Source organism: Cupressus sempervirens, chromosome 2 (assembly GCF_028749045.1).
Source record: "Cupressus sempervirens isolate cs-2001-9-10 chromosome 2, ASM2874904v1, whole genome shotgun sequence".
In the NCBI taxonomy this organism is placed as follows: domain Eukaryota; kingdom Viridiplantae; phylum Streptophyta; class Pinopsida; order Cupressales; family Cupressaceae; genus Cupressus; species Cupressus sempervirens.
In genome coordinates, this window is record NC_143119.1 from 704,202,388 (window position 1) to 704,274,476 (window position 72,089).

At 34.0% G+C, this 72,089-nt stretch overlaps 1 protein-coding gene across 1 annotated transcript; it reads left to right on the top strand.

Annotated features, from left to right (window-relative positions):
- Positions 1–29,288: 29,288 nt before the first annotated feature.
- On the top strand, positions 29,289–35,810 carry LOC149575323 (nitrate reductase [NADH] 2-like). Its single transcript, XM_089815095.1, has 4 exons — positions 29,289–31,215; positions 32,673–32,813; positions 33,156–33,388; positions 34,365–35,810. The coding sequence occupies exons 1-4, from the start codon at positions 30,216–30,218 to the stop codon at positions 35,781–35,783; spliced, it is 2,793 nt and encodes a 930-aa protein (XP_089671221.1). The 5' UTR covers positions 29,289–30,215; the 3' UTR covers positions 35,784–35,810.
- The last annotated feature ends 36,279 nt before the right edge of the window (positions 35,811–72,089 follow it).

The window sequence follows — 72,089 nt, forward strand, 5'->3', positions numbered from 1 at the left end:
TCGTGCGGTACTCATTTTTGTGAAGTTTATTCACTTCAATAGTTCCATTGTTGATAAAAAAATTTATAACCCCTTTAAGGGCGTAACATTTGATGGTTAAGTGCCCCATATTTTGGTGGTAGGCATACAAGTTCTTGTCACTCAACCATTTTGGTTTAACTTGTGGTTCATAGGGCTTGGCCTTAGTGAGTACAATGAGTTCATTGGCTAAGAGTGTTTGCAATGCACTCTTGTAAGACACCCCAATAGGTGTATATTCCTTAGGTATATCCAAAGATTGGTATCCTCTTAAGGGAGGAGCTTGATTATAGGCTACTTTTTGATTGGACATTGAAGGATTAGCCATGTTGCATCGGTAAAATGGATGAAAATCATCTTGTCTAGGTAGATTTTGTCTAGTATTCACATTGGTGTTATTGACAATAGGATACTACTAGTTTGGATGGGGTTGAGCTTGTGCTTTAACATGGTTAGCTTCAACCACCCCATCATTAAATATGTTTTTGTTGTTATTTTTCCACCATAAATTGTTCTTATCGGCTAATTAATTAGATGAATTGTGCATTTGGGTATAGTTGTTTGAGAACCCTTTTCCATCTTTGATAGCTTGATGATATTGTTGTTTATTAGGATCTCTTCTACTTTGGCTACATTTTCTAATGTAGTTTTAAAGTCCTTAGGACCTTGAAGTTGCAACCAATAATTCATTGGTTTTGAGAGACTATTGATGAAGATGTTTGTCTTCTCCTTGTCTAGGATGTCTCTATGGTAGTTCGCAAAAGTATGTCTCCACCTTTGCAAGAAGACTTTGAATGACTCTCTGGGGAGTTGTTTAGTATTGCACAAATCTATCATGGTAACTTCCCTTTTGATGTTATATAAATATTGTGCTATGAAGACTAATGCTAATTAGTCAAAGTACTTAATGTTTGAAGGTATCTTAGAGAACCACTCCATGGCTTTACCCCCTAGGTTCTAGAAAGTAGCCGCATTAGGTAAGTTGTGTCATGGACAAATTCCATACTTAGAGTATAGAATTATCTAATGTGATCTTGAGGATTACATGTACCAAAATACTTATTGTATCTTGTTAGTTGCACATTCTACGGAAAAGGAATAAAGGTGATGCTCTTGTCAAAGGGAAGGGGACACACCTTCTCAAGGTTGAATTCTACGAGCTGAATTTTCCCTCTTTTCATCCTTTCCATTTCTAGTTGTAAGTCTTGTAGTTTTTGTATAACAACATGTAATGGTGATTCTTCCTCATCTTGTTTAAGATTTGAAATGTCAAAATTGAGTGGTAGCTTGGCACCCTATTCTGCTAATGCTAACAAGTAGCATTCTTTGTGTTTTTCTAGTATCTTTTCCATGATATCAACCAACTCGAGATTTTGTTGAAAATCTTCAATTTTGGTTTCGATACTCTTCTCATCCCACATGTTGGATGAACCCATTTTGAAAGAGAGCTCAAAGTTATGGTTGAATAAGGGTGACTTGTGGGTAGTTGTATTTGGTGAACAATTGATAGGTGTAATAGGCTCATTGAGGTTTGGAGATCATGTGCATTTGATGGTTCTTTTAGCTATTCAGACACTCGCCCGTGCAGGTGATCATTTCTATTTTGTGGCTACACTAGTTTTTTGCAATGACATGAGATGTAGATAGGATTCCTTTAGTTCATTTTCATTTTGACAACATGAGAATTTCTTGTACGCCATAGTTCATTAAGAAAAAATCTATGTTCAGAAGGATGTTTAGCAATGCTGATAATGGTGAAATTCAAGCTCGTGAAGTCAAGTAGGGAATAGATGTGTGTTTCCATATGCTGGGCTGAAATAACAATAACTATTGGATAAGGATCTCTATTAGAGTTAGAACATTTCTTGTTTGAAAAAGGGTGATAGTTAATTTATGAATCTCTTAGTTTGGCAGAATGTCAACAAGGGAAAAGGGTATCCAAATCTATAGTTCATTTGTGAAAATTGCATGTGTAGATAGTCTCTATTTTAGGATTTTTCTTAAATACACTACAAAAAGCCTTGGATGCACTATTTAAATGATTATATGCATTGTTTTACAACTCACTCATCACTGTTCGGCTAGGCCTATGTGTTATTTATTTAGTCATATGTGTTATTTTAGGGTGCAAATGAATCATAGAAAAGGTCAAATGTATTATTTTATGGATTGGATGCACTTTTTCAGGCTATTAAGCAATTTTTGAGCTTTGTTTCATATTAGTTTTCCATTGCATCTTCAAGGGATTGTGGTCTAAAAATTTGAAAGTATTATGTATTACAACACACACATCCAACACAATCGTAGTAGAATCAATGAATTAAACTCGCACACACCTAGAAAATGAAAGAAATGGCTTCCTAACAAGATTGTCTATGGCACTATTCTGCTGGGCCTATGCATTATCTATTTAGTCATATGTGTTGTTTCAGGGTGCAAATGCATCATAGAAGAGGTTGAATGCATTGTTTTATGGATTGGATGCACTCTTTCAGGTTATTCAATAGTTTTTGAGCTTTGTTTCATAGTATTTTTCCATTGCATCATCTTGAAGGGATTGTGGTATGAAAAATTGAAATTATTATGTATTACAACACACACATCCAACACAATTGCACTAGAATTAATGAATTAAACCTGCACACCTAGAAAATGAAAGAAATGGCTTCCAAACAAGGTTGTCTATGGCTGGAGACTACTGGGTTTTAGTGTTTGACCAACAATGTTCAAATTTTTGTCTTTGTGATAGAGAGCTTCCCACCAATGCTAAGGAGATTCAGTGAAATCTCTAGCGAGACTACTAGAGGAAGGCTATATTTCAAACATGGTTGGCTTGCATTCAATTAAGATTGCAAGATTGGAAGGCATTCCATCTCACTGGCCTTGCTAAGGAAAATCTCAAGAGGTAGCCCTTCTAGGGCAGACTAACTTAGCTAGTAAAAAGCAAGAAAAGTACAAATCAAAAGCAAGTTTGGGAGTTTGATTACTTTAAGAGAGTGAGAGCATATCCCTACTACTTTTATCTCCTAAACATGATAGACAAGATTTGTTCAATTCTGAGCCCTTAACTACGAAAGACAAAGTAGCTCCTAATTAAGCTAGGTAATTGTTCATTCCCTATTTGGCTATTACTGACCCTCATAGAAGGTTTGGCATTCTAATAAATTCTTGTGAGTTGAAAGCATAGGTCTACTTCCAATTAGATCAACAGGATCAAACTTACTACTTAGACTAAGTTATAGATTTAGAAATGTAGCACTCCTAATTGACAAGGGTCTAGGTCTACTTACTTGGTTCGAAGCTAGCAAAAGCTAGGCACATATTTTAGGGTCTTCATTCTTGCTTTGTGATTTTAACAAGCTCAGAGTCTTTGTTAGCTTAGACTAGGTTTGCAATAACCAACAATCAAATCTGAATCTTAGATGTGATGATTAATAACCTAGATTAGATGTGCCATATACAGAAAACAACATATGCATCAGAAAAAAATGTAAATGCACTATAATAAGAATCAAATGCATTATTTAATAATGCAAAAGTGTTATAAGAAGAAGAAAATGTGTTGTAATACAAAGAAAATGCACTATAGAAAGCTTCATAAGTGTTACAAAATGCTTCAAATGCATTAAAAGACTAGTCGAAAGCATTGAAATAGTGTTTAAAAGTACTGCAGCATCAAGAAAATGGCAGATCTGATCTTTGTGAGCTTGGAAACATATTTGAAAGTATGTTGATGTTGTTATAAAGCTTCCCAAGCACTGCATAACTTGCAATGGGTCGGATTTGCACCAAAAACCATAGAAAAATACAAATCTAAAAGAAAAAGAAAAGATTAGCAAGAAAACTTAAAGAATGGAGAGGCTTTAAGACAAAGCCCCATGGTGGGTGCCATTTTGTACATGGAGGATTCACGTATTCATGAGACCTTAGAGCAGAGTGGAAATAGAATGACAATGAACTAATCTAGACCCAAGAAATCATTATCAAATAGAGACTCTATGAACATCCCATCTTTTCCTAACTATAATCACTAAGATTTCTCTTAGACTAGCATCTCAGTAACACTTCTAGAATGGGAGTATGCTATGAATGTAGATCTATAATGATGTATGCAAGATCTATGTGAGAATGTAGATTATGTGAATATAATAACCCTAGAATGCTATGACAATGCGTGCAATATGACTAAACAAGTGCTAAATGATATTAGATAAACAAAATAACAATACTAGAATGACTCTAGAATGAAATGAAATCACTATAATAACAATGCTAACATGCTGATATGATAACTCTAAATATGCCTATAGTGTAGATGCCTAAAACTTGGGTCCCTTTGCTCTTGAATTTCCCTCCTATTTATAGGATTTCGGAAGGGGTTGGGGTAAAGATTAGGATTTCACTTTTGACTGGAGGGTAATGGTGAAACTATAAATATCTCATAAGGCACCAAGAGGAAAAGTCCAACAAACTTAGTTTGTGAGGATAAAAGAGGATTTTCCAATTCTTTTAAATGTACAAAGGTGGATTTTCACTTTTGTGAGGATAAATGGCTTTATTGATTTATTAAATGTTCTATTTATTTTCAACTTTTGTCTTTTTCTTTTTCCCTTTTTTTTATTTTATGATTTTGTGAATTATTTTTCCTCTTTTTAAAGTTTATTTAGTTCCTTTTTTATTTGATAGATGATTTGATTGATTAATAACTTGATGTAATCCTTGATTTGAAAGTCTATGATTTTCCTCTAATTTTATCCTTAATTTTGCATCGTTTGATCAAAATTTGTGTTGCGTTAGGTCTTTGCCAATTTTTGGGTGTCTACAATAATAGTAGCCTATATATCAAAGAAAGACTAGACAAGAAGTTTGTGTTGGTAGAAATCTTTGTGGATGATACATTGCTTATTGAAAATGATGACTTGTGAAAATATTTTTCAAAGGAAATGAGTAAGGAATTTGAGATGTCCATCTTTGGAGAGATAAAAATCTTTGTTGGATTGTAGTTTCAACAGAAGAAAGATGGTATCTACATTACTCAATCCAAATATATCAAGGAGACACTAAAGAAATTTGTAATGAGGATTCAAGACCAGTTGGAACACCTATGTCTATTGGATAGAATCTTTCCAAGAATGATGATTCCAAGGAAGTAGATCAGACCGCATATAGATCAATGATTGAAAAACTACAATATGTAGTGCATACAAGGCCTAATATTTCATTAGCAATTGACATGGTGGCAAGATTATTAGCAAATCCTTAAAAAAATCATATGATGGCAATTAAGAGAATCAAGAGGTATCTGAAGGGTACTGAAGACTATGGATTATGGTACAAGAAAGGAGACACTTTAGATTTGAAAGCCTTTACTGATATTGATTGGCCAGGAAGTGTTGATGATAGGAAGAGCACCAATGATGGAGCATTCTCTCTTGGTAAAAGACTAGTGTCTTGGAAAAGTAAGAAGCAGAATTGCATTTCTCAATCTACACTAGAAGAAGAGCATGTTGTAGCAATAGTTAATATTGTTTGGTTTAAGAAACTATTGGTAGGTATGAAGGTAGAGATCAAGGATCTAGTAGTTATCTTTTGTGATAACACCAACACAATTAATATATCAAAGAATCTTGTGATGCATACCAAGACCAAGCACATTGCAATAAAATATCATTTTTTGAGAGAATTGGTGCAAGATAAAGAGGTAAGATTGTAATATGTGAATACTAAAGAAAAAATTGTAGACATATTCACTAAGCCATTACCCAAGGATGCATTTTTGTATCTTAGAGGTAAGTTAGGGGTTATTCCCCTATCTAAAGCTCACTAAATAAAGTTTAGTTATGCATCAACTAGTGCATCTTGAAGATCAATCAATTTGATGCAGTATTGAAAGGGTAGATTGCATATGAATTTGTACATGAGGTACATTGATATTCATTGATTATTGACTTTGGCATAATATGTCAAAGAGGTAGAGTTTGGTTGTCATATCAAAGAAATTTTCTAAAGACACAAAATTTGCATTTCACAAAAAAATTGTTTAAAGATGAAAAAGAGGAAGTACTTGGTATGATATCAAAGAGGGGGTTTTTTCTATTAGAAGGAGATGTTGAAGATAGAGTTTGTTGATAGAGGGAGAAATTGAAGGAAAAGGGAGTTCACACTAATAGAGGGAGTTCTCATGAATAAGAATTAGAATGAAACTAAGGATATTTTCCTACTATTATTTTTCTCTAAAACTTCATTGTATCATGACATGTGTTTCCATCAATACCAGAGAGGGAGATTGTTGAAAATAATTGATCAATTATATATTGTCTCTATTGTGATGTGGATGCTAATCAGACTTAGAGGTTTATTTGACATGTTTTTCCTCTAGATTATTTCTACAAGGGTTTGGGGGCAATGTCCCCAAGATGGGGTCAAGGGGCAGCACCCTTGTAGGGTCCTGGAGCAATGCCCCAAGTGTGCTCCCTATCATAGTACATGGTGAGGTTCAAGGGCAACATCATGCGGGGGTTATCAGGGGTAGTGCCCCCAAAGCCAAAAATGACCTTATATTGTAAAACGTGTCAGCTACTATTTTTATATTATTCTAGCCCTAATTTTGTAAGTGGAAAAAATTTTGTATAAAAAGGCTTAGGGTTAGGGATTTTCAATATGTGTGATGCAAAAAATGGTTCTTGCAGCAATATTGAGCTATAAGGGATTACGGATTGTAATCAGGTTGTAACCACTAGATCATAATAATATTGGACTTGCTATTGGTGGATGTAGCCTAGGGATTGAGTGAACCATGTTAAATCTTGGTGTCTTGTGTTCTCTTATGTATGATCTATTATTTTATGATATTGATTATATTTGCATGTAACTATAATTTCTATTTGAGGTTAATCCTAACAGTCTTTTATGTTACACAAGATATCATATCTTTACCAATTAGTGTATGCCAAGCTCACTTAGAGAATGAAGATAGATTCCCCTATCTACCAAGGATTCTAGTGTTTGCCAAGTTCATAAGACAGTGTCTACTAATTTCACTCAAGTGTCAAAGAGAAGTTAGCATAGGTTGAGTTTTAACCATGCTCACTCGATTAATGAAGGAAAGTTGGATGGAACTAGTGTTAACTAAGCTCACTTAGGTACCAAAGGAAGTTTTTGAAGATGCAATGTTAATTTTGAGTTCACTTGGTTAACATAGGAAAATCATTTTTGAGTTGGTGTCTACCGAACAAGGTCGGCTAACAACGGATTTTCTTGTTTTGGCATATTGAGTGTATTGGATTTGTCTGTTGGTTCTAGCCAACTAAAGAGATGAATATTAATTACTCTAGGATATATTGAAGCCAACTTGACAATGTTTATGATATAAGGTCAAGTTGAGGATTGAATTATTGTGAGTACATGGAAGAATAGGAGATGCTAAGAGGAAGCGAATTAGAAGGATAAGTAGAATATCCTTAAGGAGCTGCAAAGATACATTCGATTAGGAAGGATCAAGTATTCAAGATAGAATTGATATTTGAAATCAGAAATATAGTTGCATCAAAAATCAGGTCATCTCATTTTTACTCTATAACCATTGTTGCAATGATCTAAATCTCTTAACAGAGTTGGCTCAAAAGCTATTATAAATCCTCTAACAAGGTGGCATTTCTAGATTGAAGTGTTTAAAAACCTCTAACAAGGCCAATCCTAACAGGGTGATTATATCCTCTAATAGGGTCACATCTAATAGTATTTTTTGTAACCTTTAATAGGGTTAGCTCCTAACAGGGCTCACTTCAGAAAAGTGAAAATTAGTAACTAGTTGCAATTGGTGATTTTTCCCAAATTGGGTTTCCACATTAAATCTTGGTGTCACTTGTGTTCATGTTATTTCTTTCATGTGTATGCAACTAAATTAATATCTTAAGATTTTCATTTTAAGCGTTTACGAAGTTACAAATGTTATTTAAGTGGTTATCGAGTTACAACATATTATTAGTATTAACTAAGTGCCTATGTGTTTGTTGAGCTATAGTAATTTTAGTAGATTCTATGTTTTGTATTGACATATAAGGGATCTGGGATTTATTTTTGTGGTAACTGATTCACCCCTCCCCTCTCAATTACTCTCTTATATTTCCAACAAGTATACCTACAAAAGAGATCTGCTTATATTTCTTCATGTAGACAGGTCTTCTCTAGAAACCTACAATATTAGAAGTTCTCGATCCTGCCCCTTGAGTTTGTATAGGGATTTGGTCTTGTTGGGTGGCATGTATTTGGCCAATTATTGTGGAAGAAGAAACAAGTTCCAACTGAGACAAATTTTGGCTAGCTACTATAGGTTCACAAACTAGAACAAAAGACATGGCTACTGAAGGCTAATTTGGCTAGGATGCTAGTGTAGAGGTGGATATGATAAAGTGTATCTTCCTTCTTGTTTTTGTAGCCTAAGCATCATTTAAAAAGTTTTCAAGCCCTTTAGCTAGATCTTCCCTTTCCTTTACTTTTTCTAATTCTACATCAAGTTTTGACATGACCAGATTTTTAGAAGCAACTTGGGGATCATTGATTTGTATCCCTACAACCTTTTTTTTTTCCCTTTATTAGGGTTCTTAAAAGTTAAATCTATAAAGTTCTCCTCTACAGGTTTGTAGGGATGAACTTGTGAGATGACATGCCCTTTCTTCTCTCTTGGAAAACATTCTTGGTCTCTTGAATCTTTGATCTCATTTCACCAACATTCCAAAAAACATATATATGCAAAGTAGAAGTTCTCTCTTCTAATTTTTTGTTTTGATCTTTTAGAGGCTCCATTCTTCTAAGAAAATCTTCTCTTTCTATGAGAGCATTCATGGTGATAGATTCCTTCTCTTTTTCCAAATGAATGTTTTTGGCATCTTCTTTTGTAACCTTCTTCCTAAGATTCTCAGTTTCTGACAATGGTTCACCAGGATCTGTAGAAGTGGGCTTTGAATAACCTGGATCATCTAAATCTATGAGGTTTCTCTCAATATATGAAACTTGTCTAGTATTTGGTCTAATGTTTAGAGCATTATTATATCTCCAACTATGGTTTACTTATTTTTCCATATTAAGTCTAAAAGAGATGTCTCCTATAGATGAGACAGATTTATCTTGGTTTATCCTCTCTTCTGGTAGTGGGGTTGTGAATATTTCACCTAGAAATCTAGTGTTCTTAGATTTAGAATTTATAGAAGAGGATTATCTTTCTATCACTAGTTGGTACCATGAATGAATAGAGGCACTATCTCTAGGTTTCCATGTGTGGTTAGGATCTCCCTTTTTCTTTGCTTGATTCTTCCTACCCATATGAGGTAACTCTGTGTACATTGACACTTATGGGTTGGCTTTTGTGAATGCTCTTGTATTTTTACATTTGTTTTCCATTTTGAATTAATCACTTTAAAATATATAGCACTATCTACAAAACCTTTAACCGAGTTGCCACCCAATGAAGGGAAAATACCTTTTAAAATGGCTCAAAAACAAGAAAAATACCATGTAAAAAGCAACTCTTAGCAATAGATCTGACACAAGGGCCCAACATAAAAAATACTTTTATAATGAATACTTTGGGGAAGATCAACTCTATATTGCAGACAAGGATTTATTTAGACAAAACCCACGTCATGTTCCTCTTGCTGTACTGGAATTCTTTTTAGCTTCTCAATGTTTTTCACTAGAAAGAGACTAATACAAACATGGGTAAAACAATGATTGAAGAATGATTGAAGATATACAAATTATGCTAGAGATTGCAATAGTTTAAAAAATGGATTTCTTTACACAACTCCCTAGTAGACTCACCATTTTGTTGGCTTTTGATTTAAAAGTGATTTTAACTACCTTTTAGAATGTCAAAAAACCTAGGAATTAGCTAAAAACCATTTTGGGTATTCTAAAAAGAAAAATAAAAGGATTAGCTAACAAGACCTTGAAGTCTTCTCCACTTTGAATTCTACAATATTCAAGCAGGTTTACCATAGGAATTCATTCTTATTTACTCTAAAATCAATGTGAAAGATGACCCCCCACCCCCCCTAAAGACAAAAATGAGAAAGATGACCCCCCCTCCTCCTCCCCCTCCCCACCAATAGTCAAGAAGAAACTATGGAGGTCTTTGAGTATTTTGAAAAGGGCTCTTCCTCAGCTCTAGAGACTAAATGTAGCTCATATAATTCTGCTCAATTTTTCACTACCCTCTCCCCAAGCTCCACTATGTACTTTCTATCCTCGATGGTTGATTTGAGTTATCCTAGTGACCATCAAGTGTCTAGGTAAAACTCATAGGACCCTATTCCAAAAAATGAGGATGGTTTAGTAGATTTGGAAACCCTCACTCTCCACTTGACAAAGTTGGGTTTATGTTGCAATAGGTTAAAACCTTTGGCAAGATGGTTTCTTTTCTAGATGTACGTTGCTCATAGGAAAATTAATAGGCTAGAATTATTGTAGAGGGAGAGTAGAAATGAGTGGACTGGACTTTAGGTTGCAAGGATGAACTATGGTGGGAAGTGGGTCAGGATCTTAATGATAAGCTATACAATTAGGAGTTTCTTGAGGACCAAGTGGTGGATCTTCTGAATATGTTTCCCTTAGAGGGTAAAAGCACAAAGCTCTGTAACCGTTTATGATATCTTGTACCATTTCGGCTAGAACGCTTTTGGCTGTAATAGTTTCAGCCATAACAGCTCCGGCCATACACACATGGTAGCTTCGTACGCCTACGTGGCACGTACCGTTTCGATCAAAACTCGTTCGGCCGAAAGGGTTCTAGCCTAAACCCCGAGCCGGTATAAAAACTGTCGCAAACCTCTAGCGGCTATCATTGTTACTATTGCTATTCTTGGATGTTTGGAGAGTGGGTTAAGGGTTTCGGCCGTAATTGGTTAGTGGTTTTTTCCTCCCCATTTTTAAATAGTTTTTAAACGTATTTTTTGATTAATAGATGTTAATCGTACTTAAAATAGTTGTTTTTGACATATTTTGTGAGTGAAATGCTTAAAATTGTTTATTTTTAATATGTTTAAATTATTTTAATTATTTTAGATTATTTTAGAATGGTATTTAAATTAATTTGTTAGCAAAAATGTAGTTAAACATGAGATAAAAACGTAGAAAAACATTAATTAAAAGTGTAGAAAAATATTAAGTTAAAATATAGAAAAATATTAGGAAAAACATTAGGTTAAAATATAGAAAAACATTAGTTAAAAGTTTAGAAAAACATTAGGTTAAAATATAGAAAAACATTAGGAAAAACATTAGGTTAAAATATAGAAAAACATTAGGTCAAAATTTAGAAAAACATTAGGAAAAAAATTAGGTTAAAATATAGAAAAATATTAGGTTATGAGGTAAACGTGTAGAAAAATATTAGTAAAAAATGTAGCAAACCTTTAGGGGACATTATTCAGTTTCTAACATAACCTGATGGATCTAGAGGTGAAACAATAATATCTTATGGTGAAATTAATTTTGACATTAAATACACCTTCTAACATAACCCTATATTAACTACAATCATAACCCATACCACATTCTAACCATAACATAGGCCCTCTACTAACCGAATGAACCGCACTTAGATATTGATGATGTTCATTTTAACAACTAGTTATTGTTAGGTAATCATGAGTCTTGCATTACCAAACAACACATTAAGATCACTTATGTCAACTGCGTTTTTCAATATGTTATCCATACATGTGTGTCTTAAGGGCACATAGGAGTCGTAATAGGTCATACTATTTTTTATAGGTTCTAATAAGTCTTAATATGTATTATTAGGATATAATAGGTCTTATTAGGTAATGATGATTCTTACATTACCAAATGACACATAACAACCTCATGATACATTTCTAGGTATTTTTATCCATATATAGGTTAAGGGGACCTAGGGACTCCTACTAGGTCATTACATCTATTATAGGTTGTAATAGGCATTCATATGTTTACTAGCACATAATAGGTATTTTCAGGTAATAATGAGTCTTACATTACCAAACAACACATTAAGATCACTTATGTCAACTGCATTTTTCAATATGTTATCCATACATGTGTGTCTTAAGGGGACATAGGAGTCGTAATAGGTCATACTATTTTTAATAGGTTCTAATAAGTCTTAATATGTGTTATTAGGATATAATAGGTCTTATTAGGTAATGATGATTCTTACATTACCAAATGACACATAACGACCTCATGATACATTTCTAGGTATTTTTATCCATATCTATGTTAAGGGGACCTAGGGACTCCTACTAGGTCATTACGTCTGTTATAGGTTGTAATAGGTATTCATATGTTTACTAGCACATAATAGGTATTATCAGGTAATAATGAGTCTTACATTACCAAAAAACACATTAAGATCACTTATGTCAATTGTGTTTTTCAATACGTTATCCATACATGTGTGTCTTAAGGGGACATAGGAGTCGTAATAGGTCATACTATTTTTTATAGGTTCTAATAAGTCTTAATATGTATTATTAGGATATAATAGGTCTTATTAGGTAATGATGATTCTTACATTACCAAATGACACATAACGACCTCATGATACATTTCTAGGTATTTTTATCCACATATATGTTAAGGGGACCTAGGGACTCCTACTAGGTCATTACGTCTGTTATAGGTTTTAATAGGTATTCATATGTTTACTAGCACATAATAGACTGACCTTACTATCAACCTTAATAAAACTATATCCCATTTACTTTATTAACATTCTTAACTCTAATTCAAACTACTAAATTAAGTCATGAGTTCTAAATATTAAACTAACATTTGCTAACTAAACTCATTTACTTATCTAGTAACAAATTTTTCTATCCCTATGTCCTAACTCTCATCTACACTCCCCATAATCATCAAAGTATTTACATCAAAATTTAGATTTTAGTCAAGAATTATATTTTTTATTGCATGTATGTACATGTGTACACTTAGTTATCATTTAATCAAGAAATTTTATTTTATTTTTATTGCATATACATGTAAATGTACAAATATTTATTTTTCACATTTGCATGAGCACGTTACAATGTACATTAGATATGGTCTCTAAGATAATTTGTTTTAAAATACATATGTATGTTACATGATTGAATTTAGCACCATACATTTAATGTTGTGTATTTATATGTACATGTGTTTCAAATTAAATTTAACTTTTAATTATTTTAATTTAAATAGACTTGTATGTTTATATTTGTATATATATGCATGTGCAGATCTCTAGATATTTATCACTCAGATTGTAGCTTCACATTCATATCCTCATATTTATTTTCATATATACATTATGGCATCTAGTTTTGGGGATCGTGCTCCTGCATCCTCGGGGGATGCCAGTGTTCATGGTGGGGGTCAGAGTGCTGAGTCTGGTACAACACATAGATCGACCTCCTCCACCCATGATAGACAGCAGTTATTTAGAGATACAGTTGTGAAATTATCTCGTGCTATGCAAGTTTTGGATACCTCACTTTCCTCTTCTACCACCCTCCCTAATAGGGAGAAGGTCATAGCAATGCGAGAGGAGTTATTTCGTATGATTCAGATAGTTGAATCATACAATCCTTTTGATGATATGAGCATTGAGACATTTTATTCTTCTTTATCTCACAGTGTCACTGGCACTGTGAAGTACACACAGATTGACACTGAGGTTTCCACTAGCATGGTGAAAACCATGTTTCCATCTTATGCAGATCGTCACAGAGTCAGAGGCTACTCTGCGATGAAGTGTACTGATCCACTCGTCACACCATTGATATATCCTTGTTGGTTGGCTACTCATCATAGATGGCCACAGAAGGATGAGTTCCCCCTATATTTCTGCAAACAATTGTTTGCAAAATTTCATTTACACTATGATGTTGACTATACAGATTATCTAGGGCATGTTGGGCAGGGTCAGGGGAGACTTTCTAACAGATTTAGACCCGCGAACGCTCCTGCACCCATTAACAAACAGGAAATGGTGGGTCCAAACCTTTTGGTTATGCCGAGAGGTCCATAGATGGCTACTATAGGTGAGAGTGTTCCTGATGACACAATTAGGACACAAAATTTTTCGAGCATCACCAATGTCGCCACACAGTTACACGAGATTTATTCTGATCGATGTAGTTGATATATGCTACGATCTTGAGGTACCGCTCCCACAGCTACATCATCTAGCACACCTGTTGATGATGATTATGGAGTTGCAGACATACCTTCTCCTATAGACATTTTTGCAGTCTTAGAGGTGTATGCATTGCATCATTTGGCATCATATTTAGCATCTAAGCTTTTAGATGCATATCGAGCATTATCTACACTCTTAGGGATTCCACTTCATGACATGAGCTCTTAGATTAGACATATTTTGTCACGTACAACAGTCCCAGAGGAATTACAGAGGCAGGAGGACATTCCTGCACCTTCTACTACTCCTACTGCTACACAGGCCCAGGCTATAGCACCAACCCTAGCTACTCAGGACCCTACAACACCCCTCCCCTGCTCAGGATCTTAGTGGCACCATATAGCCTAGTCTATTTACTTCCATGCTTTCAGATCAGGGCCGCACTATTGACTTGGATGCTGATCGTATTTTTTCATTACATGATTCAGATATCAGTCAGATCGGTAGAGCATTACATAATGCTACGGTAAATATCTCTATATGTTTAGATTTATTTTTATTATAGTAAATAATATGTCTATATTTTTAAATTAATGTATATGTGTGTGTTTGTGTATGTGTTATAGGGTTTGAGTGATGGTATGTTACGTTTTGCTGATCTGCAGACACCGACAGATCCTACACGTCGTGAGTCCCAGGTATGTTACAATATATATATATTTGATTTATATACATGTAGATCTTGATATAATTTGTCTGTACACATAATTAAATGGTTCACTTGTTATCATTTGACACAGGGTTCAGATGCAGCTGATAGACCCTTTTGGGCACAAGGCCCAGGATCAGGAGGGGGGATGTAGCTGATTAGATCATATGTGGCCTTTTATTTTATTACACACATGTTATGTCTAGATACATATTTATATGGACAGTTTGATGTTTTATATGTTATTTCCATATGCATACATTTTATATCCAGACACTTTGATGTCTTATATGTTATTTTCAGATACATGGTTTATATGGACACTTTGATGTTTTATATGTTATTTCTAGATACATGTTTATATCATGGACACTAAATGATGTTTTATATGTTATTTCTAGATACATGTTTATATGGAGATTTTGATGTTTTATATATGTTATTTCTAGACATTTGATCTACATGATCTATTTTTATACATTTGATAGGGGTACATTATATTCTCCAAATATATGCACATGTATGTTATTGATCTTTTAATGTAGACGTCTATTTTATTGATCTTTTGATGTCTTCATCTTTTATGTAACTTATGTATGTGTTATGCACATGTTTCTATATGTTATTCATATTTTCAATATTCAATTTTACATGTATATGTATAGTTATTCATCTTAATGCCTTAATCTAAGTGTAATTAACTATATAATTTTAATGGTCGATGTACATAACAATATAACATATATTTAATGACATGTCTTAATTAACTATATAATTAACTATATTTAATGACATGCCTTAATTAACTATATTTAACCTAATTAACTATAACTAACTATATTTAATCCTATTAACTATATTTAATCTAATTATATTTAATGTCTTACTAATTAACTCTATTTAATGACATGCCTTAATTAACTATAATTAACTATATTTAACCTTTAAATTAACTATATTTAATCTAAGTATATTTAATGTCTTAATAATTAACTCTATTTAATGACTTAATTAACTGTATTTAATGACATACATTCTTAATTAACTATAATTAATAGCATTTAATTAATAAAATATAATGTACATGTAATATGTAACATAGTTCATATAACATATACATGTAAGAACATAATGATTATATGAAAACATAAAGAATGTATCATATAAGAACATATAAAGATTATATGTACATACAAATGTATACAAATACTAAAAGGGTTGTCTTAAGGGGAGGTCCTAAGAGACCTGGTCTTAAATGAGATATCCATGTCGAATTTAAATAAAAATAACAATACATGTCTAATTTTGCATATGCAAGATAAATGATCCAATGTACAAAAATTTATAAAACAAATATCCTATCAATATTAAATATGAAAGTATAAGAGCTATGTAGGCATAACTCAACTAGAGCTCCATAATAAGTACATAGGTAAACTAGAGCTCCACAAACAATGTATTGTTAGGATCCTCTCTACTTTTTATTATCTCTAGAAGTTTTTCATGTTCTTCAATAGGCAATTTCCACTTTTGATTTCCACGACGTCCTTTTCTTTGTACTGCTTCAAAATGTAATTTGGTTGCTATAACATGGTTACTGTAGTGTAAAACCTTTTCTCCAGGCTTGTATTCAATAAATTCAATTCCACTACCAATTACCCTTGTTTGTTGATAATATGTTCCTTCAATAACAACTTATCCAATTGGATATGACTATTCATCAGCATCTATAGTTCCTTCTAGAAACTTGTGTTTTGCTTTTGTGCATCTTAAAAGATAATAGTCCACATTTTTCGCATTATCTGGTAAGGCTTGAACTGCAAAAATATCTCCTGCATGTATATAAAAAGATAAATATAAATTAATTTTAAAACAAATATACATGTATATTAATATATATATATGTATATATACACACAAACCTGCCACAACTAAATCAGAAATGTGCTCATAATCAGCTGAATATATAGGATCATGAATGTCAATTTCAATGTCAACGTCTTCAAAAGGAGGCTTTCTAACTATCTCCTTCAAATCCCAATGTGAAACATATCCATTCCCGATATTTTCACATGCACTCACTACATTGTCCTTAATGCAGTCATCACAAAAACATGTTTTCTCTCTTACTTTAAGTACTGGAGGTTTATGGTTTCCTGTAGTCATCACTTGATGTAAACTTCTAATTTCAAGAATCGTTTGACAATTGTAAGGATTAGATTGATCTATATCTGTTACAAATACAAAAACTAATTGTCATATTTCAAAATAAATATTTAATTAAAAACTCAACTTGATTTGAAAAAGACATTAAAAATAAATATAACTTAGTTCACCTTTCACCTCCCAAAAGTAACGCTTATTATATTCAGTATCTCGAGTAGAAAAATGAACTTTGCACCATTCAACAATTTGATTTGTGCTCTCTATCCTATTCCCTGTATGTACATACAATATGCATGTATATATAAAATTTAAAATATATGCTATTAGAGTATTAAACATGTACATTTAAAAAATGCATATATTTACTTGCAAGTTCATGTTGTCGAAGCACACGTTTTATACATGCTCCTGCTCCATCATGCTCCCGTTTTCCATGTCCACTTTCAAAGAAATTCCATAAAAACTTAACATTGGTTCTAGCATGTTGCATTGCTAACCAATTAAATGCTTTTGCAAATTTGAATTGTCTTGTGAACATGAAACATGATAAGTATCTACAATTATCCAAGTACATATATCAAATAGAAATAGACATGTCCAAATAAATACGAGTTAAAATAAAGTTAAATAAATGTGTAACTATTTCGTGTATACTAACCTGCACATCCATCAGACCAAATCAAGTGCTCTAAAACATTTATTCCACGATTTCTGAGATCTTCAAAGAACATTGCAAAACAATGAGCCACATAACTCCTGTCATGAACTTTATCATCACTAATATAGAAATGAACCTCTTTGATGATGATGCGTTCATTTTCATCCAATCTTTCTATCTGATCCACCTCAAATTGTGCATGTCTATAGGTCACTTGCACAAATATTGCAACTTGTTCAGAATGATAATATTGGCTTTGGAGCTCTGTATGAGGTGCAAATGTATAATTCTCAGAAAAATCTACAACTGAAAGTATACAACCAGGTGGAAAACAATTTTTGGAATCACGAAACTATTTAGCTTGCCATCGTGTACCATGACAATGTTAGATATGTGGATATATCAATGGATGGAACTTGGCCATGAACTCATCATAATGCAATTCACTCTCCTTCAATACAATTTTTTTGGATTCATCCCCTCTATTATTTTGGTATGTCTCATATTCATATCTCATCCATGAAACTGGTGTGGATTCATTAATATTCTCAACTTGCATAATTTCAGAAAATTTGTGTAAATCTGCACAATCTTCACACTGATTTTTGATGCATTGCACTTTAAATTCATTTGAATCTTCTAATTTATCACATAATATGGACCTCACAAATTGTGTTGTACTGCTAGGGATGACCAAATTAGGATCAAGTATTGCCATAACTTTTTTAAATGATTGCAAGTGTAGACCAAATTCAACATGATTTCTACAACAACAAGTTTCTCACATATTGTTTATGCATACAAAGGAAGGACCTAAACTCTCAAACATTCTTTGACATATTTTGACATTTGAAAATTCTTGTTTGAATGCTTCAAAAAGTTCACTTTGAGTTATATCTATGAAATGTTTTGGATGTTCAATTTTGGCCCCTGTTTCTTGATCTTTAATTTGTATAGTATCACGCTTGTTGGAAGAAACATGAGAATGTGTGGTCCAAATTTCAATAACTTGTCTTTTTACTTCTTCAAAAATCCTGTCTTTTCGAGGAACTCTACAAATATTCACCCAGTTATTCTCAATGTTATCATCTAGCATATTTCTCCCCTTGATGTATCTCTAGACAATTCTTCTAGATATATGTAGTACATCAAAAATTGCATGTACCTATTTTCTATGTGTCAATTTTCTACTAGATATAGTAGTCATCAATGCTCTACGTGCATTACTCAAATCACCTCCTTGAGTTGTGTTGTCAATTTTGTTATAAGCATTTTGCAAATTTTCAACTATTGTTTTATTAATATTATGGGCATGGCTTTTCCTGTTATCAACACCCAACAACTCTAAAACAGGTCTCATATCTTTTCTCCTAAATAACTTGACAAATAATTGTGCATGTCCAAATATACTTTTATCCTTGAAATATTCATCCCACATTTTTTGACAATGCTTTCTGATAGTGTTATCATTTATCATATCCTTAGATGGAATTTGGTTAAAAAGTAGTTCTTCATCCAAATCCATCAAATTTTTTATGCTTTCTAATTTGTCTCTATCAATAGAACTGCCAATTTCTTCCTCTTCATTACTTTCATTTTCTTCACGAATCTCATCATGTTCAGGAATTTCAGTAGGTTGGTTTTGAGCATGTTTTGTATGGCCTTTCATTTTGTCATCTCTTTTTCTATCATATTTCCTTGATCTTTTCCTTTTACTACCCATTGAATATTTCAATCTATAGAAAAATAAATAAATAAATTTAGATTTCACTAAATAGCAGCTAATGATTCAATATATAATACATAAAAATAAAAATAATTAGAAGAGAAAAAAAGCACCTTCAAAATATTCGATCCTTTGCAATATTGATTAAATCCGCAAAATAGTTGTTGAAAATTGCTTCAAAATTAATTATTTTTTGTAAATCTTCTTCCAATTTTTGTTGTCCTTGTATATTTAATTTTTAAAAAAAGGGAAAAAAAAATTTTTTATATCAAATAGTCACATTAACCGCTAGCGGTTTCTCCTGTCGACAGGCGTTTTGGCCGAAACTATTACGGTCGAAACAGTTCCAGCCGAAACAGTCTATGTGGCAGCCTATGTGGTAGCCAAACAAGCAAAAATCAAAACTTCTGTAAACATCTCACTTTGAAGGCCAATTTGACCTACTAAATTGAAGTATTTTTTAAAACTAAAAATATACTTTTATAGTTCTCGGAGTCACGATTATAATTGTATAATTTTTTTAAAGTTTTGATTATGAATAATATGTTATAATTTGAAAATATTACAACTAGGTATCTTAAGATTCAGGAAGATGTCTATTCAAAAATAAGAAAAAAATAGTAAATCATGTTAAAAAATTAAATTTTTTTTATGTTGCACTAGAGGAGAGAGTCTTCTTCAATAATATGTAATTTTTTTAAAAAAATATGTAGATTTGATGGAAAAAGTTTGACAGGAGGAAAAATCTGTCTATTTCTGATAACTTTGACTTTGACTAGTTATAACTTCAAAAATATTAGCCAAATTTCAATTTTTCTTTTTTGGTGCACCAGGTATACATGTTAACTCTAACATATTCCAAAATAAAACCAAAATATAAACATTTGCATATATTTGTTTGATAGGAAAAAAAACTCTATATTTTTAGTATTTTTAAAAAATTAAAAAATATACTTTAAAAATTCAAAAATAAATAAAATTTTCAGTAAATTTTTTTTTAAAAAATTATAGACATAAACTTCATCCAATTTTACACATTTCATTAGTTTACATCATCTTCAAATTCTAAGCACAAATGCCACTTTTATTTCATTAAAGTTGAAGACTTTAAATTCTGATATCACTTCTCCTTTATAAAAGGTGACACAGATTTGTGCTTTTACCCTAGAGGAAGAAAAGAATGAAATTTTGAAGGCTATTGTGGCTATAAAGAAAAGTCAAGACTAGATTGAGGATCAAATTCATAATTTGATTGCTCACAATAATTATGTTCATGAAAAGATGGAGGCTGATATTGGTTTCCTAAAACTTTAGCTTAAAGAAAGATTAATGAAGAGGAAGTACAAGGAGGTTATCTCGAGAAAAGTGGATGGTAATTTGGTGGGCTCTTAAGGGAGGAGTGAGATTATTGCCGCCTTCCTCCCAAGTTCTCTTTCTTAGAGAAACTCAAGGAGTTGAAGAGGCAGTTGGTTTTCCTTCCACCTTTTCCTCTAGTGGGTATATGTTGGGTCCTTGGTGTTTAGTTTCTAATGTTGATCATTTCTAGTGGCTGGTGTCTGATGATTTAGTGTAGCTGGTGTAGTGCTTGGTGGATGGTGCATGATGGTTCTATTATTTCCTTGTTTTTGGTTGCTAGTTTTGGGGCAGGTTGGTTCATTCTTTTGGCCTTAGTGGCTAGGTTTTTGGGTCCCATCCTAGTTAGATGTTTTCAATTTTTGTTGATTTTTGTCTATTATTGTAGTAGTAGTTGTTTTTTTTTTGTAGGTGTGATTGCTCATGATGTTATCTTTATTTCTATGGACTTGGTGTTAATTTTTTTGTAAGGATTTGAGCCCTATCCCACTTTACTTAATCATAACTTTGAAAGAAAGCTCAATAATGGTACCTATAATATTGAAACTGTAGGCGACCACTTTTTTCTTCACATGGATCAATAAAATTTGTATTTACAAACATTAGAGAGTTCAAACTTTTATTGAGCACGATCTTTCCTTTTTAGTGTAGAAATACATCATTTTATTTATTTTTCTTCTCCTCCCAAACCTTGAGAAATTTTATATGCATAACATTAATATCATTAGATAAAACTATTAAATTTAATGGAAAATACTATTAAAGAAACTCCAATACCAAAAATTCTTTGGAGTACAATATTACGAGAGGGGATGAATCAATGGTATACTAATCTCAAATAACCTTCAAAAACATTTCAAGCCTTGGAACGATAACTATTATAAGTATAAGCATACTTCAAATTAAGAACCTAAGTAAACATTATTGATTTGAGAAATCAACTCATATTTTGACAAAGCTAACATGATATCAAATAAATCATTAGTTAATTATATATAAATATTATGATAGATTGTGTCATTTTAGGATAAGTATCTATAGTAGGGTATTCTATACAAGCTAAATTTAAGAAGGGTTAGTAATACCAGATTATCTAAAACCAACCAACAATCAACAACTACACAAACTAAAGCCATACAAAACAACATCATAATAAAGTATCATGATTAAAATCAATTAAACTAGATCAAAGAAATCATACGATACTCCAAGGCTTATGTTTCTAATCTTTAGTGTGTTGGGATATGGTTGGTTGACACTCAATGATGAATCCAAAAACATCCAAATTCAAAGCTATAAGAAAATATGACAAAAGACTTAGTAAGACTGCAACATATGTTTGATGCAAATTTGGAGATTATAATATGAGATGTAATGGGGGTTTGTATATGATTTTTGGGTTAAATGAGTGATCAAGATTAATTTGGAAAAAAATGAGATCGATGGATTGGAAGATAAGAGATTGGAGAATATTTTAGAGAAGAGTTAAAAGAGGAAAGTAAAGTTGGATAGATATTCCTGGGTGAGTGCACCAAGATGGTGTACGAAAAGGGGGGTATAAGTGGACACCTTTTTTCTGAAATCAAGTCTGAACTTGGAGGAGACATTTGAGGTTTAGCCACTCAAAATGACAATATGTGTAAAATATATAAATTGTAGTTGTTTGAGTCTACTTTCTAAACTATTAGAGTTTTTACAAAATGGATAAGATTAGGTGGATCAAACCCTGTGCACACAAAAAATAGTTCTTAATTTTTTTAGAAAACATAACATGTAGTTATTTTCATGTGTATAACAAAACACATATTTATATTTATTATTTTACATAACCCTTTGGTAGAATGATATTTAAGATTCATATATTGAAATTGTGTATTTTTTTGTAATTTTCTAATGATTATTTATTTTTTACGAATTATTGAATTGACTACATCTTAAAATTTTGGTACCTGTTTGTGTGTTGAGAATAACTTGCACCAAAATAATAAAAAATGGACCTTTTTTTTATAAAAAAAGTGTATAGAATCAAGTGTAGAACAATAATATATAATTTATTTTGAATTTGGTTAAGTATATCAAAATTTATTGAAAAAATGGTAGACATATGTCTATGAGGAATGTTAAGGCATTGGTAAAAGTAATTAAAGTTTGCATTGTTAATATTGTCCAAAAATAAAAACATTTATATGGTTAGAAAGCTAAGAAAATGTGTAATATTAGGGTAGTAATTTTAGAAATGCACAGTTCACCATTAGCAAACCTGATGAAGGCAAAGATGAGAAATCATCTTAGAAGATAAAAAAATGTCTAAAGGAAAAAAAAAAAATTGGAGTGAAAATAGTCTCCCAAGACTTTGGGTCATTTCCCTATGCTATCACCAAGCTATAACTTGATTGAGTTTCTAGAATTCAAATAACCCAATTGGGTTATGAAAATGAAAAAAAGTGCATTGGGTTTTGAAGAACTAAAAGTAGGCTTTACTCAAAAGGCCATAACTTTCACATACAGAGTCCAATTAACTCTTTTAGAAATGTGTTGGAAATATATTAAAGAGATCTACAAAATCATGTAGATAAATCAACCCTATGTCATCAAAATTTTAATTTCCATCAATTTGAATTAAGTATAATCTAAAATAGGTAGTCATTATTTTCCAAATGTGTAATCAATAGGTAAACGTGAATGCTAACATATTCTTAATTATCTCCCTCTCAAACACACATAAACACACTCACAAAATAACTAAATAAATCCTAAGATATCTCTGTTACTAACTCCTAACATCTCGTATTCTTTAATTAACTCCTAACCTCTCTCTCTCTCTCTCTCTCTCTCTCTCTCTCTCTCTCTCTCTCTCTCTCTCTCTATGTCTAACTTGTTACCCTTAAGTGTTGTCTCTCTCTAAGTAATCCCTAATACCCCTCTCTCTCTCTCACGCACATACATCACCCCCCCCTCTCTCTCTCTATGCTATCCCATTCTCTCCATCTCTCTCTCTCTCTCTCTCTCTCTCTCTCTCTCTCTCTCTCTCTCACACACACACACACACACACACACACACACACACAAGGGGATATGTGTGTGTGTGTATGAGAGAGAGAAAGGAAGGGAGTGATATATGTGTGTGTGTGTGTGTGTGTGTGTGTGTGTGAGAGAGAGAGAGAGAGAGAGAGAGAGAGAGAGAGAGAGAGAGAGAGAGAGATTAGGAGTTAGTGAGTGAATGAGTGAGTGAGTTTATGTGTGAGAAATAGATATAGGGGGTGAGAGATGATAGAAAGATAATAAAAATATGATAATACTTTTACCTATAACCTATTTACTCCATGCTTGTAATATAATGACTTCTTATTTTAGACCATGATTGATTATAATAGATGGAAAAGAAAATCTTGATCTACTACTATTATTTTAGCTACACTATGTTGTAGATTTCTTCAATAGCATTATGACGCATTTTGAACGAAGTCAATCGGAGTCAGGATGTGAATGTTATGGCTTCTAGAGTGGAGTTTGCTTTTATTTCTTCAAAACCCGAATGGGTTTTGAATAATCCAATCGGGTTTTAAATAATTTGATCGATTTTTGAAGATATTTTTCATCCTAGAAACCTAATCATGTTTCAAAACCTAATAGTCTTTTGGTTTTTTTATGTTTTTTTGCTAGGCTCAGTAACCAAGCCTAGCTGCTTTTTGAAATTTCATATAACTTGATTGTGTTATGAATAACTTGATCGAGACCCGATTGGGTTATTCACATTTTTATCTTTTATCTTTTATTTTTTGTGGTGTCCACTAAATTGTACACCATCTTGGTGCACCCACCCTCCCATTTTCAAAAAGATAAAGTTTCCAAAAATAACAAGTAGAAAAAAATAAAAATTTTGATTTTTCTTGATTTTGAAGAGATAATTATTTTCAAAAATTTAATTTTTCAATTGATGAGGATATTCTAATTTCAAATTTATAATATTCATAAATTTGGATTTTCTTGTTTTCCATTTTTTATTTTGTCTTAATTTTGATGAACAAGGTTTTCTCTATTAATTGATAATATTGAAGTACATATTCACAAAAAAATGATAGGGGATACAAGATCACTCTACAAGAGTCATGTGACCAACAACCAGAAGGTAATAATAACTATTCATAAAAAAATATAACCACCTTAAGAAGCTAAAGAAGTTCCAATTAAGGAAGGTGGGTCATTTTGATTTTCCTTTCCCCATCTAAGTTTGGGGTTTGTGGGTAGGCCAAGGATAGACCACCCATCATCATCTATATATTTTTCCTCCTTAGTCTTGGGAGGTGAAATGGCCAAGGCTAGGTGACAAAACCACTTGGAAGAGGTGGCAATAGGCCACAAAGAGTCACCATTGGGAGCAGGCCAAGGGATGGAAGCAACATGAAGAAGAGTCAAACTAGCATGGGACCAGCCACAACCCTAACACAATGAGAAAGTTGAATGATAATGCCAAATATCATCACCTTCACCAGAGGAGTAGTGGGGTACTTCAAACCCTAGGGTCTATGATCGAAAAGCAAAGTGTTTTAAAATATTTAATTGAATTAATTCAATTATTAAGAAATGGGAAACTAGTATCAAATTAAATGAAACTAATAAAAGTTAAATGAAATGAAAGTTAGAAAGAAATTTAATTGGAAATTGATGTGAAGAAATTAATTCAATTTGGATGAATAATTAGATAATTTGAATAATTAAATTCAAACTATAAGAAATTAGAAATTAAATTAAATTAACTAATAAAGACCAATTAATCAAAGTTAAGATTAATTAAATAAACTTTATTATTTAATTAAATTTAAGAAAATGATTAGGTGATTGAGAGATTGGATTTAGGAAGAATAAATAATGATTAATTAACAATTAAATAATTGTTAATTAATAGAAGAATAATTGGTAATTAACATGAGCTTGCATGTTTGCCCATTTTTGGGCATCTATAGTTTTATCACTTCTAAAACTGATAGACCATATAGTCAAGGATGTATTAACATGGCATCTTTAAGCAAGATAGGATAAGAATTAACTTATGGATATTGAATCATGATAAGTAAATGGATATAAGAATATGACATATCAAAGATAAGAAAAATTACATCACAAATATTGTCCTAAGTTGAATCCTAATTAGATAATAAAACCACCCAAAGTGCCTCACTTACTTCATTTTAAATTTATTTTCAAATTCCTCACTATATGTCTCACTGAAAATTCGCATAACTGAATAATTTGCTTCTCAGTTTTCTTTTACAAAACAACATAGATCACTACTTTTGATTCTCTCAACATCACATGTGTTTTTTGTGATCAAGCAATGCATACAATATATCGTTGCATATATTTTTTTCCAAATACAATAATTTACCTTATGTACTTATAATCAACTCTGCATATCCAAACTAGTGCAATACATTCTAACTTCTAAAACATATTTCTATAAAACCCTTCTACTTCTATGTAAACTTTCCTTTGAATTGTACTTTTCAAAGTGTTTCAATCTGATGCTTGTATAAACCATAACTAAATGCATCTAGAGTTACAAAATAGTGTTCAAAGGACTACAACATATACCGAAGTTGGTTATATAAAAATGATTTTATATAAGCCATATGCACAATATACCATAAGCTTCCAAGATATAGCATAAAATTAAAGACCCAACTTGGGTTACCAAACCCTACAAAAGGAAAATCTTATATATTATCATTTACAAAAGATCACAAATCATTTTTATCTAAATTACACTATGTGAATCAAAACTTCATAGTACAAATTATGGTTTAAAAAAGAAAAAAAAATATTGTTTGAACATTATATATACCTTTTTTAAATAGACAAGCCATTGTTTAAAGAAAATGGTTGGATCATTTTGTTCTTGGGGTTTTCTATCGAAACAAGTTGTAAACAATCTAGCTCAATGGTAGGGTGTAATGAAAAGTTATAATAGTTATTTCTAGAGCCTTATGTACCTACAAATCTAAAATGATTGTGTCAGTGGTTATACAATGGTTTTTCTTGGTCAACTCCCTATTTTAACTAGTGAATCCCACCTCCTTGGATATTCATTATGAAAAAGACAATATATTTAGTGTTCATGAATCTAGAGTACACTTAAATTTCTATGAGTTAAAGTGTATAAATATAATGTAAATACCTAACATAGTGTGATAGAATAGACCCTATATGAAAATGCAATCAATGCACGAACTATTGAATGTGTGTAAAAATAATAGATCTGAAACACAACAATGTAGATTTAAAGGTACCAAGAAATCATCCCCAAATTCAAAGATGAAGGATACAAGCAAACCAACAGTTAATGATCTTGTAGTCATCATCATTATCTTTTTGTAGCTCCAACATGATGATGAAAATAGTTTGAATTCTTGAATGCACGATAAATGATTGATGTGACCTTGATTCACAAGTCCTAACTTCATGGGATGTCTTCAAATTGGGGCTCCAATCTTGAAATTTATTTCATCAAGCACCAAAATGAAGTGTGAGGCCCCTACTTTTAAAAAATTCAAGAGATAAAATTGAAAGAGCTAGTTGTAAATCTTAATCCTCCATTAAATCACCAAGATAAGAAGTGAATTTAAATTTGGTCTCAAAAAGTTGCAATAGAATGGATGAGTCATTCTATACCAACTATTTCAGACGCAAACTAGAATTGTGGGTCACAAACAATCAATAGGTGTGGGATAAGATCACACAGTCAATTTGGAGGTTGGGACAAAACATTGAGGTTGCAAATAGTATCATAGAGTTTAGGAGATGAAATGAATTATTTGATTGCAAACAAATAGATGGGCATTCTTATAAATAAGGCCTTGCCTTGATTGTAGATAAGATTAAAGGAACAAAGGAGCCATATTTGTAATTAGAAATTCATTAAGTGAAACTATGAAGCTGTATAATGTACACTATAATAAAAACACACTAAGTTAGGTGTTAAACAACCATAAAATCATACATTTGCTTAGGTACTTACAATTTATGATGGCATAACTCTAAATCTTCTTCATATACTATAGATAAAAATCAACATCATTCCAAGCTAGCACTTGGATAAGATCATGAAATAATCTAAACCATCTTCAAAAACTATAAGAAAACATCAATTTCATTCCAAATTATTTATATAAAAAATTGGATAAAATCATGATATATATTCTAAATCATCTTCATAAACACTAGGAAAACATTAACACCAAATTCCAATGTAATAATATATTTATTTTGAGATAAAACCTTGATATTTATTTTAAATCATCTTTATACGCTCTAGAAAAATATCATCATCATTGTGAGCTATTTATTAAAAATATCGATAGAATCTTGAAACACTCTAAATCGTCTTTATAGACTATTAGGAAAAAATATCAATTAAATCATGAAATGTTTTAAACAATCTTCATGATAAACTATACAAAAACCATACATACTATAGTAATCATATATATTATTTGGAAAAAAGTCATACCCTAAACAGTTGTCATAATCTATAATAAAAATTCATAACCTATAAGAAAAAATCAGACATACTATAATAGTTATAATTTCAGTCATTAAAGAAAGAAGACATACTCTAAACAATCTTCATAAACACATACAATAATAATCATACATAGTATTTTGAATATAAGTCACTAGAAAAAGCCGTAGTCTAATCAATGTTCATAAATTATTAAAAAAAATGTCACACATCAATAAATATCATACATAGTGTTTTGATTGTGTACTAAGTCACTAAGGTAAAAAAGACCATAATGTCAACAATCTTCTAGGGAAAAGTCATACATACTATAATTACCCATGGACTTTATTCTCAAGATTTACAAGGCATAAGGGGCTCAAGCACGTGGCTTGGAATCAACAACTAGCATGGCTCCTAGAATTGCACTTTGTGCTTTACAATGTATCATTAGTAAAATATAGTTTGAGCTTTACAAGCTTGAATATAAAATATAGTATAATGAAATACAACTATATAAAATATAGTACAGGGAAACACAACCATATATTTAATATAGTGAAAACCAATCATCTTTTGCATTTTGTGCATCAGGAGATACTATATAAAATAGTGTGTTTGTTTATACAAATGGGTGGTGGTGGAAGGTATTTTGAAACCTACGGAGAGGGCAAATCAATTGTCCAAATCAATGGGATTGGACCGGCAACCCAGGTTGGCAAGGTTGGCCTTTCATTACTCCCAACAGCCATGACCAAATGCTCATATGCCCACTTCGCCGCTTCACATGCCCTCTACTGCGTTGCTTCCCCTTCAAATGAGCCGCTCTTCCTTGGACCACGGTCACATCCATTCTTCTCCTCCCATTCCAAATGCCTTCAAATTAGTTGGAAAATTTTGTGTGGCCTAGATTGCATGCCTTATGGATCTTAGGGCCCACTTTGCCAACACTCGCTCTCCTCTTTCACTATATATTCACTTTCAGATCCTCACAAATCAAATGGTGCCTCCATATGTGCCTTTCAAAGAAGAGAAAGACCACCAATTTCTCCTCCTTGCATGTCTTAGATGGCTATCTAGATAGAATAGTTCAGTTCCTACTCTTACAAAGAAATAGTTCCTACTCTTCTATCTAAACCACTTCCTTCTCTTTTATGGTGTAGATTCTTGTGTGTTGGTTCACTTTCAGATCATCACACAACTCAAATGGCGCCTCCATGTTTGTCTTAGATAGATAGAACGAGAAAGAAAACCAAATTTCTCTTCTTCTAGGTCTTAGAAAGAAAGAAAATATGTCTTGGATAGATTCCTAAAGTCTTGTATGAAAACCAATTTGCTTTATTCGCTAGTGTAGATTCTTGTATGTTTTGGTTCATCACCATAAGTTCTTCTATGTCTTGGATCGATAGAAACAAAGCCAATTTGTTCTATTTCCTAGTGTAGATTATTGTGTGCTTTGGTTCATCGCCATACTCTTCTTCTAAATCTTGGATATATTGAAAGAAAGCGAAACCAGTTTGTTCTATTCCCTAGATTAGATTCTTGAGTGTGTTTTGGTTCATCACCATACTCCTCTATGTTTTGGTTCGAAGATCTTGTTGCTGCTTTCAGATCCTCTTAACTCAATGGCATCTCCATGCATGTTGTCTTAGATAGAGAGGAACTAGAGAGAGAAAACCAATCTCTTCTTCTTTCTCTTCTATGCCTTGGATAGATGCACAAGACCAAATCTCTCGTGTTCTGGATGTCTTAGATAGATGGATTGAAAGCCAAATCAAATCTCTTCTTTGATAGATGGACTGAGAGCCAAAATCTCCTCTCTTCTATATCTTGGTATAAATAAACTTTTCTTGTTAGATTTTGATATAGATTGCTGTGGTTTTCTTCACCACCAGATTGGATTCATTCTAGTGTGTGTTCACCACCATGGCCGCCTTCGTGGACAACCGCCACCAATTCAATGCAGAGCCCCGAAGCGGCCTCATTTCCTATGGCGTTCGAGCTCACCTGGGCAAAAGAGTCCCAGACTCCACACCCATCTTCGAATTACAGCCACCCCGGCCGAGGTTCGAATACCAGGCCGAGCACGAAAAAGAGAAAGAAGAGGAAGAGGAAGAAGAAGAAGATGTAGTTTCCTGGAAGCTCCCAGAAGAGGAGGAGACTTCATTTGATGATAGAGATGCAGGCACAGCAGACGAGTGGGTGGCGAGGAACAGGTCCCTGGTTCGACTCACAGGGCGGCACCCATTCAACTCAGAGGCCCCCCTGTGTGGCCTCATGCGTCACGGCTTCATAACACCCGTCTCACTACACTACGTACGTAACCACGGGCATGTCCCGCGTTGCGGCTGGGATGACTGGCGCGTGGAGGTCACGGGCCTGGTGAAAAGGCCCACGCAATTCACCATGTCTCAGCTGGTGGAGGAGTTCAGGCCACGGGAGCTGCCGGTCACCCTCGTCTGCGCCGGTAACAGGAGGAAAGAGCAGAATATGGTGAAGCAGACGATCGGTTTCAACTGGGGCGCCGCCGGTATCTCCACCTCTGTTTGGAAGGGGGTGCGACTGGTTGACCTGCTGCGCCGGTGCGGGATCATGTCCAAGAAGGAGGGAGCTCTGTTCGTGTGCTTCGAGGGCGCCGAGGATCTGCCCGGAGGTGGCGGGGGCAAGTACGGGACGAGCGTGGCCGTCGATGTTGCCATGGACGCTGCCCGAGATGTGATCTTGGCTTATAGGCAGAACGGGCAGCTGTTGCAGCCTGACCATGGGTTTCCTGTGAGGGTTATCATCCCTGGGTTTATTGGCGGCCGGATGGTGAAATGGCTGCGGAGGATTTCTGTGGGCTCGGCTCAGTCTGATAGCTATTATCACCACAGGGATAACAAGGTCCTGCCTTCCCATGTTGATGCCGATTCTGCTCTTTCCCAAGGTATGTTTGGTGGTTCCTCATGGGCTGTGGAATATTCCCTCCCCCCTTGTTTGGAAACGGCACTCAATTGATTGACTTTCCCAATATATCTTGTTAGTCCAATGTCGACATCTTTTACTATTGTTTGTTTATTTGTGTCTACATTTTTTACTATAGGTTGTTTATCTATGTCGACATCTTTTACTATAGTTTGTTTACTTAGTGTTGTTTCTAGGTTTGATTGCTTGAGTGATTTGCCTTGTGGTGTTTTTGGATTCTTCTCGATTCAGTTGCATGAATTGTCAGTGTCTTGTGTTGTTTTCGGATTTGACTGGCATTGATGTTTCAGATCACACTAAATTGATTGACTTTCCCATATCTTGTTGGTCCAATGTCGACATCTTTTACTATAGTTTGTTTACTTTGAATTGTTTCTGTATTCAATTGCATGAGTGATTTGCATTGTGGTGTTCTTTTCTTGATTTGGTTGTGTGAGTTACTTGTGTTGTTTATGGATTTCATTGCATGAGTTACTTATGTTGTTTCTAGATTTGATTGCGTAAGTTACTTGTGTTGTTTCTCAATTCAACTACATGAGTTACTTGTGTTGTTTCTCGATTTGACTACACGAGTTACTTGTGTTGTTTCTCGATTTGATATGCACGAGTTGCTTGTTTTGTTTTCAGAGTCAAATAGCATGAATGTTTCAGATCACAACCAGTTAGTGTTCTTTCTCTTTTCTTATGTCGATATCAATTGAGATTGTTTTGATTATGGATTTGATTGCATTCGGTTGAGTGATTGTGTTGTATCTATGTTTCGGTGGGCCACATTCAACTATATTTCAGATCATATTCCAATTGAATGTGATCATGTGGAGGTCTCTTAAAGTTTCAGCAGTACTTTTCACCATTATTTATTTACTTTTGTTGTTTTCAAGCGGGCTCCACTACATGAAATTAAAGATTGTTTTGAATTGATGTATCAGATCACATTTGGCCTTATATGATCTGAAAGGTGGACATCTCTGAGCTTATTTTTCACTGTAGTTTATTTACTTGTGTTGCTTTTAGATTTAACTGCTTGAAATTGAGATTGTTTTGACTGATGCTTGAGGTCATATTCAGCCATATTTTACGTCATATTCTACAATAGAATATGATTTGAAATGTAGATGTTTATGACTTCATTTTTCACCATAATTTATTTACCTGAATGTGCAATTAATGATATTTTGATTTGATGTTTCAGATTACATTCACTTGCATTTTATGAAATGAAAACAATATTTTATTTACTTAACCCACATGAAATTGAAATGATTTTGTATCCATATCCGAACTCACATTCTCTGAAACATTGATACAAATAATTGAACTTGAAAATAATGTCCACAAATCATTACGAGTGGAGACAGAATCTGATGTGTTTTAATGTACCTAAAACTAAATGAATGATTTGTTTGGTGTCTTTCTCAGGTTGGTGGAACAAGCCGGAATACATCATCAATGAGCTCAACATAAACTCCATCATTACCACGCCTTCCCACGAGGAAATCCTCCCAATTAACTCTGCTACAACGCAGAAGCCTTACACCCTCAAAGGATATGCGTATTCCGGTAACTTATTATATCATTATCATTACTTCTATTATTATTATCATTACAAGATCTAGTCTCTATCCCATCTTGGTCTTAGATGCCCAATGCATATGGGCCACATGATAACAACACTTTATGCACTGGATGTTTCTATTGACGACCTCATTTAACTTCCTTTCCCTCTAGGCATATAGGTATCTAATCACCTTTTATGTTTATTATTGTTATGTTTTACCTTCTTTCCCTCTAGGCATATAGGTATCTAATCACTTTTTATGTTCATTATTATTATGTTTTGGCTGTTTGTCATGATTGGTTGGGATTCTAAAGTGAGTGAGAGTTGTTCCACATTGTTTGCAGGTGGGGGGAGAAAAGTTATTCGTGTGGAGGTAACATTTGACGAAGGGCAGACTTGGAAATTCTGCTCTGTGACTCATCCGGAAAAACCAACCAAATATGGAAAACACTGGTGTTGGTGCTTCTGGGAGCTTGATGTTGAGGTCATGGAGGTCATAGACGCCAAGGAGATTGCTGTCCGTGCTTGGGATGAGTCCATGAACACTCAGCCCAAAGATCTTACTTGGAACCTCATGGTAACTACTAGAATTCTCTAGTATTTACCACTATTAGTCGATAATCATAACATTTCTTTCTTGTTGTTTTTTGATTTGATAGTGTATGTGTTTTGCATCAATGATTCAGATTACACTCTATGATATATGATCAAGATATTAGAGAGCTCAAGAAAATAGAAAGAAAAAATTGTGTTCATAGTCTTTCTTGTTCTTAATTGTGTATATGTTGTCTTATGCACTCTAATGCTGTTTTCCATCCCCATGATAGATCACAGATTATGATTTGGAACGTGGATGCAAAAATATTCAAGATAACTGAATTCATAAACTCTTACAGATAGATGTGTATATGTTTATGTGAGTCATCATTAGAATGTTAAGAGAGCTCAAGAAATAGATATTTTTCCTTTGTATTCATAATCTTTCTTGTTGTTTTTCTCGATTTCCTTGTGTATGAGAGCTCAAGAAACAGATGTTTTTTCTTTGTTTAATAATCCTTCCTCTTTTTGTTTTTCGATTCTGTATGTACTTTTATACCAATGTTTCAGATCACCTCTATGATTCATCATCGTAATGTTGGACAGCATAAAATATAAATGGTTTCTTTCTTTGGATTCATTCTTTCATTTTCTTGCTTCTAGTTTCGATATTGTATGTATTTTTGCATTGACATCCTCGTTTCAATATATGATTCATCATCAGAATGTTAGAGAGCTGATCAAATAGATGGTTTCTTTCTTTGTATTTATAATATTTCTTCTCATTGTTTCTTTGTTCGATTGTTTTTTTTTTTTTCAATCAACATTTCAGATCAAATTCTATGATTCATCGTAAGAATGTTAGAGAACTTAAGAAACAAATGTTTTCTTTCTCTATTCATAATATTCTTTGTCATTTATTTCTAAATTTAATTTTACATATATATGAGATTCATTATTATTCTTCCTTGTATTTATAATCTAAATTCTTATTATTCAATTGGGGCACCGTGCAGGGAATGATGAACAACTGCTGGTTCAGAGTAAAGAAAAACATATGCATGCCTCACCACGGAGAACTAGGGGTTGTATTCGAGCACCCAACTCGACCAGGGAACCAACCGGGAGGATGGATGGCAAGGGAGAAGCTCTTGGAGGACACCCAACAGCAAGCCAATCAAACCCTTAAAAAGAGCTCATCAACCCCCATAATGAACACATCATCCAAGAACATCACACTCTCCGAGGTGCAGAAGCACAACAATAGAGAATCTGCATGGATTATTGTCCACAATCACGTGTACGACTGTACCAAATTCCTCAAAGATCATCCCGGTGGAATGGACAGCATTCTAATCAACGCCGGCTCAGATTGCACAGAAGAGTTCGATGCCATACACTCTTCCAAGGCCAAGGCCATCTTAGAAGACTACAGAATAGGCGAGCTTCTCTCTTCATCTTCCTCTTCTTCATGCGATACTCCGCCAGAAAATTCTATGCATGGAGCGAATAGGGCTTTTACGGCCCTGAGTTTGGCCCCAATAACGGAGCAAGAGTTCTCCAAAACCACACCTCCTGCGCTGCAGGAGGATAGTGATAATAAGATGATAGTTACGATGCAAGAGCTCTCCAAAACCACGCCGCTGACACTGAACCTAAAGCAAAACATCACATGCAAGCTTATTGCCAAGAAGGCAATAAGCAATGATGTGAGATTGTTTAGATTCGCGCTTCCAAACCCTAACGCAACTCTGGGTCTCCCTACTGGAAAACACATCTTTGTGTCCTCCTACATAGACAACAAGCTATGCATGAGAGCTTACACCCCTGTAAGCTCAGATGATGAAGTAGGTCATTTAGACCTTCTTGTCAAGATATACTTCAAGGGCATACATCCCAAGTTTCCAAATGGGGGGCTCATGTCTCAACACCTAGATTCCATGGCTCTAGGAGACTCCATCAGAATAAAAGGGCCTGTGGGTCATATACAATATCATGGCCAAGGAAAGTTCACCATTAATGGGGGCACCAAACTCTGCAAAACTATTTCAATGGTGGGTGGGGGAACGGGCATAACACCCTTGTATCAGGTCATCAAGGCCGTTTTGAAAGATCCCATGGATGAGACTTGTATTCATCTGGTCTATGCTAATAGAACTGAGAGTGATATTCTTCTAAGGGAAGAGCTTGACCAGGTGGCTCAACAGCACTCCAATTTCAAGGTATGGTATGTTATAAACAAGTCTGTGAAGGAAGGGTGGAATTACAGCTTGGGTTCCATAAATGAGGAGGTTTTGAGAGACCATCTTCCAGATGGTGGTTCTCCTGAGACTTTGGCCCTCCTGTGTGGCCCCCCACTTATGATCCAGTTGGCTTGCTTGCCTAATCTGGCCAAATTGCATTATGATGTGAACAACTCTTGTTTTCAGTTCTAATAATAAATCTATGTATATTTACTATTCTCCGCTTTTTGCAATCATAATCCTCCTTTTTTTCCCAAATTGTTAAAGAGTCTTACTTCTAGAATCAGGCAGTCCCTTTTAAACAGCACCGTGCTAGGTAAACTTTTTAGAATTGGATGTCTCTTTAAAATTGTAGTTGAATGATTCTAGATGAGCTATCAAAGATCATTTCTTGCCGAGTGCAAGATTCCGACATCATTAAGACAAGGGGTCCGGGTCATGTCCTCAACAAATTTGGCAGAATGGATACTCCTACATCCTTGGCTCTTAGCTGAAGAAATTTTAGCCCATAGGCTCATGCTCTTGAATAGGTAAACTTCTCTGTGGTGGACCTCATTGAACTGGTTTACTAGCAGACTTTGTGCTTTGTTGGACAACTTTTTATCTTAGATCTAAATCTCCATTAAAAAAAATACTGCAATATATCAGAATAAATTTTTGAAAATAGTGCTAATGTATCTGTCTACCTTAATCCTCAACCTTAGCATTTTAAATTAACTTGTTAAGATGACTGATGATATACACCTACTTTCCTACTATCAATCTCATTCAAACCATATTTTAAATTCTTCCTATGTAGACTATAGAAAAAAGTTGTCCATACAAAAGTTTAAGACGTAAAGAATAATGAAACCTAGTTAATATGCAGTTAAAGGAATAGTTGGCCTGTCATTATGATCAATGTTCCTTGGATGCTGCACGTTGCACAGCTGTACTTTGTACCAGCTGTTGATAGAAATGTGTCAATGACTTAAGTTGGAATTAGAAGTCCCACTTTGGAAAGAGTCTTACATTTTCATTGTCAGTGTCATTGTCTTTTCAAAAATATAACTCAAATACTTTCCATTTTCAATGTTCTCAACGTACTCATAAATGCGAAGTATATGCTGGATCCAAGAAAAACTTTAATTAAAAGTTGAAAAGATAAAGTTTCAATGTCACTGAAAGTCTTAGGTTAAAAGTATAATAGCATTGAAAGTCTTAGTTAGGATTTAGTCAAAACCCAAAACCCAAAACTGTGGATGATTGATTTATCTCCCAAGGCAGCTTTCGGGTTTGTGGAAGTAAGTTTGTTTGTACTCGAATCCATTTTGAAATAGAATTAGACAAATGATCCCCTCAAACTATACTGAATTATAATTACTTATAATCCTTCAAATACAATAAATATCTTACATCTACCCACTTTGATAGTTACTACCAAAGAAAAGCTATCCGTAGATTTGAGAAAAAAAACCCTTCAGAATTAATGTATGCCTTTATTTTTGTCTACTTTCTTAAAGCTGCAGAAAAGATTTATAGATTGGAGAATAATAAATCAAAGAAAAAAATGTCAATGTCACCATACTTGACCAGTTCTCACAGTGATATGGATAATAGATAAAAGTTGAAAAGATGTAATATGGACATTTAATTTTGTTCCATCCTTTTTAAGGATATGTATTTTATCTATATGGTGGCATGGACAGCAGATTAAAGTTGAAGAGATGTCGTAAGTAATGATAAATTCGAGAAGATGTTATAAACAGTAATTTGATTTCAAATTTATTTTTATTTGATTATTATGGTTGTATAGATAGTAGACAAAAATGTAAAGAATGTTATAAAGAGAGATGCCGTAAGTAATGATAAAATTGAGATGATGTTATAAACAGTAGTTTGATTTCAAGTGTATCTTTATTTAAGTATTATGGTTGTATAGATAGTAGACAAAAATGTAAACTATGTTATAAAGAGTTATTTGGCTCTACTTCTGTAGTATAAATTTATTCATGTTTAATTATTAGAGTAGTATAAATAGTCAATGTAAGAAAGTTTTAAAAAAATTATTAAAAGGTGATTTATTAATTTTTTCTATGAATTTATATTTATGTTTAATAATTTCATTAATATAAATAATGGATATATTAAGTTGAAAAAATATTATAAATATTGATTTGTTTCCATATTCTCTATGAATTTATACTGATTTGGTAGTTACAATAACATATATCACTGATGCATGAAAGTTCAAAAATATGTTATAAACAGTAATTTAGTTCTAGTTTCTGTATAGTGTGTTTTATTTCAAAAAGTACAATCACATATATAAATGTTTTGTGAAAGTTGGAAAAATATTATAAGGAGTTCAACTTCTCTACATAGTAAATAAATAAAAGTTGAGAATATATTAATAATTAGTAAATATATACATATCTAGTTATTACAGCAATATATATGAAAGTCTATAAGATACTATAATCTAGTGACATATTTCCAACTTCTATAAAATTTATGCTAATTATTACAACTAGATACACAATTGATATAAAAAATTAAGTAAGATATTATAAAGAATACTTACAAAATAAACAGCCCAACAAAAGTAATTTGAATTGAATGGTTTCTTTTAGCTCTTCTAAAGAATCAAAATAATTGTAAAATAGGCATGGAATCAACCGTCTGGCATTTTGGTACATATTATTTTATACTTTCATTCGCTTTTCAGAATATACAAAAAGGGAATCCCAAACCAGTCAGAACTTCAATATACAGGAATCTAAATTATTGAGATTTGAAATTTGATGTGAAATATTTTAATGTAACCACCAAAAATGGTGGGCAGTTTCTCATGCAGTTATTTAATTTGAGTTGACGTCGGCATTTGATTCGGAAGTCGACTTGTTTTCTATTTGTTGCTTGCTTTGTTTATTTGAGATTATCACCCAGACCATATGTACATCTCAATGTAAATCTTAATTGTTGGAAGGTTATAATGCTGACCTAATTTTTAAAACAAAATTAGACCTTTCTATATATATAATTGTTCCAGGTTTGTATTTCGTTTTATAAGTTATATCATAGTCTTTATTTTTTAAGATTTTTGCTTTGATTTTGATTCAACATATTTAAAATTAGAAATAAAAATTCTAGAAGAAGGTTTCAAGACTAAGTTAGCATAGTATCATATTGAAGTAATCAATTAAATGAACAATACGAAGGACAACCAATTAAGAAATAACAAAATTGAAATCATTTAGTTAGAATAGTGTCATTTTATTGTAACCAATGAAATGAAAATACAAATGACAACCAACTAAGAAATAACATAATTGAAACCATTTAGAATACAACCAAAGTAGTTTTTTTATTATTGGATCTTGTTTAATATTGTATGTTGACTAAATATGTTTCATATTTTTTTTTTAAAATATTTGAAGTTACATGTGGGTTGCCTCTAGTTTATTTGGAAGAATCTTCAAAGTTCAAATTTGGACTTATGAGGAAGAATATTTTTTGTTTCAAATTTGGATTCCATAACATTATAAAATGATTATAAAATGGACCTAGTAGTTGTTCACCTTAAATTTGCACCTCCCAAAACATATACAATTATTTCAATTTATTCTCAAAATTTAAAACAATATAATTGGCAAGTATCCTATTTAACATTGAGATTTAGGTCTACATCATCGAATTTGATGTCATGCCAACTTAGCAGTTGTTGAAATGCCATAAAAGACATCCAAAAATGTTATGTAGTTAGTTTCCATTGATTCAATTATAAAATAGGTAAGGTGTGATACCCTTACCTCTCCTAAATGAGAGGAGTGGGTTGCGCCCAAGAAACCTATTAACCCACACACATGCACACGTGTGGGTGTAACTGAATAGGATAAAATATGGTTGATGAATAGGGTTTAGAATAATGCACATGAAAGAGACCCTAAGCCCATATTTTACACATTCATATAGATTATTATGATACAGGATGTAATTATATGAGACTGATATTGAAATGGAGAAATAAAAGTTACTTACCTCTAAAAAAGAATTAGCTGAAAACCCTATCAAATGATCTAAAAAACTATTGATTTCCACACACCTACACCAAAGCCACAAGTTCTACAAAACCCAAAAATATTTTTCTTGTATAAGGGTAGTTCGACCTTGACCCAAATAGCGGGGCACAATCTTACCCTGGGGCATAATTGTTGTACCCTGAAAAGTCGACCTTGACCTACACTGGTCCAACAAATTTTTTGTTTGCGAATCTTGAAAGTTCGACGAAAAGTGTATCGAAATCTTCTTTTTAATTCACTATTTCACACCTATATCTGCAAGAAAAATGGTTTGTTTGTTTGGATGGAGGGTTTTCCTTGGTCAAACCCCAATTTGGAATTAACCTTAAAATGTAATTGAAATTGCAATATAAATAAGCAAAGTAAATGGAACTATTCACCTTGCTTATATTGAAATCTTTGTGGAGGATTTGAATCCTTGAATCCATAAGTATGGATGCTCCAAATGAATGTAGAATACGATGTAGGATGTCTCAAATCTATTGTCCTAGATTTTCAACACCAATCTTGAATGGATCTTAGCATAGGAAAAGGTTTGGATGAATAGGGATGGAGAAAAATTTAACAAGAGGGCTCCATGGAGCTTGAATCCTTCAATGGCTAACAATGGACCTCTTTGATGAATTGAATGATTGAACTCTTGAAGGCTTGAATGCTTGATGGATAGTAGATCTTCACTTCATAGAACATGTGAGCATAAACTTCACAATAGGTGGATGTCAAAATGAGGCAAGAAGGCTTCCTTATATAGAGATCTAGGGCACAAACTTCTAGAGAAGGCTAACATGGGAACATTAAATCCCAATTAACCTTAACCCCTAGAAATGGACCTAGATTAAATGTAAGTCAAGAGTATACCATTCTGAAACCCAAAACAGTCAACCCGAAAGTGAGAAAATAATTATTTTTGAAACCAAACATCTGGAAATCATGAAACTTGAAAATAAATTTGAATCTTGGGCCAGAGTCGAGGTCAACTCTAACCTAGGTTAGGGTCGACGTTGACTTTGACCTAAAAGGTCGACTTTGACCCTGAGGTCAGAAATCTTAGGATCTCAGTCCAGAATGCTAGAAAAATGTAGAAAGAAAGTGGAAAGGGGGCAAAATCAAGGGAAAAATCCATATCTAAGTCGAGGACCCATTCAAGGTGCTTGACATTACCCTAAACCACCTAGTCGAAGGGCTAAACACTCTTCACATAGAAGTGCTTCTATTTTAAGACGATACATTTGGCCCCCACTTTAGCAAGAGTATGGACTCAATGCAAACTCTTGGTAAAGTAAATCATAATGAAAAGATAATCTTATTAAAATCAAAGGGACAAAGAGATCTTCAAGCCCCTAGGGACTCAAGTCTTTGTCAACTCCAAGATTACCATAAGAGAGGCATCTCTAGAAAAGAGAGAATGAAAGGAGGTAGGAGTGGCTAGCTCACCCAGTAAGATGTGTGTATTTCATTGTGAACCACAAAATAAATAGGGTGGACTTAATGGGAATTTGTTTAGTGCTCCCCTCAGGATTCATGACAAGTGCTTAACCACCTCATGTGTACTATAAGTTGAGTGGTTGTATCAAGCATTGAAAGATTAGTATTTTGGTGCAATGGCAACCTCATTCTAACAAGTGGTATCAGAGCTTGGTCACAAGTTCAAATCCTCACACCCTCAGGTAATGCTGACTGGGAGATTGTTGGATTTTCATTCAATGCTCCCCTCGGGATTCGTGACAAGGGCTTAACTAACTCCTATGTACTATAAGTTGAGTGGTTGTATCGGACATTGAAAGATCGATCTTTTGGTGCAATGGTGATCCCATTCTAATAGGGTCACCCAGAAAGAACTTGATAGTCACCCTATGAAGTTATGTGCCTTTTGGCAGATTTGTGCATGTATGTAGTGCATCTTCTGACACCTTTTATAAAGTACCCATGGATCCATATTCTCATATCACCATAGAATACATTTGTAAAATGTATATCTCTCTAGGATTTAGCAACTTATGTGCATTACCTTATGAGGATTTAGCATATTTGAAATTGGAAATGTGTGACTCTTCAGGATTTAGCAACTTGTGTGCATTACCTTTGGAGGATTTAGCATGTTGAAAATTGACTTATGTGCATTACCCTCCAATATTTAGCAACTTATGTGTGTTACCCTCCAAGATTTAGCATGCTACAAAATAAAAGGTTAGAACAAAAATGTAGGGAGGTCATATATATGTGCCCCTCCTTAAGATGGAATAAAATACATACTATTTTGACATGTTAAGGAAAGAAAAGAATGAGGATAAATCCTTCTTCAATATCAAGACAATATGCATAGACAACACACAGTCCAAGCCAAGAAGGTCACAACTCCTATGAGGCCATGGAAGGAATAAATGCAAAGAGATATCATGCAAGAAGTGAAAAAGTAACCCTTGTGAGGGATAGCACACTATTCAGCTTCCAAGATGAGAGATTTATCAACCATGGAAACCTAATGTCAAAGAACGAAATAGGTTATGATCGAGAACATAGATCCTTAATGCAAACCATATTTTTCATGTATGATTGAATATCACATAATAGATAGATATTGCTTAACCAAGGAAAAGTGGATCTTGTAAAGACAAAAAAGAAGGAGATGTCATCCTTGCCCCCCAAGTGTAGGAACAAAGATAGAAGGGGGCCTATTATATCGCTTGCAACACTATACAAGACAACGAGCCCCCAAAGATTAGGCTAACATTGTTTACATAATGCAGAGCTCCATAATAGGAACATAAGTATTCTTTGGAGAAAATAGGATTGAAATACAACTCATTGCCACATGATATATAATTAACCTTACTATCAATGTGTTGCCTAATCTTATAATGTAAAGCTTGGCATTCATTAGTAAAGTGATCATGACATCTATGATATAAAAAAAAAGGGAGAGTCTTCAAGTGTGGACTACATTTCTTTTTGCATTTAGGTCTACTAATCATCTTAGAATGAACAGTTTAGGCAAAAGAACTTCTTGGTCAAAATCCTTCATAGTTTTATCATGTTTTGAAGTGTTATTTGAGATATTGTTAACATTGAGTTGTTGTTGAGGATTAAATCCAAATCCATAAGAATGCTTATGCACCCCATTTTGTAAGGGAATTTGAATTCCCTATTTATTCTTAACACATGCTTGACATTGAATCCTTGTTTAACTAGGAAATGGTAACCAGAACCATAATGAAAAGCCATATTAGAAGGAGTCAATGGAACTTCATTAGTCACTATGTCATTATTAGTAGGTTTGAAAGTTTCATTGTGAATAGAATCAATGAAAAAGTTGTTACAAATAACTTTAGAAGTAAAAACCCATTGTTCAAACTCTCTTTTTGGTTTCATAAAATCAAGATCAGAAACCTTATACTCTCCAATAAAGGTAGGAGTAAAATCCAAGGTTCCCCAATCATCACCTGGAAGAGCATTAGAGGAAGAAGGATTACTATTAGAAATAGGAGTAGTGTGGTTTTGAATATTCAAACAAGGATTTGGCACATCATCCACATGAAGTGTATACATCATGTTGCTATGTGTAAACTTGACTTTATTATAAAGGGTGGAAGGGATAGCATGCATCCCATGCAAACAAGGTCTACCCAGAACAAGGTTATAATTGGGAGGTCCAGTCATAACATGAATAGGCATATTCAGGATGATCAGATCTACTTTGATAGGTAAGGTAATGATTCCCAAAGTACTCTTAGAATTATTATCAAAGCCATGTATAGGAACATTATCATGTTGAATGGTTCAAACATTAGCTTTAATTACTTTGAGCATGTCCATCCTACAAATATTAAGCCTAGATCCATTATCAATCAAGTTCCTATGAATGATACTTTTATTGATTGTAACAACCACCATAAGAGCATCATATTGATTTTGAACTTCTTTAAAAGGTAAATCCTTTTGAATAAATACAATGTTAGGAACACTCAAGGTAGTATGCATGCATTGTAAGAAGTTATTAATGTTCTCTTGATTAGGAGGTAGACTAGGAAAAGTCACGAGAGCTTTTGCAAGGTTTCATAGTACTAGGTAGGTGAATTTTTAAGAAGCTCCCGTAAGGAAATCTTGTCAGGGGTATTTTGCAATTGGTTTATCAAATCATACTCCTTGCTAGGAAGATGAGGTGGAGAAAGAAAAATGGGTTGAGAGGGTGGCAAAGAAGTAGAAACCACCAGAGTAGGTTGAAGATTGCTCCCTATATGATATGTGTGAGCTATAACACCTTGGTCATTGAAAGACTCTAAAGATTCCATAGGTTTACCGTTGATAGTAATGCAAGGACAACCTTTGATAGTCAACAAAGATTCTAGATAAACCATGTTAGTCATCTCAACACTACAAACAAATTAATAAGAAGGAAGTAAAGAATACATCATAGGATAAAATGAAGTAGAAACTTGATTCTCCATAAGATCATCACTAAGAGGGATAACATTAAAGGAATTCATATCATTGTCCACTAATGCCTCATTGCTAGAAGGAATCTCAAATGGAGGTAAAGCATCTAAATATCTACACAAGAGGAATGTGTTTTAGAAACAGAGTGATCATCATGTATGAATATCTCATCCATTAATAAATCACCCTCTTGCATCAAAGCTTCTTCACGAGGAAAGAATACATCAATGTCTTTATCCAAGGAATTGACTACAATGGTTTCATGAGGAAGAGAGTAATCAACATCCAAATCTAAAGGTTCATCCCAAATAGGAGGATTATCATCCCTATCAACAAAACACATTGTAGGAGCACCATAAATTGCTAAAGATTGATCTCTAGAGGGGGAAGAAGGTAAATGATACTGTAACATCAATCCTCAACTCATCTCCATAAAGAGAAATATGATGGAGAGATAGATTAATGCCATCTTCTTGCTCTAATATATCCTTACAAGGTAATTCAAAAGAGGACAAAGAAACATCACACACACTAAAAAAAGTCTTTCTAGGTGTAACACCATGTGATGGTAAGGTAAGAGGAAAATGTTGTGTAATCCCCAAAGTTATAGAAGAATGTTTGGAAAACATTTGAAACAATGTGTGCAACATGATAAAAAATAAAGAAATACATAAAAAAGAGATCTAGATATATCCTATTGTAAATTTGATTGAAACAGATAATTGTATAAAAGATATTGATGCTACAAAATGTGTTCATTATTTTGTCACTGATGTCAAACCTGCTATTTGCTAGAATAGTAATTGCTTATAAGATCCAAGCACTATCACTTAGTTGATTGATGAGGAATCAATAAAATGTAACAAAAGAACCTAAGGGAAAGGTTGAGTTATGGTTTTGGAATGAAGTGCAAAGATCAGTTAAGACAATGATAAAGTGATGTATTGACAATATACAGGAAGATCAAGTGTCGAGTAAAAGATCAAGTGCTGAGTAAAAATCAAGTGCCAAATAAAGATCAAGTGCCAAGTGAAGATCAAGTGCTGAGTAAAAATCAAGTGCTGAGTAAAAATCAAGTGCCGAGTGAAAATCAAGTGCCAAGTGAATATCAAGTGTCAAGTAAAGATCAAGTGCTGAGTTGTGTTCATGTGCCGAGCATCAGAAAGTCAAAAGTGTCGAGCTGCTGCATTATTTTGAAAAGTTGAAGATTTGTCAGATATGAGCCAACATGGTTGTTATCTAGAATTTTGTGAACTAGATAGAAGATAAGAATGATGAGCTGGTGGCACAGAACACTATGTAAAACATTTCTTTTTTTGCGAATACAACTGGATTCTAGATGAAGTTTCTAGATAAAAATGAGATATGGGACAGATACATTGTATCCTACCTAATCTATGGAAACCCTAAAGTTGGAGAGGGAGAATCGAGTGGGAAAAGAATTCTAGATTTCTATTTAAGGGGTCATAAGGTCACGAAGCAAGGTGTTGGTCAAGCATGAAAGCATGAAGTGCTGAAGAAGGTGCTAAGGAGGAAGAGAGCACAGAAACTCTATTTTGATAGATGACCACAGAGATGATTGAATTGGTATGATGAGCAAGAAGACTCAAGGAGATGAAGCTTGAGAAGAAGACAAGCTATCAAAGCCACAGTGATTGAAGCCAAGCAAAGGATTAAACTGAAGTGTGATCTGAAATCTGCAAGATATGTTGTGAGTTATATCAGATCAATAGCTCTTATTGTTACTCTCTAGAAATTGTAATAGTTAGTATAAATCCTATGGACTTAGGTTGGTTTAATAGCCATGTTGTAAATCCTTTAACAGGGTGACATTCCAAGTGAATGTTCCAAAGTCCTTTGACCAGGCCCATTCCTAACAGTATGGTGAAATCCTCTAACAAGGGCACATTTAATAGTGCATTGTAAGCCTTTAACAAGGTAGGCCTTTAATAGGGCATCACTTCAGAAGAGTGAGAATTGAGTAGCATGTTATTGGTGGTTTTTCCCAAATTAGGTTTCCACGTAAATCACTGTACTGTCATGTGTTGATCTTGCATGTTTTATTCTTGCATGTTGATTTGTTGTAACTTGTTAAGATGATTGTTTTAAGCTTGGATGGATGAGCAGTTTAATGGGCTCACTATAATAAGAGAAAAAGTATTATTATTATGGAATTTAGACCTTGGATAACTAATTCACTCCCCCTCTTAGTTATTCTAAACAAAATCAAACAATTGGTATCGGAGCTTTGCTGCTGATTTAGTTCAAAGGAACTAGAAGCAAAAAAGATCAAAATGCCTAAGAGAGAAGTTCCCAAGCTCAATAAAGACAACTTTGTTGCATGGAAAAGTTTGATGAAGCTACATCTTGGATCCATAGGAGATTATGACCAAAAGTTAATTTTTACTAAACATGTTGATCCAACTAGTACTCTTATTGCAGAAGATTTGAAAAACAAATAGGAACACAATCAAAGAATGTTGGAGATTGCTTCTGCACTCAACTATGCTGAATTCGATGATATCAAAGGATGTGACACTACATTTAAGATGTGGAAAGCCCTGTCAAACATCTATGGAGGAGATCAGAATGTCCAAAGAGAAAAAAGAGAAAGCCTCGGAGAAAAGTTTGATGACATGAAAAAGGAGGAAAATGAGAATGTTGCTCAGTATGCCTCTAGAATAAAGGAAGTGGTAAGTGAAATAAGATGTTTTAATGGTCAATTAGATGATGATACTATTGATAGTAAGTTCTTAAGAACCTTGCTCCCTATCTATGCTTCTAGAGTATCAGCTATACAAGAACTAAGATGTGTACCAGGAAAAAATCTAAGTGTTTAAGTTTCTAAGATACTTAAACAAGTGAAATCAAAGAAGGGAAGAAACATGAAATATGTATCCAGTAACAGTAGCACTGATGACGAAGATGTGGAACAATTGGAAGCATTACTAGCTAGAAGATTTCACAAAGGCAAAGGCAAATTCAAGGGTAAGCTGCCTATCATTTGTTTCAATTGTAATGAAGTAGGACATATTTCTGCAAGTTGTACATAGAAAAAGGATTACAAGGAAGGCAGCAAGTACAAAAATAGAAGAGAAGATGATAAGGGAGATTACAAAGACAAAGCCAAAAAGTGTTATATCGATGAAGAGGATTCTGATGATAATGATGATGAAGTTGTTTATGTGGCTATGAAGTACCAGTCTGATGAAGAAGAGCCTATAGCACTGGTAACATATATGAAAAATAATGATAGATGGATCATAGATAGTGGGTGCTCACACCACATGATAGGAGACAAAAGTAAGTTTGTTGACTTTACTCAGTATGATGGAAATAGTGTTAGATTTGGAAATGATGCTCCATGTCAAATCAAAGGAAAAGACTCCATTAAGCTTATAGAGAAAATTTCATGTGATAATGCATACTATATTGAAGGACTAAACTACAATTTGTTGAGTGTCTCACAGTTAGGCAATGTAGGGTGCAAAGTAGAATTTGGAAACAAAACTACAAAAATCTATGATACTGATGGAAAATTGATAGGAAAAGGAGATCAAACAAGTAGTAATCTATTTTATCTTGATATGGAAAATGCTTCTTGTTTTGTTGCAAAATTTGATGATGAATGGTTATGGCATAGAAGGCTATGTCATGTCAACTTTGATAATTTGGTCAATATCAGTAAAATGAAGAAAGCTAGAGGTTTATCTAAACTGAAGAAGCTTGACAACATCATGTGCAAACAATGTTAGCTAGGAAAGATGACTAAGTCGAGTTTCAAGAGTAAAAACTATACATCTAAAGAAGTACTTGAGCTAGTCCATACTGATTTATGTGGTCCAATAGAAGTACAAAGCTACAAAGGAGATAAATATATAATGTTGTTTTTTGATGACTATTCCAGGATGATGACAGTTATGTTCTTAAAGCAAAAATCTGATGCTTTTCAAATGTTTAAGTGGTATGTGGCTAGAGTTGAAAAGGAAACAGGAAAAAGTTTGAAATGCCTGAGATCAGACAGAGGTGGAGAATTCACATCAAATGAATTTGAGACATTTTGCAATGACAAAGGAATCAAGAGACAAACATTAGCTCTGAGGACTCCCCCATAGAATGGAATTGCTGAGACAAGAAATAGATCTATGATTGACTGTGCTAGAACATTGATGATGGAAAAGACTATTGCTCTGAAATATTGGAGAGAAGCTGTAAGTGTGGCCGTTCATACACTAAACCAAGTACAAGTCAAGAAAGGTACAAATGCAACACCTTTTGAATTATGGTATGGTCACTCACCCAATGTAAACCATTTCAAATTATTTGGTTACAAATTCTTTATCCTTAAAGATACTAGAAATGGAAAATTTGATGCAAAAAGTGATGAAGGCATATTCCTTGGTTACTCCACTAGAAGTAAAGCTTATAAGTGTTTAAATACTAACACTAACAAAATTGTGGAAAGTACAAATGTAAACTTTGATGAGCATACAGAAGTCCAAGTTGAAGAACCAAAGAGAATGGATGACTATAGAACCTTTGTGTATTCTTATGAAGGAATGTTTCTTGATGAGGATGCTATCAATCAAATTGGGATTCAACAACAAGTTTCAGTTTCAGCTGAGTCACAACCAGTAAATGCCGAGCTGCATTCAAAAGCTGAGTTGCAGAATGAAGAAAATGCACATTCTGATTCTGAAGTCAGTACACATAAAAGAGATGTAGAACTACTTGACAAAAAAGTGCATAGTGACCCTAAATCTGAAAGATCAAACATGGAAACAAGGACAGAACCAAGATTATCCAAATATGTGAAAAGACATCACCCTGCTGAACAAATAATTGGTGATAAAGATGCAAGACCAATGACAAGGGATAGACTAAGAAATGAATCATGTTTGTTAATAAAATTTGAACCTAAGATAGTGTATGATGCATTACAAGATGGTGATTGGTATAAAGCTATGGAAGAAGAGGTTGATCAAATAAGGAGGAACAAAACCTGGAGTTTGGTTCCCAGACTAGTTGACAAGAATGTGATTGGCACCAAGTGGGTATTCAGAAACAAGCTAGATGAGAATGGTGAGATTACTAGAAACAAAGCTAGACTAATATGTAAGGGTTATGCTCAAGAAGAAGGATTAGACTATGGGAAAACATTTGCCCCTGTTTCTAGAATGGAAGGAGTAAGAACTTTACTTGCATATGCTGCATATAAGGGTTTTAAAGTTTATTAGATGGAAGTAAAGTTTTCTTTTTTGAATGGTATATTGGAAGAGAAAGTCTATATTTTACAACCAGAGCGATTTGTTGATGAAAACAACAAGGATATGGTTTGTAAACTACGTAAAGCACTCTATGGTTTGAAACAAGCACCTAGAGCATGGTACGAGAGACTTCACAAATATCTTATCAAGATAGGATTTGAGAAAATAGTTGACAATAGCAATCTGTATATCAAGGAAGAGAAAGGTAAAGATGTTTTGATATCTGAGATCTTTGTTGATGATATAATATTTGGAGGAAAAGATGCTCTATGCAAAGATTTTGCTGATCAAATGAAACATGAATTTGAGATGTCATTGTTTGGAGAGATCAATTTTTTTGTTGGATTGCAAGTACATCAATTAAAACATGGTATATTTGTAACCTAATCAAAATATATCAAGGAAATACTCAAAACATTTGATTTAGATGAATCAAAACTAGTAAGTACACCAATGGCAAAAGGAAATAAGTTATCTAAGAATGATGATTCAACTAAAGTAAATCAAAAAATGTATAGATCTATGATTGGAAAACTAAAATATGTTGTACACAGTAGACCAAATATTCCTTTATCTGTTGGAATAGTGGCAAGGTTTTCTACAAACCCAAGAGAAAATCATCTTATGGTTGTCAAGAGAATAATGAGGTATCTAAAAGGTACAGAAGATTTTGGTTTGTACTACAAGAGGACTAAAAAATTTGATTTAAAGGCCTACACTAATGCAGATTGGGGAGGTAACATAGATGATATAAAAAGCACCAGTGGAGGAGCACTTTTCTTAGGAAAAGGATTAGTCACTTGGACTAGTAAAAAGAAAATTTGTACATCACAGTCCACAACAGAAGTTGAGTATGTTGTTGCTGCTATAAATTGTACAAATATTGTGTGGATCAAGCATTTGTTGAAAGGAATGAAGGAGGAAATAACTGAACTTGTGATACTTTATTGTGATAACACAAGTGCTATCAACATATCAAAGAACCCTATGATGCATGCCAAAACAAAACATATTACAATCAAGTATCACTATGTAAGAGAATTGGTGGAAGACAAGCAAGTGAAGATGGAATATATCAATAAAAAAGAACAAACTAATGATATCTTCAAAAAAGCATTACCTAAAGATGCATTTGAATATCTTAGAGGTAAGTTAGGGGTGATACCCCTAACCAAGGCTGCTTAAGTAACAACAAGACTGCCCTGCATCAAGTAAGTTGATTGATTAGATGATATAAGTTGATGCAGAGGGTACTTACTTTAGGTTTAGCCTGAAGTAATCGAAGTACTAATATTTTGAACAAGTCACAAGCAAGGTGACAGAGGGAGATATTGGAAGTTCTTGTAAATGCTACAGTTACATGATAAGATGCTGAAATAATGTGTCTTTGGCATTATTGTCAAAGAGGGAGAAATAGCATAAACTAATCAAAGCAAAGAAAGAGAGAGAAAGTAGAAAATAGAGGAAACTAATTAAAGATGGAGAAAATAGCTACAATTGGTCAAATTCCTAAAGTAGAGGAATAGCAGACACTAATCAGCTCTCAAAAAGAACAACTCAGGAGACTAAATCAAAGACAAATCAGAAGGAATAAGATCAAAGGGAAATACAAAAGTCAACAAGTACATTTGACTTACTGTTTAATCCTAGTTAAAATTTTGTTAACTTGGTTGATCAGTCAATTTTGGTTTGGTAGATCAGTTTGGTTTGCCATCAATGCCAAAGAGGGAGATTGTTGTAAATTTGATTGAAACAGATCATTGCATGAAATATATTGATGCTACAGAATGTGTACAATCATTATTTTTTCACTGATGTCATACCTGCTATTTGCTGGAATGGAAATTTCTTATAAGATCCAAGCACTATCACTTAGTTGATTGATGAGGAATCAATAAGATGTAACAAAAGCACCTAAGGGAAAGGTTGAGTTATGGTTTTGGAATGAAGTGCAAAGAATGATAAAGTGATGTATTGACAATATATGGGAAGATCAAGTGCCGAGTAAAAATCAAGTGTCGAGTAAAAATCAAGTGCCAAGTGAAAATCAAGTGCTGAGTGAATATCAAGTGCTGAGTAAAGATCAAGTGTCGAGTTGTGTTCATGTGTCGAGCATCAAAAAGTCAAAAGTGTTGAGCTGCTGCATTATTTTGAAAAGTCGAAGATTCATCAAATCTGAGCTAACATGGTTGTTATCTAGAATTTTGTGAACCATATAGTAGATAAGAATGACGAGCTAGTAGCATAGAACACTATGTAAAACATTTTTTTTTTTGCGAATACAACTGGATTCTAGACAAAGTTTCTAGATAAAAATGAGATATGGGACAAATACATTGTATCCTACCTAATCTATGGAAACCCTAAAGGTGGAGAGGGAGAATCGAGTGGGAAAAGAATTCCAAATTTCTATTTAAGGAGTCATAAGGTCACAAAGCAAAGTCTTGGTCAAGCATGAAAGCATGAAGTGCTAAAGAAGGTGCTAAGGAGGAAGAGAGCATAGAAACTATATTTTGATAGATGACCATAGAGATGATTGCATTGGTATGATGAGCAAGAAGACTCAAGGAGATGAAGCTTGAGAAGAAGACAAGCTGTCAGAGTTCGCAGTGATTGAAGCCAAGCAAAGGATTGAACTGAAGTGTGATCTGAAATCTGCAAGATATGTTGTGAGTTGTATCAGATCAAAAGCTCTTATTGTTACTCTCTAGCAATTGTAAAAGCTAGTATAAATCCTGTGGACTTAGGTTGGTTTAATAACCATGTTGTAAATCCTTTAATAGGGTGACATTCCAAGTGAATGTTCCAAAGTCCTTTGACCAGGCCCATTCCTAACAGTATGGTGAAATCCTCTAACAAGGTCACATTTAACAGTGTGTTGTAAGCCTTTAACAGGGCATCACTTCAGAAGAGTGAGAATTGAGTAGCATGTTACTAGTGGTTTTTCCCAAATTGGGTTTCCACGTAAATCACTGTGTCATGTGTTGATCTTGCATGTTTTATTCCTGCATGTTGATTATAGATTATTATGATATGGGATGCAAATAAAGGAGACTAATATTGAAATGAAGAATTAAAGTGCACTTACCTCCAAAAAGGAATCAATTGAAAACCCTATCAAATGATCTCAAAAACTATCAATTTTGGCCAACCTCAATTGAAACTATGAGTTCTACAAAACCCATAAATCTTTTAACTTTTCTAAGGGTAGGTTGACCTTGACCTAGATAGCAGGGCACAATCTTACCTTAGGCCATAATTTTACCTTGAAAATCTGACCTTGACCTACACTACTCTGACGAAATTTATGTTCACAAATCCCACAAGTTTGATGAAAAGGGTATCCAAATCTACTCTTTAATCTATTGTTCCACACTTGTATCTATAAGAAAAATAGTTTGTTTGTTTGGATGGGGGATTTGCCTTGGTCAAACTCTAGTTTGGAATTAACCTTGAAATGTAATTGAAATTGTAATATAAATAAACAAAGAAAATGGAACTATTCACCTTGCTTGTATTGAAATCTATGTGGAGGATTCAAATCCTTGAATCCACAAGGATGGATGCTCCAAATGAATGAAGAATAGGATGTCTCAAATTAATTATCTTAGATTTTCAACACCAATCTTGAATGGATCTTAGCATAGGAAGAGGCTTAGATGAATATGGATGGAGAAATCATCAACAAGAGGGCTTCATGGAGCTTGAATCCTTCAATGGCTAACAATGGACCTCCTTGATGAATTGAATGCTTTAACTCTATTGGTGTTTGAAAATGTTACCCGTTTCCAATTACCCTGATGAGAACAAAACATATCTAGGGGCAGCTAACTCCCATTCTCAACATGCCTATTTAGACACCAGGCCAACTATAAGGCATGACTCTTCTTCTTCTTCAGGCTCTGCAAAACCTAGGTGGGTAGACCTATAGATTCTTTATATGGTACCAGTTATCAAAGCATACACTAAATCTAATATGAAGCAGATAGAAACCCTTATATCTCCTAGTAGCTCATGAAATAATATCAGTCTACAGTAGCAAAATGTAGATCTAGGAACCTCATAAGCTGAGTGAGGGCATTGTATTATAGCTCTTCAACATGAAAGGGAAAAGCATTGATTATTGATGTTGATGTTCAATAAATCCTCAAACATGACAACAAAACCTAATGATCCTATCTCTGATCAGTACCTAATCCATTGGGCAATTCCATGAATTGAAAACATACATCTATGACATGAGGACATATTCTGTATACCCATACATCAGATCTATCTAATCACCTTGTGATTCAGACATCGGTGTTCATTCAGATCTCATTCTCACAAAATATCCTTCTCAACATAACTAGTAACCCTGTCAAACACATTAAGCATTTACTTGGCACTTTGTTTCAATAGCAAAATTTATCAGGCATACAACCTGAAAGGGATGCAAATGAATCTCAGCTCTTTGTTCCAAGACCACATAAGACTACAGATTACTGAGACAGGAGACAAGAACTAGAATGAAACTAGTGAAATTACTGTTCATATGTATTCATTTCCTTGAAACAATACAATCAAATGCATGAAATTAAGACATGAAACAACCTAACATATCATAACTATTTGTATTATCTGCACTACTATTGTTCACATGAGAGAAATCTGCTGAAGAATGAAGGTGGAATCATAGTTTAGGATCCAAAGAAATGGTCTCATAGAATGACTGCAAATTTCCTACCAACAATGGTTTCTCAGTAACAAAAAACTGGAACCAAAAACTAGAACCCCTACAATGGAAGAAAGAAAGAATAATATAGGATAGATGAATTCTTGGATCTCACATGCAATTGCCATCTGTCGACTTAGAAATCCATCTCCTAGAACTGAAAAGACTCTCTCTAACCTCTTTCTTCCATCTGATTTGATTTGATTTCATCATTATCTTGTAACTGATTCACAAATATCTTTTGCTAAATGATGAAATCCTTTTGCTTACCAAAATTTGAACTGAATGAAATGCTGATGAAATTAAGATTCAACTGAATTGAAAAAACCCCAACTGCATTTTTACTGTGTTTTATCCATATTTAGCTCATTACCATGCCAGAAATCAAAATTGAATATTGACACTTGAAATCGGTTGCAATCTGGAATTCTGAAAGAAAACCTCCTATAGCTTGAACCAACTATTACCTATGCAAAAATTGACCCTGAAATTGGAAATTTCGTCTTCCCCCAATTCCGGGGATATATAATATCACCTATTTTGCTTACCGGAAACCCCTCAAAAGTTGGTTTGAAAAAGACTTCTTTGTTAGAAATGCTTAGGTTTGCATATTGTTTAGACTTTAAATTTTTGATAAATTTAAAATGTCATAGAGTCAAAACTATATAAAATGACCCCTTTTAAAACTTGACGTGCAAACTCTAATAATTAAAAATTATTTTTTAACTCTTCCAATTCTCTCCTTCTCTCCAACCCATGGTCAACCCTCAGTTTGATCGTGCCACGTGGAACTGTTTGATTGGCCCACCTCTACATTAGATGCCATGTTAGCACCACCAGGACCCTCGGCACGTGTCAAAAATTTGCTTCCCCGCATTATTTAATGACCTTGCACTTCTGTCTAGCGAGGATGCACGGACTGTCAGACCTCCCCATGTGGCAAAATCCTGTGCCTCCATCTTGATCTTCTCATTTTGGCGCCACATCACTGACTTAGATCCATGCTGCCACATGGCAATTTTTTGCTTTCTCACATTTTTTATTCGACGTGCATCTCTGAAATGCGAAAATGCCCTTGTCATTTGATCAAACCACATGTTGGCATCTAGGTGTATCTTGGTCTTGCGTGACACATCATCTCATATGCAACTTTGATTAAAATGCTGCTTTATGCGAACCTGCTAACGTCATCGACAGGCCCTACCACAACTAGCGGCCTTGCCTTTCAAAAGGCACTCTCTTTTGGACATCTTAATATGTGTGACCTTTTGGATTTAAAAACTTCAAAATACCTTCCCACAATCAATGTGGGATAAGGCACACTCACTTAAATCTCCATAAAATGCTTCTTTTGTAGCACAAGGTGCTCTATTTTTTTCTCTTGCCTGCCATGAGTTTGCTTTAATAGCGTGGATGTCCTCTGTAGTTCACTGCACTGGTTTTTTTTTTTAATACACGGTCTTCTTCTTTAAAAAATGTGAACTCTGCCCCAGACTGCATTGTCTTTCATGCATGGTCTCTTTTGTGTGGTTGCGACTTCATTGTGACTGTTACTAGCCACAGTCTGCTTTTAGCTCTCCTCTTGTTTTGATTCTTTCATGTTCCTTAATTATTATGAAAGGGCGGCTTTATTTCTTATTGGCGGATTCTCCCCTGCTTCAAAAGCTTGGTCTTTGTTTTGTTTGTGGTAATTGGCATAGGAAACTCCTTTCACAATGCTAGCTACCTCCCTTTTAAAAGCTTGGCGTGACCTTGCTTCTGAGATGTTTGAGCTAAATGTTAGAAAAATGCCTGCTGTTGTTCTTCATTCTCATTTGTATCTAGGATTTCTTTAGACATGCACTGATTGTTCTCTCAAACTCATGTTGCTCCCTCATTTGCTCACAGGTTTCTCTGTGGATATGAGTTTCTTATATCTTTATAAAACGTGACTCCCTTTTTTTATGTGAGGTCTCGCTGCAGGTTCCTAAAACTTTGATTGCATTTTTCTTTTTTAAATCCCCCTGTGAACGTGTTCCCTCATTCACTGCATCTCTTTTCTTCATTAATGCTAGAAATTCTTCCTCATGCAACATGTGATTTCCATTAGAAGATGTAGAATTCTCACTTTGCAATTTGCACAAACATAAACTAGCCCAACATCATCCCAGAGTATCTTCTGGATAATAAATGTTGCCACCGTCTTTGAGAGTTCACTTCCCATCTCTATGGTCAACCAAAATAGTGGAATTATCTCCGTAGAAAGTAGAAAATTGATAACCTCAGTGTCATCTACCTCTAGTATCAAGATGAGAGGCTACACACTGAAGAAGTGTTAATGTATTGCAAACATGATTTGATGCACTTGCTATTAGAGTAGGTGGTGATAACATTGGGTAAGTAGATGTAATTTCTTGCAATAAAGTCACAATGTTATCAAGAAGAATACCAACACATTGGAGTGAGATCTTGAAAGAGCTCACGTTTCACATCCCCTTTTAAAAATTTCAAGTTGCACAGAACCTCAATCAATCTAATGGAATCAGTTGGACCCCAAAGTGGGTCCAGCTAAAAAAATTTTCATTTCCAAACACCTGAACTGTCGAATTAATCTACTAAACATCTTGAACTAATTATGATCGAGTTCGACCACTGAACCAATCAATTGAAATCCATTTTACCACTTATCTACAAATTGTCAAATTGGTGTTAGGAGGTCCTTTGACTAGCCTTAAAAGCTAACTCAAACACCTAACCGGGCTCTAAAAACTAGCACACTAACTCTTTGTTTTGCATACCTTTAGCCTGTCGAATCTTGTCTCATGACGAATTCCCAGTCAAAAGATATTGACTATTAAAGTTGCCTTCTCATATTTACCTGCAAGAAAAACACATCAGAAAACAACAAACTGGGTTCGAAATTGGCTTGAAAAACTGGGTGAATGAGCATATGGGGAAATGAAAATTGGGGCACTTATTCTTTGTCATGAGGAGATTATGGATCTACAGTTTGGGCTCATGATGAATCACAGGACGCATTTGGCGAGCGTCTAAAGTTGGCTGCTCAGAATTGGCAGACTGGAAACATTGACAGAAAACATTTTTGCAAATGGAATGACCTTGGTAAACTATGAAGACGGATTCATCAAGGCTTGAAAACTGACACACTCAGAGCATTTTTAGAGGACAACATAGGGGAACAAACCATTTGATCTCACTGATCATAGATTAGGAGTTATGACATCACGAACAGGGTTACTAACAAATCTGCAAATTCAGACACCAGTAAAAGGATAGAAATTCCATTTTGAATCACGTTTGAAAACTGATTCGTCAAAATCTACAACTTGAAACATAACAAGTCTCTGACGTCTACAATGCAACACAAAAGGAATTTTCTCATTTTGGACAACTGGTCAAAAGTTATAGCGCGTCAAACAGGGCTACCCAGAATTAGGAATTAATTGCAAAAGTATGAAAACAGCAACTGACCAACTTTAAGGGATTCAAAACCTAGTCAAACAAACTCAAAACAACTCAAAATCTGAAACATAGATTTTTGGGTATGGATACTGTAATCACCTAAAAATGGTCATCTAGACTATTAGCCCCCTTCTCAGCATTTTGGCTAAATTAATTTAATCATTTACCTAGAACAAATTGCTAATAATCAATTTATTTGATTATAACCTATAGTTTGACTATGCTATCCTAAGTTCATTATTTGATTAAAAGAACATGTCCCCTTTTAATTAAATAAAAGACCCCATTCTTCTAACCCACTTAAAGTGCACACATAAAGTCCTTTTTCTATTTTGCAATTAAAAGAAAAGGCTTTGTGACTTTTGTCTTATATGACAAGTCAATTTATATTCTATTGGTTGACTTGTGTGTGCACATGGATCACTCCTCTTTTTGAATTCCACCGTTGATCATCCACCATCTTCATCTTGATCTCTACCATCCATACATCTTTAAAAGTGAGAGAGCTTTCCTCCTCAATCCATCCTCATTTTGAATATTGTTATGCTGCATGTTTTCTAACAGGTTTCTTTGGAGCTTTGTGGAGAACTTCTATTTCTTGTCTACATTCTCTCATCCATGGCATCATGGCATTCTAGCTTAGCTTAGCTTTCATTTTTACATGTAGCTTAAATCGTATAGTCTAATAGTTGGATTGTAACCCTCTTATACATGTTTTAGCATAGCTCCACTTTGCATCTCATTCTAGCTTAATCTTCATTTGCATTGCATTCTTGAGGAACTCCTTGGGACATTTGCATTCTTGCATCTTGTCTTTAGAACCTCCCATTGCATGGTTTACTAGCAAAAAGAGTATCTCTAAGGCTCATCTGAGAGCGTTCTTATTCTTGAAATATACTCTTTTGCACTCCGTGGATAGGGAGCTCTAAGCCAGCATCCAAGCATTCCAAACTCATCGAATCATTTGGATAGAAGGGTTTAGAGTGGGACATTTTTGAGTGTACAGATACTAGACATTCCCAAAGTGGCAAGTCATGATGCAATTCTGGGTGCAAGATATTAAGGCATAAATAGGGCTTCTTATCGCTGTTTGACACTTGGTGTAAAATGCAGATTTGAAATTAGCTCAAAATAGGACTTCGCCAAATAGCTTAGAATGATGATTTATCTTCATAAAACATGTATATGCACTAAAAGGAGGGTGTTAGAAACATTAAACACCTAAGGGTCCTCATAGGTACAGTTGGGTACAAAGTCATTTTAAAATATTTATATGGCTCAATTTCTCAAAATTTTAAAATGGGATTGAAAATGAAGCATGTAATTTTTCATCCCAACAAACTCTTCAGGGCTTGAATGCTTGATGGATAGCAGATCTTAACTTCATAGGACTTGTGAGCATAAACTTCATAATAGGTGGATGTCAAAATGAGGTAGGAAGGCTTCCTTATATAGAGATCTAGGGCACAAAATTCTAGAGAAAACCAACATGGGAACATTAAATCTCAATTAACCTTAACCCCTAGAAATGGACCTAGATTAAATGTAATTTAAGAGTGTACCATTCCAAAACCCAAAATAGCTAACTCAGAAGTGGGAAAATAATTCTTTTTGAAACCAAGATCTATAAATCATGGAACCTTGGGTTAGGGTCAAGGTCAACTTTGACCTAGGTCAAGGTCAAGGTCATTCATGACTTAGGTCAAGATTGAGGTTGACCTTGACCCTGAGGTCAGCAATCTCAGGATCTCAGTCCAAAATGCTAGAAAAAAGCAGAAAGAAAGTCGAAAAGGGGACATAATTAGGGGGAAAAGCCATATCTAAATCAACGACCCATTCAAGGCACTTCACATGGCCCCAAAATCACCTAATCAGAGGGGTAAACACTCTTAACATGCAAGTTCTTCCATTTTAAGATGATATAGTAACTAAACTCCATTACAAAGTATGGTACCCCTACCTCAAGACAAACGAAATGTAAGCTTATCATATGTGCATAGTAAACCTAAGATAATAAAGAAATAATTAATATATAAATTGTTAGAAATAGGGATTACTGAGAGAGGGGGGTGAGTTAGTAATCTACAAACTTCAGTCACCAACTGAATATTATTTCTTACTTTAAACCATACATAACCAAGTAATAAAGAAATGCTAAACAATAATAGTAACCATTCACAAAGATAACTCATAACACCATTTTTTATTAACTAGGGAAACCCTGGCCAAGGGAAAAATTTGGTGGGTATGATACCACCAGATAATATATTAATATATAAACTTTCCTTGTTAGAGGATGGACCCTATTAGGTTTCAATGAGAAAATTTAGTATAAGGGGTCTCTGTTAGGAGACTTTGAATCCCTTTTAGGATATTTCAACCCTGTTAGGAGTCATGCCAACTCTGTTAGTAGTTGTAGTATAGTAGACTAAAGATGAGTCCTTTGCCCAAACATGCACTTCCAATCATAATCTTAGCAAGAAGAACACCATAAGTGCTTGTGAACCAAGTATTTATGATGAAGCAAGAAGGAAAGAAAAATGAAAAAATGTGTTGAGTCGAGAGATAGACATTGGAAAGAAAGCCATTGATTATAAAAAGTATTAAGATCAAGTTTAAAAATAATGTTTTAATTGACAAGCACAAAGCAAGATTAGTAGCTAAAGAGCAAAAAAATTTCCTTGTACATCTGTGCACTATCTCCATGATTCCATGTTTGGTCCTTAGCCTCTTTGCAATAACCACATGATCGATGATTGCCAAATAGTGCCAACATACTATTTGGAAAGGCCCTTTCTAGATCATATTTGAATGCAACAATTTATCAAACGATGGCGCTTTGAGGGGACAATGATCATCTTCAACTGTGTGACTTTGGCTCATTGCTTCAAATTTGTTAGAGGATGTAGAAACTTACTGACTATAAACAATAGGTATGTTCTTAGAAAAAAAAACCCATACTCATTGTAAACAACAGGTATGGACTTAATGCATATTTCATGAGTTGTGGTTAATAAAAACCCATACTCATCAGCTTGAATTGTTTGTTTAAAACCCAATGCATTGAGGTGATGCTTACAATTTGAATTCATAACAACCATTTCTCATCAACTTAAATTGTTTTTTTAGTACCCATTGCATTGACATGAAACTTACAAGGTTGAAGTATTGCAACTTCCTAGAAGGTCTGCCTACTCAATTCCATGATGATCCAACTTTCCTTGATCCTTGGGAGAATGATGCAGGAGCATCAAGGTCAAGGTTGAAGGCATGAGAAGACATTAAGGTCTCAAGATAACCAACATGACCATGTTAGAACAGTTGATGTAATAAGACCTGTGAAGGTCCTTTTTGATATGTTTGTAATCATTTTAGTTACATTTGAAAACATTAATTAACAAAAACCATATGTGCAGATATAAACATTAATCACAAAATGTCCAATTTATTTGTAGGTATATTTTCCTATGAAGAAAGACCACGCCTGAAAATATGAACCTAGAAGAAAATAATGAGACAATGGCTGCATTGTGGGCTCAATTCTGAAGAAAACCTGATAAATGTTATTGTCCTTGCAAAAAGTGTAAGGGTTTAAAGAATCGAAGAATTCTAATCACAATAGCCCAGAGTCATTGTAGGCAATATGGTCATGTTGAAGGGGGCCATGATTTTCATCCATTGCTGAATGTGGATTTCCTACTGGAGGAGCATGGAGGTGTGAATATCCAAGCTGAGGATAATGCTCCCATGGAAGAAGATGATAATGTGCCAGAGGACATGATTGAAGAAGATGGTATTGGGGAGAGTGAGGAAGAGACTCACAATGATGGTAATAGAAAATTTGATAATAATGATGAAGATGGTCTTGATATACCTTTACTTGAGAAGGGACACAAGCCCTTATACCTAGGCTCCCAAACAACTCTACTGTCGACTATAGTGTTGTTGGTGAACTTAAAGGTTATGAATAGCATATCCAATGTAGCAATGTCATGTATGCTAAGGTATGTCATTTTTGTCATCTTCAAGGTTAGCATACAATTACTATTCCTTATATTAACAATGCATATTTGTTGTTGTAGGTTGATTAGTGAGTTTTTGTTAGCACCATCAAACATTTTGCCTCGTTCGTATCGAGAATTATCTAACATTATGGATCAGATTGGAATGAAGTATCAGACAATACATGCATGTCCCAATGATCACATTCTATATCATAAACAACATGAATTTGCAACAGAATGTCCTAATTGTCATGTTAGTAGATATCGGTCAGATCAAATAACAAAAAAAGTACCTCACAAGGTTCTTCGGTACATTCTCATTTCCACGTCTGGAACGGTTATTCAGGTGTGCTAGCTTGGCACAATTTATGGATTACCATGCACACAATAGAAGCCAGGATGACATTATGTGAATGCCTATCGATGGTTTTGCATTTAAAGAGATAGAAGAAACATGGTCACACTTTAAAGAAGAACCTCGTAATCTAAAACTTTCATTGGCGGTAGATGGTGTCAATCCATATGGAGATATGAGATCTGTTTACTCAGTATGGCCTATTTTTGTTATTAACAATAACATTCCTCCTTGGATTTCCATAAAGAGGGAGCACATAATGTTGTCAATGATTGTGCCAGGTATTTTTTTTTATATAGTTATCTAAATTAATTTATAAATAGTGCATGAAAATGGTTATAATAATTACGTAATGTTTATGTTCATTCAATTGCTAGGTAAATACCAAGTTAAATATATGAACGTGTATATTGAGCCCCTAATTGACGAGTTGTTAAAGTTATGGAATGGCATTGCTATGTATGACATCTCTAGACCGATAGGACATCGACAATTTCAATTCCATGCAATGCTTGTATGGACAATACATGATGGCCCTGGGCTAACTCATTTTAGTGATATGTTATATTGTTAACATCACATATTTTTGGTCTGTTATAGTGCTTACACATTACTATCAAATGCTTAAGTTGTGCATGATAATTGTACATGATCCAATTATACATGATCTTTTAGGTCTTCAGACAAAGGGAAAATTTGCATGTCCAGTTTGTGGTCTGAAGATGAAATGTCATCATTCGAGAAGTTTAGGAAAGCAGGTGTTTGATGAGTTTAGACACTTTCTCCACAATAATCATAAGTGTCGAATTTTCGAAAAACATCTTTTCAATGGGAAAGAAGAGACATCATCAAGGCCACGAAGAATGACACCTCATTTATGGAAGTTGGAATATGATCAACTAAATCGTCGAGGTAATGTCCAATTTGTCATCCAAAGTTTACAATTTGTATTTCGATATTGTCTTATATTTACTAATGCTATAACTGATTCTTGTGAAGGTCATCAAGGCATCAATGACCAACTTCTTGGAGGAATGAAAAGTTATCCTACTCAATTTAGTAGGTTATCATACTACAAGGATCTCCCTATCACACATTTGTTTGATGCTATGCATATGGGAAAGAATGTAACAGAGACACTATAGAAAATGTTGGATGGAAGGCGTGATAGAGAACAAATTGCTAAAATTTGTACTAACATTCATGAATCTAATCATGCACTAAAAGTTTTCATTGAATCAAATAGGAATGGAGATCGCATAAATACAAGTGCCCTTCCTTGGTTATTAACGGAGCAACAAAGTGATGCATTAAAAGAAGTCATAAAAGAAACAAAATTTCCAACAGGATTTGCTACAAATATAAGCACTCTTCTATCAAAGAAAGGTGATTTTGGGCTAGGGTTGAAGACACATGATTGGCATACCTTCCTCAAGGTAAGTCATGTTTTCTATTTACAATATATTTGTAAGATTGAATGTAGTACCAGTTGCATTATTTATTAATATATTGAAATGATCATTTTTTAATGATTGCAGTTCGTCCTACCTCTATCCCTTCCACAACAGTTTGACAACAGTATTAAACAAGTTATATATGATCTTGGAAAATACATGAGGGTAGAAGATTTTTTTTTCTTAGATTTGTAGCTTTTTATCTGAAATCTATTGTATAATTTTATTTGAAATCTCCTCTATGTGTTTTTGAGTGTTGAATCTCATTTAGGTGGTTATCATCTAAAGAAATTGATAGAAAAAGATATAAAATATTGGAAGAGAAAAATTCCACAGCTTATGTGTTAAACGTAGAAGTGTTTACCTCCAACATTTTTCAATGCTCAAGAACACTACCTCATACATCAAGTTGAGGAGATTGAATTGTGTGGACCTGTACAAGCTAGATCAATGTGGATGGTTGAGAGGCATTTGAAATTTATGAAGGGCTTGGTTCGAAAAAGAGCATGTCCTGAGGGTTCTATGATAGAGGGATATATGATATACCAGACCATGGTGTATATCAGTGAATATCTTCCAAAGTTTGCAGTAGGTATCCATCTAGATCGCATTTGAGATCCCAACTATAATGAAAAATTCAAAGGGGAGTACCTGACAGAGAAAGGTATATTGAGGAGGGTGAGGTAATTATAAGTTTCTTTTTGTAATTTAACAATTCTTATCCATCATCAATATATATAAGTTGTTTCTAACTGGTGTAATTGTCTTCTTTATAGTTGGTCGTGAGTGGGATGCACTACACTTGTATATTGCAAACAATCTTGATTGGATGACAGTGTGGATTGAATAGTCTCAATAAAATGGTTGCTCATTAACATGGGATGGTGTTGCATCATTGGTTAAAGAAGCTCATCGTAATGGAGATCCCAATGTTATGCCAATGGTACTTGATCTAATATATGGCTTAAGAGATACAAAGGTATGCATAAGATTACTAATCATGAGACATAAGTTTAATATCAACTCATAGATCAATGAGAAGATTCTTGACATGTTTGAATAATTGCAGGTCAAATAGCACAAAGCTATGTACTACCATGGCTATAAATTCCGCACAAAAAAATTAGATGAAATGAAGAAAACGTGTGATTCCGGGATAAGTGTTGTCTTCGCGATCACCAATATTTCATCTAGAACTGACATACATCTTCAACAATCTAAAAATTGATACTATGGCATTTTGGATGATATACTTGAGTGTGACTTTAATTAATTCAAAATAGTTCTATTTTTCATCAAATGGTTTAGGTTACGACTGAATCGAAATGATCCCAATAGGACTATTATTGAACATGATAGTGGATTTACTATGATTAATACAAGGTCATTTGAGCCAATCGGAGATGAGTTCTATGTTCTTCCAAGTCAATGTGAGCAAGTGTTTTACTTTGGTGTTCCAGACAAACTAGGTTGGTCATTTGTTGTTAGACATGACCCACTAGGAAGGTCGGTAAAGTATAATGTGATCGAAGAAGCACAAGAAGTAGTAAATGATTATCAAGAACAACAGTTACCCAGTGATGAAGAAGAAGAAGATGGTGATGATTTTGGTCATGCTAACAATAATGGTGATAATGATGATGATGATGCTGCTGATGATCATGATCATGGTGATGAAGATGGTGATGATCATGGAAATGATGGTCATGATGATGATATTGATCAAGAGGATGATGATGGTGATGAAGATGGTGGTGGTGACGATGATGATCAAAGTGACGAGTAGGATGATGGTGATGATGATGATGATGATGATGATGACATGGATGACAATCATGATGATCAATGAAATCTTTAGGTATGATCAATGTCAACTATGATGGGGTCTTGTATGACCAAATATTTCTTTCCAAACCATATGTGCACATATAAACATTAAGTAGAACATGCCAAATATTTTTTTAGATATAAACATTAGTTAGGCTAAATTTTTAACTTAAGACAAATGATTTACATATACAATCTACTTTATTATTAATATTTTTTTTGGTAAGTCTATTACTTTAATTTCGCTGCTGATTTCTAAGACTTACTAATTTTTTTCACAGGTTGATATGGATGCACCATGTTAGACACCTTTAGTAGAGGTAAACATTAATTATTGTAAATTTTAATGTTAATATAGAAAAAAATGTCCTATTATTATGTTCTTCTCTTTATGGCTTTGGAGTTATTTTGATGAAAGTATACGAATATTTGATGTCACAACTGATAGGAAAAAGCTACAATGATCGTTGATCAAATGCAATCTGAAATATAGGCGTCATATCTACATGACATTGGCCTTAGTACTGACCTTGTATTCATCACCTAAAAAATTACACAAAGATACACTGATGAGCTTGTTCAAATTATCATCAAGGGTGACAGAAGTGAGGAGAAAGAGGCACTAAGAATAGAATTGGACTGTAGAATCCAATCTTTGAAAGTAAGCAGTAATTCGACTAAAGTAGTAATAGAAGTTCAATAGATATTAATATTTTATAGTATCTTATGGATCATGATCTCTGATTTTATGTGTTCTTGTATAGACATATGTACTACTTGCGACATTACATGCTAAACATGGTCAGGGTTGTTTCATAGTACCTTTGTGTAAGTAACACTTTGTTTTTTTTGATCAACATTATAACACTTACCTTTTTTTTTGTCGACGTTTCTCGCTAGTATCCCATTTGATCTTTATCCATTGCAAATGTCTTTGCTAACAATATTCTATTCTTCAGCTCATGATGAAGTGCATACTCCTCATTCAGTTGGCAGTCCACTATTGTCTGCTGCATTGTCGGCAACAAGGACCATGCAAACATCATCGTCTATGCCCAGTTGAACTGGTAAAACCTTGTTTTTCTATATTTCGTAATGTGCTATATTTTGTAATGTCTTTCTACAAGTTGATGAACAACGAAGTAGCACATTAGTGCTTAAATGATGTCTACAGAAGCTTGCATACACACAAACACATCCATACACACACCATACATACATACATACATACATACATACATACATACATACATACATACATACATACATACATATATATATATATATATATATATATATATATATATATATATATATATATATATATATATAGCCACACATAGAGAGACATGGACATAGGCATGGAGGTAGACCAATAGAGAGCAATACTAAAATTGTCATTTAATTGTAATGATGTTTTAGTTGATAGAGCAATAGAGAGTAGTACTACTGAAGCTGATCCATTTCCTGGAGTAGTTCATGTGATTAGTACTAGTTCGTATGATGAGACATTGTTGCTGAATAAGAAAACTATGTTTCCATTAAGAGAACAAAAGCTTCCAGGTGCTTTAAAATTGATATTTTTTAAAGTGTAAATTTAATTTACTTTTACATTACTCATTTTGGACTAATATATCCTTTATGTTTTTGTAGGTAATAATGCTTTCTTTGAACATCTTTTTCATATGACATTGAGATTGTTTGGACCCACCATACCTAAAAGCTACGTAGTTTCATATCATTGCTACATAATTTTTATTTTCTTCTATTTATTGTAATATATTAAAGTTATTGATCTAACAATCTATTTATTTTTAAAAAGGTGGAATTTACAAGCTGGGGAATTAAAAAATCAGCTAATTGCATCCATTGAGGAGAAATTTGGGAAAAACATTTTTGACACTGGCCTACTTCTGAAAAGAGTAGCAAAGCATATAAAGATTGTGAGATATCAATATAGAAGGGGTCTTAAGGATAACCCAAAGTATGACCGTCCTCCTATGATTCCACCAATGGAGTGGAATGAAATAATAGAAGATGCAAAGGAGAAAACGCTATGTGAAGATAGAGATAATGAAGCAACACAGGGCAAAAAGAGGTATGTCATTATAGTATTAAGTACATTGTAATCATGCACTAGTTATTGATATTTGTAAATATATAATCTAAGATGTTTGAAACTATTCATAGATTTTAGGACACATCCGTGGCTACAAAAGCGAGAATAGAAAAGGTTGGCCAACACAAACTTAGCTCTGGTGGCTATATGAATCTACAGTCTCGACTTGTAAGTAGAGCAATGAATTTTGTTTTTTTGTTTTTAATATAATGTTGCAAACAGTTTTGTTTAATGAAACCATACATGGAAAACTGATGTTATCAAGAAAAAACCACAAGGCACAGATTTCAATGTGGAGCTCACAGATGAAGATAGAAAAATTGCCTTGAAGGAAAGCTATAAAGTTGTGGTTGCACACCTATGTGAAGAATCTATAAGCCTTGCCCAAGAATCTAGTGCATGAAATGATATCTCACAGGTAAATAGGTCAGATGAAAAGTAAATGAAATTAAATAGTTGAGAAGATTTTTTTTGGTATTAGTTTTAAACGTAAATTGACTACATAACAATGTGCATAACATTTTACTACAACCTTCACATCCTACCACAGAACCTGCTCCTAATGAAGGCCATGATGTGCATTATAGTGGTGGAGGTATTAATTTGCTATTGGAAATTAATTATGCAATTATGAATACAATTTAACATATTCAATGGGAATTTGACATGTATCCTTTTTTTGAATATTTTAGAGCATGTTGAACATCATGCTGAAGGACTGGACCATGTTCCAAGTTTTCAACATGTTGACGCGGTGGCAGATCAAAATGTTAATGTAGATGATGTGGTATTGTCAGGTAAGAAAAATGCATTTTATGTTGTACTTGTACGTAATTACAAACTTGTAATAGTTAGAAAAAGATAAAGAGTATGCCAATTTATCACATTCACTTGTTCTTGCAATAGAACCCCCTTTAGTGCAGCAACCTCCTGCTCTTCCAAAGAGAAGGAGCCATCGTAATTTGACATTACACGTGCTAGAAGAGGAGGAGAATGAAGTAGATATGAATGTCCTTATGAGTGCTTTTCTTAAGAGAGCTCAGAAAAACAAAAAAAAGAAATGATGTTTTAAAAATCTTCTTTGATAAACCTTGTTCGATAATGAAAGAACTTTGTTTTAAGTAATTATGTATGAATGATGCGTATTAATATAGATTTTTATTTTATGTTAATGAATATTGTTATGTGTTAATGAAGTTTTGATTAGTATTGTGTATTAATGATTTTTATATCATATTAATGAATGTTATTTGATTGTATTGATTGAATGTTATAGTTCAGGAATGAATGAATGAAGTATGTAATTAGATGATAATGGGTACTTTAGATTGATGTTAGGGGGAAGGGGGTGAGGCCAGATGAGCTTCCACCTTCATGTGATTGGCCTTGTTAAGTAGAGAATATTATAGTATTCTTGAAACCAAGTGAAGCTCAAATTTGTTAAGTCCTCAAACATCCCAATTCTCTTTAACGAGATTGAAGTTTTTTCGCTTGTAATAGTCTCATTGCAGTCATCTTTTGGTTCCTTGAACATATAGTTCTTGCTTAGTTTAAATCCCAATTATTAGATATTTGTCCACGTTGGAGTTAGTTTGGCCTAGAAACCTACATATTTTATTATATATATTTAGTCAACTGAAAGCAATGTAGAAAGCATTCACATAGTTGATGTCTAACAAAAGAAGACAAGATGCATATACTATTTAGCATGGAAATCCTTGTAGGTGAATTGTGTGTGTATGTACACACACACATATATGTATGTATGTATATAACTTCAAACAAATGTGTAGACTCAATTAGCAAGAGACAAAAACCTCAAATCATGCAATGCAGAAGGAACTGACCTTTGAAATGCAAAGTGTTTATAATGTAGGTAGATTTGCCTTAGATTTCCTTCAAGGTCTTCAACAAATCTGCCTTATACTTATGAATAATCCACCAAGATTTGAAATATTGTTTTTCAATAAATGCTCTAAATTTGGAATATACCTTCATAAAAATTCTGCCTTAGATCTGCTCATCATATTCAAAATAAGCCTTCACATTTTGTTCACTTAGGTCTAATTTAGGTCTTCCACAAATTTGGCTTATAATTATGCTCTTGAATCTCTTAAAATCTTCTTTGTATTCAAATGATATTTAATGAATTGACTGATACAAATTTCCTCATACTTGAATCCAAATATCATTGTCATTGTCAAACATAACACAAACATATAATCATTTTGGTTATTCACTTGTTATACAAGTTAGTCTTATCTTTTTGGTTTTCACAAGTCATGCACTTATGCATCTTTGGGATATCCACAAGCTATTAGAGATGTTTGGATGGTTCATGTCCTTATTTTTTTTGTGTTTTTTGTAGGGTTTTTTCCATGAAGTCTAAGGATAGACATGTTGGATGTTTGTGATAGACATGTCCACCTATAAGAAAAGTATCAAATTTAGAAAAAATGAAAAGAAAAGCTTGTAAGGGTTTTAGGTGTCTTTAGGCCTAGTACAGCTCATAAGGGTTTTAGGTGTCTTTGGGAGGGTTAGTGAAGTTATAAAACCTTTGAAAAGGTTAGTGAAATATATTAAAGGCATATATGATTGTAAGTTGTCAAAGTTGACACTTTGTGTCAACTAGACAAAAAATTTCAGTTTATAACTAACTGGTAACAGTCAGATAGTTAGATAGCAATGGTTGTTTACTGTTGTTTGGTTATTTAGAAGGGATTTGTCGAGTTTTTGGGGGAGAAGTAGAGTTGGGGTGGTGAGACAAGGCATTGTGAAAAAATTATAATCAATAAAATAATCCTGTTCTCTATAATTCAGTCTCTGTCCCATGGAACAGTGAGTTCCTATGATGTATCGAATGCATTTTGACTAATATTTAATGTGAGAACATTTTATTATTTTTTTTATCTTGTCCACGCATTCTTGTAATTTTCATTGCGGGTTGAGTAAGGAATAATAGACTAGTGCATTCAAACCAATGACTGGTTAGGCACAGTCAATTGTACTTATTCTAAAGTTTCCAATGTAGATTCTCTCCTACCACCTGTAGTCACTGTTATTGGTGGGAGACAATGAGGTTGTGATAATTCATTTGTACTATATTAATGAAATGCAGGAGAGTGGGAAAACTTGGTGCAAGTGCAGTGTTGGATGGTAATTGCTAATTGATGCAGGAGCATCCAGAGGTATAAAGGTAATCCTGTGTCACCCAAAAAAATGTACTTAGACTTAGTTTCTATTTCATGTCTTTATATTTTTGGATACCCATTTGGCTCAAATAAAGGCTCCAACTCTCATAGTTCAACTATCAGTGCGTTTGAAAATCCTAAAAAAATAGGAGCATGTATTTGGGCCATCATTTCGGTAAACTAGAAGGTGTGAATTGGCCAGATGAATGTAATCATGATTTAGAGCATTCCAAAAAAAGAATCAGGTCAATAGGCCCCACGGTTTGAAAGCTATTGCAGTTTTTTGGGTTTTGGAGACCTCCTAAGAATGCTTCAAAGTCAGGTTTGGGGCATTAAATGACCTCAAAAAGGGTCAAAAAATGGGGGACAAGCAAAGCTGGTCCATAGGGCTATAGAGCGCTTCGAGAGCTTTTCGAAAATGTAAACGGTTTGTCAATCGGAGCTACGGTTCAAAAGTTATGCCTCCTGGAAGTTCGGCTACCGTTTTTGGCTTCTTCTAGATTTGCACCGACTTCTAACGCAGCTTCTGGAACCTTCTATTTTGTCGGTGGATGCCTACTAGCACTTTCTAGAATTTACTCCTAGTCCTTAACCCTCTGGGGTCTATTTAAGGAGATTTCTGGCATTGTAAAAGGTAGTTCGGAGTGGAGTTTGAGAGGAGGTGCTAAAAGGAGAAATATTCTCCAGATTTATGCTATTGTAAGCCCTAAGGGCAAGTTTTGAAGTTTATTTTCTCTGTACTAATTGTACTAGCTTATTTTCTTAGTTAATATAATTTCCCTTTTCTATTGTGTGCATTCTGTTCTTGGGTTGTGTCCCCATCAAGTGGTATCAGAGCGGGTTTTCCTGAGTGTGTAGACAGAGCGCCGATTGTGAGGCAGTTTGCACCAGGACTGTGTGGTTGTGGGTTTGAGTTAGAAGATGCCTCCATGAAGAGAGCATGGCAGAAGGGCCAGAGCTATTGATCCTCAGGAGGTTAGAGCCCTCTAGAGGTAGGTACAAGCATTGCAAGAGGAGCTTCGTAGAGGAGCAAATGTTGCCGCAGGTGACAATAGTGAGGATGACAATGAAGACGAAGTAATGGGACCAAAAGAGGAAGTTGACAGGGAAGTTCTAAATCCTGTAGAGGAAAGGCTTTTTAGGGCCATTACTAAGTTTGGGAAAAGACCTACAATTGAAGTCGGTATATTTTCAGGAAATCTGAAACTAGATGAGTTGATCGATTGGATCAATGAACTAGAAGAATACTTTGAGTATGAGGATATAAGGGACCCAGATAGGGTTAAGTTTGCAAAGGCCAAACTGAAAGGCCATGCCAAAATCTAGTGGCAAGAGGTTCAATTGGAAAGACTTAGAAGAGGAAAGGAGAAGATCACAAGATGGGATCGCATGGTGAACAAATTGAAGAAGCAGTTCATTCCTGTGGACTACGAGCTTGATCTGTTTAAGAAGATGCATGGGTTAAAGCAAGTAGGAAGATCAGTCCAAGAATATACAGAGGAGTTTTACCAACTCTTGATTAGAGCAGGGCATGCAAAAGAAAATAAGGAGAAGGTTGCTCGTTATATCAGTGGGTTGTGACCTAGCATCCAGGAGGAATTAAGTCTGGT

Coding starts and splice junctions, on each gene's coding strand:
- LOC149575323 (XM_089815095.1), top strand. CDS start 30,216: ATGGCCGCCTTCGTGGACAACCGCCACCAATTCAATGCAGAGCCCCGA. Junction 31,216..32,672: donor CGATTCTGCTCTTTCCCAAG/GTATGTTTGGTG, acceptor TGTCTTTCTCAG/GTTGGTGGAACAAGCCGGAA. Junction 32,814..33,155: donor CAAAGGATATGCGTATTCCG/GTAACTTATTAT, acceptor CATTGTTTGCAG/GTGGGGGGAGAAAAGTTATT.